We start from the raw sequence: 51,534 nt of genomic DNA on the forward strand, positions 1-51,534 counted from the left end.
ATATTTGAGAATAAAAAAGTGTAATATTTAAATTTCTCTCTTTTTCATTCATTCCCTACTTTTCCTTAAAGATTCTCTCTCATAATTAAATTAAGTGTTTGGATGCACTTGTTAGATCCTTGACAAAATCTGAGTATGATCATGTAATATGCTCTATTCAGCCATTTATGGTAAAAGTTCTTTAGTAATTTTACAAGGTTTACAATAATTGATAAACTTATATTTTTCCCAAATATTTGTTAAATTTGTAAATTGTGATGCCAAAAACATTTTTTATATTTTCATAAAATTATAGTTTCAACATTTCGATATTTTCTTTTTCAAAAAAAAAAACATTTCGATATTTTCATCCTCTTGTATAGGTTTAAAGTTTTATCATCCGTCTTAATCTTAACATTATATGATAAAAAGTTTTACTGCAATTATTAGACCCAAAATAGACAGTAAAAGAATAATTAAAAAAAATGAAATTATTGTATTAAATTGAGGAGGATGTCTTGCCATTAAGGATTTTACCATTGGTTTGCTGAATTTTGTGTTCTATTTTAGCACACAACCCAAAAAACAAACGATACAGGCCACATCAGTATCAAGATGTCGAACCAAAAGAGTCTAATTCGACTTGAGCAGTTATCTATGTCGGTGAATAACTAATCTTCCTCACAATGAAAGAGCAATCAAATGAACTAATCATGAAGAGTTCCCAGAATGTCGTCCTCCCTATACAGATGATACCTGAAACAAAAAAATGAGCAAAGAAGTATATTATCGTGTTAACCATGAAGCTTCTGACTAATTAACAATAATTTGATTCTTGAAACATGAGACGTTGGAGAGTAAAATTTATGGGATCTTTAAATACTAAAAACAAACGAACAAACCGAGACCAGAATTATTCAGACATTCAGAAACCGAATAACTCAAACCAACCAGCTTTTCATTTTCACTAGCTCTTATATTCCTACCCCGAGTTTTCTCTGCCCTCTTTCTCAACCTTAACTTCATCCTTTAAACAATGCCTTTAGCATAAACACCATTCAAAGATACTAATTAACAATAAGGTATGCCCCCAAGATAAAATTACTAAATAGTACTCCAAGGCAATATGCTCTGAAGTCTGAACATGTGGACTTTCTTCTGATACAGGTTTGTATCTCACCCATCAGTAAATACAAAACTACAACTACCATAAAGATAAGAAAGTTTCCAAGGAGGAAGAGGACTTTTCAAAATGACTTTGAAAAAAAAAAAAAAAAAAAACGAAAAACTGTTATTTGTCTAAAATGTTAGTGCACTATTTGATTTTACAAGCTAATGAACAAAGAGAACTAACATATCTCCATCTAGTTTAAAAATATTAACACAACATGAAGAACTCTTAAATGGATATTTTAATAATTCAAGATAGCAACGAAATCTTACTCTTTATCGGCGAGTTTAACTTCAGTTCCTCCATATTCGGGCAAAAGAACTGTGTCTCCTTCCTTTACATGTACAGGAATTAGTTTCCCATCTCTATCACGACCTCCTTGACCGACAGCAACAACTTTTCCAGTGTTCAGCTATATTATTAAACACACACAACAAAAATGAGCCCATGAAGAGAAAAGAAAAGAAAACGTAAGATCAACATAATGCTAAACTTATTGGAAACAAGTTTCAAATCATTGCAGAAATGTAAGGTTAATCAAAAGTAGTTTCTCTCCTTTTTCGTGTAAAATGAAGGACCTAATCAAGAACATGACAACAATATTCGCAAGAGAGGAAACGCACATGAATTTTAATAAGAAAACAACAAAGAGGTACATACTTACATTAAAATCCCCAAAGAAGTCCAAAGCAAAAAGATAATTATTGCAAGCATAATCAAACTAATTACAAGTATATACAAACAGAAATACAGATAATAAGAACTTAAAAATTTGGAAAGGGAAATAGAACAATTGAAGCAACAAAGAGAAAAACGGAAACCCATTTGAAAAACATATCAATCGTGAACAGAAATCACAAAAATCAAATAAAACAGGCAAATTTTATTACATAAATACTGGTGTTTTCTTTTCATTTCTTATCAGAATCAGGTAGTCGGAGCTGTAATTACTTTAGAAGCCATGTTTCGAACAAAACTTATAGAATAATAAGAACTCTGTGTGTGCGGATAAAAGAAATGTGGGGAGAAAAGAGTAACCTTGGAAGTTTTTTCAGGAAGAAGAATGCCGGAGTTAGTCTTTGCAGGAGGGACGATTTTCTCAATCAAAATGCGATCGAACAATGGGATCAGCCGTCTCGCCATATCTAATCAGAGAAGAGAAAACAACCGAATGTAGAAGAGTGTAGAAGCTTCTTCTCAGCTTTGAGCTCTCAACGATGAGAAAGATGGACACTGAAGCTCCATTTAGGGTTTAAGGAGGATTTTAGGTTGTTCCTGTAAGTTTACTCTTTTACCCTCGTACATTGTGATTTTTAGCCTAAGCTATATGTAGGAAAATTTCAATTATTATACTTAAAATTTTTAATTCAAAAAATATTCTTAATTGTTTTATACAATACTATCTTAATAATTTTTTATTTTACCCCCAAAAAAGAAAAAGCTTTTACTAATTTTTTTTTTCAAAACCTAAAAACACCTAAAAAAAAATTAAATATCTCTCTCTCTAACCCCATCATTCTAAGCACTTCCCCCCCTTCTTTGCCAAAAAAAAAAAAAAAAAAAAGTCCTCCTCCCTTCTTTCTAGCTCTGCCCCTACAGACACTAAGGACGTCCGCTCAGCAGTCCAACCGCCGCCCCTCCTTATGCTCTATTACATTGTGGATTAACAAAGAAGTGTTTTTTAATTTTTTTTGTTAAATAATTGTAAAAGTATAGTATATTTTCAGTAAATTTATGTGGTTGTTTGTAGTATTTTGGTTTTAATATAATTTTCGCTAAAATCGCAAGATCTCATTTTTTAGAGTATTTTGTGTGTTTGTATTTTTCTCGATCGGTTATTAACGTGAATGTCTCAAGGCCAGGAAAGACCTTTCTCGACGGCTTGTTGATAGGTTCTCAATAGGTTCTCGACTCAGATGTCTCAAGGTCAGGGAAGAGTCTTTTCAATAGGTTATCGAAAGGTTCTTGACTTGAATGTCCCAAGGTCAGGGAAGGCCTTTCTCGAAGGCTTTTCGATAGGTTCTCGATAGTTTGTCAAAATGGCGAATAATTTTGCATTTTCAACCATTCTTGACATTTATTTTAGCAAAAAAACCATTCTTGACATGTAATCTTTGCGTTCTTGATTGTTTGTCGATGGTTTTTTGATGGTGTGTATAGTTGTGCTTTCAAATTTTCTTGTCCCATGTTATCAATAATTTCTCGACATGTTCTCGACTGTTTCTCGATGATTGACTGATTAATTATTATTTTCAATGATTATTGATTACTTTCTGCAAGTTCTCGATTAGTTATTCTAATTCAGTTGTTTGTGGTTTTGGACTATCACCAATAATTAAATTATCACATATACAGCAAAATTTGAGCGACACTTGTCAAAAATGCCATAAGGCTTGAAAATAAATATGAAAAAAAAAATTAAGTTTCAATAATACAATAATTAGTGGGTTATGGGTTAAACATTCACATATTGGATCTAAATAATTATAAAAATTTGTATTTTTATAATGTGCGGTGCGGTGCGGCTTGAACTGCATATGAACAATTCAAAACTGCAAACCACACCGCACCGCGCAATTTAGGAAAAATTCAAACCGCGACCGCATCGCAAAGAATTTCAAACTGCATTTTTTTTTTGCGGTGCGGTGCATGTGATTTGAGCGGTTTGATGAACACCCGTACATTGCACTACACCGCAAAAAAATACAGTTTGAAATTTCATCCATATTAGATTTTGATATCTACCAAATCACGCCCCTCATGGGCTCGGCCTCCGTCCATTTGGGGAAGTAGTCTACTGCTACTATTGCATACTTTACTCCTCCCTTTCCTGTTGGCAGGGACCCAATAAGATCTATTCCCCAAACCGCGAAGGGCCAGGGACTAGTCATCAGGGTAATTTCATTGGGAGGAGCTCTCGGTATGTTCGCGAACCTTTGGCACGAATCACACTTTTGGACGTAGTCTATACAATCTTTTTTCATTGTTGGCCAGAAGTATCCCTGTCTCAATATTTTCTTTGAGAGACTGGGTCCTCCTGTATGATCTCCACAGAACCCTTCGTGGACCTCTAGCATAATTTGTCTAGCTTCAGGGTCCGATACACACCTTAAATAAGGCATGCTGAGTCTTCTTCGGTAGAGAATTTGATCCATCATTACATAACGATGAGCCTAATACTGAATCTTTCGAGACAGTGCCCTTTCTTGGGGCAGCTCACCTTTTGTTATGTATTCTATGATGGGGACCATCCAGCTGGGTTCTTTCCCAACCGTTATTATGGCCTCTTTTACTTTGACACTTGGCTCTGCTAAGCGTTCCACTGGTACTATCCCCAGCCCTTCGATTTCACTATCTGAAGCTAACTTAGCCAGACAGTCCGCGTGAGCGTTCTTTTCCCGGGGGATTCTTTCTACTTTGTAGTCCGTGAACTCGTGGAGCAGCTCCCGGACTATTGTTACATACGTGGCCATTCGCTCGCCGCGCGTTTGGTACTATCCCGATATTTGATTTACGACCAGCTGGGAGTCACTGTAGACTTCCACTCTTTTGGCCCCTACGATCTTCGCTAGCCTCAGCCCTGCTATCAAGGCCTCATATTCGGCCTCATTGTTTGAAGCTGAGAAGTCGAACCGTAGGGCTGCCTGGAGTCGAAGTCCAGTCGGGGATATCATTTCCACCCCCGCTCTGGATCCATTTTCATTGGAGGCTCCGTCCACCAATACTCTCCAAGTGGGGATTGATGGTGTTGGCGCATTCGCGGTTGCCTTGGCTTCATTGCATTCGGTGATGAAGTCCGCCAAGGCTTGGCCTTTTATGGAGATGCGGGGGATGTAGTGTAAGTCGAATTTACTTAACTCCATTGCCCATTTAAGGAGCCTTCCGGATGCTTCTGGTTTTCGGAGGACTTGCCGGAGTGGGTGGTTGGTCAGTACCTTGATCGGGTGTGCTTGGAAATATGGCCTTAATTTCCTTGAGGACATCAGGAGGCAGAAAACCAGTTTTTCGATGATGGGGTACCGCGTCTCCGCTCCTATCATGCGCTTGCTAACATAGTACACGGGGTGTTGAGTTTTCTCTTCTTCCCGGACTAGGGCAGCGCTGACCGCGTGCTCGGAGACGGCCAAATATAGGAATAGGTCTTCTCCGAGAACGGGTTTTGATAGGATAGGAGGCTTGGCCATATGTTCTTTCAACTTTTTGAATGCCTCCTCGCACTTGTCCGACTATTCAAACTTTTGGCACTTCTTCAATATGTTGAAGAAGGGGGTGCACTTGTCTGTGGACCGGGAGATAAAACGGCTCAGGGCAGCAACCTTTCCGGTTAGGCTCTGCACGTCTTTATGCTTCTTGGGGGATGGCATGCTCAGGAGAGCTTGGATTTTTTCTAGATTTGCCTCAATCCCCCTCTGACTGACGATGAAGCCCAGGAACTTTCCTGATTTGACCCCAAAGGTGCATTTCTTTGGGTTGAGCTTCATGCCGTATCTCCGGACTACTTCAAAACACTCTTCTAAGTCATCCGCATGGCTATTGCATGCTTTAGACTTGACGAGCATATCGTCCACGTATACCTCCATGTTTCGCCCCAAGAGGCCTTTGAACATCCGGTTGACCATTCTTTGGTAGGTCGCTCCGGCGTTCTTCAGTCTGAAAGGCATGACCAGGTAGCAGTATACCCCCTTATCGGTCCTGAAGTTAGTGCACTCTTGGTCCGCCGTGTGCATCTTTATTTGGTTATACCCGACGTAGGCGTCCATGAAGGATAGTAATTTGAATCCGGAAGTGGCATCTACCATCTGGTCGATCCTGGGCAGCGGGAAGCAGTCCTTCGGACAAGCTTTGTTTAGATTGGTGAAATCTATACAAACTCGCCAAGTCCCGTTCGGCTTGGGCACCAAGACCGGATTGGCTAGACATTCCGGATAGTAAACGTCGCAGATCATGCTGCTTGTCAAAAGCTTGTCCACCTCTTTCTCTAGGGCCTCGACCTTTATTGAATCGAGGGGGCGTCGCTTTTGTTGGACTGGAGGCATGTCCGGGTTGACGTTGAGGACGTGGGTGATGATATGGGGACTAATGCCGGTCATGTCCTCTTGGCGCCACACAAAAATGTCGATGGCGCCCTTCAATGTTTTTATTATTTTTTCTTTTTCCTCCGGATCTAGGCCCTTTCCCAGCCGGAGTACTTTGGTGGAGTCGAGGTCGCACACTGATATTTCCTCGACATCCTCCATTGGTTCTACAATTTTTTCGGACCCCACTCGGGGATCCAACTCATCTTCTTCAGCCATTTCTGGCTCAATGGTTTCCCGGACCATCAGTACGGGCAGGTGGGTTGCAACATTAAAACATTGCCTTGCCTCCCCCTGATTACCTCTCACCGTCCCTATTCCAGCTTCCTGGGTAGGGAACTTTAAGCACAGGTGCCGAATGGATGTGACTGCGCCAAAATCTACCAGGGTCGGTGGGCCGAGGATCGCGTTGTAAGCGGTTGGGCAGTCCACCACCACAAAAGTGCAGTATTTGAACGTGCTTTGGGGGGTGTCCGGGCACAAGGTGACGGGAAGTCTCACTTTTCCCATTGGGATAAGTGTCGTTCTGTTAAACCCTGTGAGTTGGGAACCACTGGGTGAGAGGTCTCGGTCCGTCAGGCCTATTGTAGTGAAGGCCTCCTTGAAGAGTAGGTTCACAGAACTTCCGTTGTCAATCAAGACTCTGGCCACCACTTTATTGGCGATGGGGGTTTCGATGACCAACGGATCATGGTGAGGGAAGCGCACCATCTTGGCGTCTTCTTCCGTGAACGTGATGGGTTGATCCATCAGCCGGGGCCTTTGAGCTGAGAGTTGAGTAACCTCCCAGACCTCATTGTGTTTTACGGCGCCCGCGTACCGCTTCAATTCTTTGCGGGTGGTTCCTCCAATATGGGGCCCTCCTGAGATCATGGCCACTCTCCCATTGGGTCTGGGTGGCAGACCGGGGATGTGCTGGGCATCTCCGGCGGGAGCAACTAGAGCCAATACTCCTGCTGCACCCCCTGGTGTTCCCTGCGGTACAACCCCTGTCGCCTGACCCAGATTGAGGTGAGGCAGCCGATTCTTGATCCACTCATAGAGGTGGCCCAATCGGATCAAGTTTTCAATCTCATCCTTGAGATTTTTGCATTCATTGGTGCTGTGCCCAATGTCGTTGTGGTACTCTCATATTTTGTTTGGATTCCTCTGGGAACTATCCTTGTACAAGGGAGGTGGTCTCCGGTAGTGCGTATTTTGCCTAGTAGCAAAGTACACACGCTCTTGGGAGTCCGTCAGCTCCGTGTACTGGGTGTACTGTGGAGTGTACCCCCTCTTTTGGCGTTTCTCCTCCGTCCAGGTACTGCCTTTGGAGGATTGTTTACTCCTCGAGCCATGGGAAGGACCTGCCAGGCTAGCGGTTGGAACGGAGTGGGAGGGAGCTGGTCTATTTATCCCTGAGGGATTTCCAAAATGGGACGATACGGATGCCCAGGCCTGGCCCTGAGTGTATTCGGGAGTAGCAGAGAACTGTATGCCGCTCACAGGTGGAGCCGCGGTCGGGACAGTACCCGAGGGCGGTGCTCCGGGCATGTACCCTGCTATCTCGGTGGGATAGTATCCTCCATAGGTCACTATTTGGGCTTCTTCAAGGTTGATATACTTCTGGATTCTCTTCTGGAAGTTCTGAAGGCTTGCAGCTCCTTCCTGTTGGAGTTCGTTCCAGAATGGAGTCCTTGTACGGATGCCTGCCTAGAGAAGGGCAAGTTGTTGTCCGTCATCAACTTTCTTGGTCTTCGAGGCTTCCTCTCGGAACCTCTTTATGTAGTTTTTCAAGGTCTCTGTGGGTAGTTGCTTGATGTTAGTCAAGGCACTGACCTCCAAGTTGACCTTTCTTGCGGCGACAAACTGTCTCCGGAAGTTGGTCTGTAACTTGTTCCAACAGCCCACGGATCCTGGTTCCAGCTTCTTGAACCATTCCTCCGCGGACCCGCTTAGAGTAAGCGAGAAGCACAGACACTTTGCGTCATTGCTGACTCTCATGACCGTCATGACACGGTTAAACCGCGACAAGTGGTCGCTTGGATCGGAGTTCCCAGTATAAGCTACCATTTCGGGCATCTTAAAGTTCTTGGGGAGCTCTGCTTCCAGGATGTGCTAAGCACATGGCTCTCGGTCCTCACAGTCTGAGTCGGAGTCGTCCCCTTTTTGTCTCCGGGAGACTCGAGCGATATCTTTTCGGAGTATGGCGAGTTCTGCCATGATTCCTTCATTTAACGTTCCCGTGGAGACTGCGGGCCCGTATTTCTTTTGGTCAAGGTGATCCCGGAGGTCACCTTGATTCCCATTGATTTGATTTCTCAAATCAACGGGAGGACATCTCTGTCCTCTTCTTCCTCTACCTCCGGGCTCCTGGTGCACGAAAATGCTTTTTCGGTCCTCTCGATCCTGAGGGCCAAGACTCCCTTTTTGGAGTTTGCCCCTCTGCGGACCTTTCCCTTTCGAGAAATTTGAGCGGACCTTTCGCGGATCCTGCGCCTTTTTCTTTCTCGCAGGGGTAGAGGTAGGATTTTTCTTTTGGTTCCCTTCAGCGGGATACCTTACTGGGCTAGGTTCCCTAGACTTTTGCTGTTGGGTGCTAGGCAAGGATTCCTCTGGTTCCTTGCCAAGTCCAGCAGTCATTGCCTTGGGATGCACGTGGATGCCAGCCGCCTCCATGTCTTTTTGCATGGCCAGCATCACCTCTTGCATTTTTTTGTTTTGTGCTTTTTGGGCTTCGATTTCAGCTTCGTGATCGATAGCTTTTTGCCTTAGAAGCACCAACTCTGAGTAGCTACCTTCATCGTAGGCATACTCATCGAGGTTTCTCTCGTAGTCATCATCAGGAATTCCTTCTTCTTCCTCGGAGCCCTCAGCTGTTCTTGAGGCTACGTCTTCCTCATTTGGATCTTGAGCATCCTCTAGAGGGCGAGGTTGACGAGTGCTTCTAGTCTCCACCATTTTTGTAATGTAAAGTGTATTTGCAGAAGCTTTCTTCAGCTCTCAATGAAAGCACCAAAATGTTGACCGAGGTTTTCGGCAACCAATAAAATAATATAAGATTAGAGAACTGTAAGAAAATTAGAGAAGGATTTTTACGTGGTTGGGGCGTTAATGAGCCTTAGTCCACGAGTCTGTGTATTTATGGATGTATTGAATACAGAGAATGTTCTTGGTGAGTATTTACTCTTCTTGCAATTATGCAACCCAAAATTCTCGACCCCATTTAATGAGCTTTGAGGGGGTATTTATAGTGTTTTTGGTGGGGTGATCCCCAGAATTATTGTACATGTGTATCTGTAAATATCCATAAAGATGGGTATTCCCAATGAATATACCATGAGTAATGCATGGTCAAATCCCTAGGTGCTGTAGGGCTTTTATGTGGAATGTCCTTATTGTCTTTTGACTGATGTGACTCTTCACAGTGTAGCCGTCAATAGACTTAAATGATCATTACTTCGCAGGTGCAAATTGGGGGTTGTGCCGTCAGACTTTATTGCGTGTAACAGTCCTAACACGTTTCCTCCCATGCGGCATTAAATGCAAAATGACTGCTCAGGGGAAGCCTGACACCTCACGGAGACGCTTTAATGTTACCTAGGCTTCCGGGAGCATAGGGAGCTCCGTGTGCCTTCTCCAGGAGAGGTCTCCCGGATGCTGCCTTATTACATAAAGACTTAGCAAATAATTCATGTATCAAGATGTTTTGATCCACGTGTCCCTGTCTGGTTGGTCCACGTATATTGGGCAAAATCAGGGGCAACACCCTTTATTTTAAATAATATTCAATTAGTTTTTATTTTATTATATACAATAGCGGTACATAATTTTGTTGTCATAGTAATGTATGTATATACATACATTAGTAACATGTTTTTTTTTTTTATAATTATTATTGTTAGTATATATATTTTGGTGAATGGTATATGTATTTTTTGTTATACATTATATTATTTTTTTTATAATGATATTTAAGTTCTATTTTTTATTGTACTTTTGTTGACGTGACATATACTTTTATTAGTATGCTATATATATATTTTTATTTTTATTTTTTGTTAGTATATATATTAATGTATATATTTTTTGTTATATGATATACAAGTTTTATTGTATAGTATATCATTTTATTTTAGATCATACATGTTTAGTTTTTTATTTTATTATATATAAAGGTGGTATTTAATTCTGTAAAAATAGTATAATTATTTTTTGGTTGTATACAATTTTGTGAATCTGGTATATATAATTTTTTTAATAAAATTGTATTATTTTTTTAATTTTTTATTGTAGGTATATATGTTTTGTTGTATATATTTTTTGTTGTGTATAGTATAACATTTATTTAAGTTGATATTTAGTTTTTACTTTATTATATATAATGATTATATATAAACTATTTGGTATGATATATATATTTTAATAGTGTTATATATAATTTTGTTAGCATGATATATATATTTTTTGAGTATTAAGAGATAATTGCGGCATAACCTCCAATACTTTTATTTTACTTGCACTTAACCCCCAAAACTCAAATTTTGGTAGTAAAACCCCCAAAACTAAGAAACAGTTAGTAATTTACAATTTCCATCCATTTTAGGTGTTAAGTGCCATGTTAGACTATTCATGTGTATATCTATATAGACATAGTGTACACATGACACAATTTTATTGGTCCACATAAAAAATTATTTAAAAAATTTAAAATTTAAAAAAAAAAATAATTTAAAATTAAAAAAATTGTAAATAAAAAAAATATTATATTTAAAAAAAAAACTAACTTTTTTTCCTTCTTCTTCTTCATTCTTTTTTTTTTTTAATTTTTTTTTCCACTTCTTCACTTTCACACATACCATCACCCACCACCGCCCTCCACAACCCATCATCACCCACCATCTTCGCAACAAACACCACCACTTCATCCTACTGTTTATATCCAATTCACACAGAAAAAAGAATTAATCAGAACTAAAATTTTAAACATTATTAGATCAAACAAACAAACACACACTTATATACACACAAATTTCAAATCTACTATTTTGAACCAGATCTGAGATCTCTAATGTCACTGCAAAGCTCAACCCTGACTATCCACTTACGAGATCTCTACAAAAACTCACAAACCCATCCATTCCCATCAAACCAAGAATACCGTCCCCGTCATCGAACCACGAACGTACAAACTTGTCCCCATCCCCTTCAAGCGACGAAATTGCCAAAATGGAGCCATGGAGCTTCAGCTCCAGTGAGCTCTACCACGACGGTGAAAAGATGAAATAATAGGAGAGATCACAAGGAGAGACTTTGGGGTTTGAGTTTTGAGATTCTGACATCGCGACTTTATGGTCTGCTTGGACCATCGACAATCATGGACGATCATCGTGGCCTTCGTCGTTGTTGCACCGAGAGGAATGAGAGAGAGAGAGAGAGAGAGAGAGAGAGAGAGAGAGAGAGAGAGAGAGAGAGAGAGAGAGAGAGAGAGAGAGAGAGAGAGAGAGAGAGAGAGAGAGAGAGAGAGAGAGAGAGAGAGAGAGAGAGTTCCAGAGAGTTCCAGAGTGAGGGAAGGTCGGGGTTCTGGGCTTTTGGGATTGGGAAAACTCATTTTTTGGTCCGTTTGGACCACCGGCATCGGCAAGGGTCGTGCATGCGCGCCATCGATATAGAGATGAAGAGTCAGAGACGGGCAAGTAAGTTTTTTTTGGCCTGAGGACAGTGATGTGTGGTCCTCTCGGGGCGTGGGTGATCGAAGCACAACAGTCTCGTCGTGCCAATGGCCTCCGCACAAATACAGAGAGAAGAGAGAGGGTGTCGAGTGAGGAAGAAAGAAAAAGGGAATTAGGGTTTCTAATTAGGATTTTTATCATTTTCAATTCACACCCTTCAAACTAAATTTATTTTCAAGTTTAATTATTTTTATTTTTAAAAAAAATATTTTTTATTTACAATATTTTTTAATTTTTTAAATAATTTTTTATGTGTACCAATAAAATTGTGTCATGTGTACACCATGTCCACTTAGATGTACACATGGATAGTCCAATATAACACTTAACACCTACAATAGATAGAAGATGTAAATTGCTAACAATTTCTTAATTTTGAGAATTTTACCGCCAAAATTTAAGTTTTGGGAGTTAAGTGCAATCAAAGTGAAAGTCTTAGGAGTATTAATATACTAGTTTTAGTATTGTTATAATTTTTTTGTGGTATATAATTTTATTACTATAGTATATTAACTTTCAATAATACAATATATCAAATACTGTTGTATATATATATATATTTAATGATCTATATATTTATTCATTTTTACTACAATGTATTAATATGCAATACTAAAAAATTTATATAACTTATTTTTATTATTGTATAATTTTTTTAAAAAATTAATATGTAGTACATGTATTTTTTATTAGCTAATTTATTATATTTAGCCATTTCATTAATTTTTTTTGAAAAAAAAAAAACATTTACTCACTTATGGTGCGTTTGGTAATACTTTTTTAATCAGATTTTTGTTTTTTAAATTAGAAAAGTGAAAATATTTTCTAAAATCATGTTTTATAAAATTGTTTTTAGTTTCCAATTTTTTAATTAAGAATCTAAATTTTAAAAACACAAAAAAAATCACTTTCAATTTTTTTAAAGAGTACTTAGACCTTAGAAACCGAACCTGAACTTGGACCCACCCCCGGTCTCAACCTCAGACCCGACTTAAATAAAATTAATAAATTAAAATAAAAATAAAATTTACAGAACACATTTTTGTTTTTGTTTTTAAAATTAAAAAACAAAAGTGGTTATAAAACACATTTTTGTTTTTCAAAAACAAAATTTTAGAAATAAAAATTTTACTTTTATTTTTGTGATTAAAAAATTTAAAAACAAAAATATTACTAAACATCACTTTTATTTTTAAATTTAGGATATGTAGATTATAAAATTTTCATATATTATATATTTTATCATCTCATCTATTTAATATATACATATAATATGAAGTTTTAATGTTAAAATTTAATATAAAGCAAATGGAATTCTATCAAAAAATTAATTGACAATAGTAAAAATAACCCATTCATCTTATATATCCCAATTTATTTTCACACATTAGAACCAAATCTAATATTTACTGCAATTATTAGTCCCTTTAAAAACGACATGTAAAAGAATACTTAAAAAATGAAATTATATATGAATATGAGGAAGGGTGTCTTGTCGAGAGAGACCTGTCGACAAAATAAAAGTTAGAAAAATAGCAAACAATGTAATTTGAAGAATAATCAAAAAAATGAAATGCGAACAGAAGACCAGAACTTCAGATAATAACTCCATTTTCTCGAGTGACGAGTAAAATTTTTGTAGCCATATTTGACTTGGGTTATTAGAATGTCATTATCTAGATAAGCGATTTGTAGACTCAGCTAGAAACGAAATCAATGTTATTAAGGATTACAATTCGATTGCTGAATTTTGTGTTCTAGTTTTAGCATATAACTCAAAAAACAAACGATACAGCCCACATCAGTATCCAAATGTGGAACCAAAAGAGTCTAATTTGACTTGAACAATTATCTATATCAGGGAAGAACTACTCTCCTCACAATGAAAGAGCAACCAAATGAACTAATCATGAAGAGTTCCCAGGATGTCGCCCTCCCTATACAGATGATACCTGAAACATAAAACGAACAAAGTAAGTAAAACATTTCTGTGTCAACCATGAAGTTTCTGATCAATGAATAATATCTTGATTCCTGAAATCTGAGACATTTTGGAGAGAAATGCATGGGATTTTTATAATACTATAAAACCTACTTGGCTTGACCAGAGTTATTCAGACATTCAGAAACCGAATAACTCAAACAAACCCGTTATTTATTTTCATAGATTAGCTCAATTGAAGCGTTTCGTTTCACTAGTGCTTATCCTACCTCAAATTCTATCTGCCCTCTTTCTCAACCTTAACTTCATTGTTTAAACAATGCCTCTTAGCATCAACACCATTGAAACTTCTTCTATGGCATAAACAAATGCCAACTTTCTCCATCCTCACTCATGCCTTAATTTCCACATGTCATCAACAAAACCATCAAGGCCTCAAGAACCCCAGTATCTGTCCCATCTAGTAGGGAATGATTTTTAAATTTCAGAATTATTATTTATCTTGGGATCTACAACCACAGGCTCTTACATTTATCAGATCTACATCGCAGTTCTAAGTTTATTTTCTATTCATTCCCTGTTTGTAAAGATTCAGCACATTAGATTGTACAATGTGACAACATCAATAATGATCACAGTTCAATCAAACCATGGAGCCCTCACTTTACAAAAAGATACTAAGTAACAATAAGGTATGCCCCCAAATATGCTGCAAAAAAAACATGTGGACTTTCTTCTTATACAGATTTGTATCTCATCCATCATGAGTAAATGCAAAACTACAACTTCTATAAAGATTAATTCCAAGAGGGGGGAGGAAATTTCAAAATGAAATACACGACTCTTCATGGTTCAAAGCAATGAAGTAATGAACTTGAAAAGAAGAGCAAAAAAAAGGAGAAATGAAGGACTGATATTCGTCTAAAGGCGGAAATGTACTTTTTGATTTTAAAAGCTAATCAACAAAGACAAAGAGAACTAACACATCTCTATCTAGTTTAAAAATATCAACACAGCATTACGAACTCTTAAATGCACATTTTTATAATTCAAGAAAGATAGCAACGAAATCTTACTCTTTATCGGCAAGTTTAACTTCAGTTCCTCCATACTCGGGCAAAAGAACTGTGTCTCCTTCCTTTACATGTACAGGAATTAGTTTCCCATCTCTATCACGACCTCCTTGACCGACAGCAACAACTTTTCCAGAGTTCAGCTAAATTATCAAACACACAGAGCAAAAATGAGCTCATGAAGAGAAAAGAAAAGAAAATGTAAGATCCTTAAATTTCTGCAATACTTTGAAACTTGTTTCCAATAATTTAAGAGTAATCACTAGTAGGGCTATCATGAACACGACAACAATATTCGCAAGAGAGGAAACACACATGAAATTCAATAAGAAAATGGGAGGACAACAAGAAATCAACAAAGAGGTTCTTACTTACATCAAAATCCCCAAAGAAGTCGAAAACAAAAAGATAATTATTGCAAGCATGACCAAACTAATTACAGGTATATACAAACAAGTACAGATAATAAGAACATGGAAATTTGGAAAGAACAATTAAAGCAACAAATAGAAAAACGAAAACCCAGTTGAAAAACATATCAATCGAGAACAGAAATCACAAACAAAACAGACAAAATTTATTAGTCTTCAGCTCACATAAATACTGGTGTTTTCTTTTCATTTCTTATCAGAATCAGGGAGCTGGAGTTGGAATTACTTTTGGAGCCATGTTTCGACCAACCTTATAGAATAATACATATATGTATCTGTGTATGCGGATAAAAGAAATGGTGTGGAGAAAAGAGTAACCTTGGAAGTTTTCTCAGGAAGAAGAATGCCGGAGTTAGTCTTTGCAGGAGGAACGATTTTCTCAATCAAAATACGATCGAACAATGGGATCAGGCGCCTCGCCATATGAAATCAGAGAAGAGAAAAGAGCGGAATGTATGTAGTAGAGTGTAGAAGCTTCTTCTCAGCTTTGAGCTCTCAACGATGAAATAGTGGGACACTCAAGCTCCCTTTAGGGTTTAAGAAAGATTTTAGGTTGGTCTATGATTACTCTTTTGCCCTCACACTTCTATGAGAGTTATAATTATTTAGCATAATTTGTTTCGGACATGATTTTGTCTCCGGAATGTATTCCGTGATGTACGACAGCCGATGAGCGAGTTATTTGATTTGAAGGCTGAGATTAATCTAGGGGTAATTTAGGTTAAAAAATAGTAACTTACCCTGATACTCATCTAATGTACTCTAAGACCCATTTAATGTACCACGGAATACATTCCGTGAAAGTACATCACGGGACAAAATCGTGTCCCTAATTTATTTATAAGAAACGATAATATGATTATAGGAAAACTTGTAAATTGTGTTACTGTGTAGGATAGTAGTAATTATATTTTTGTGAGGGGGCGTTTGGAATACAATTGTGTAAAGTGTGTTTGGTTGTGTAGGGTAATATGTAATTATATTACCCTTAATTGAAATACAGTGTTTGATTGAGTATATAAATCATATATATTATTTTAAAAAATAAAATTAAAAATAATTTTTTATTATATCTTTATAATATTAATTATTCGTAAAAATAAAATAATAATTTATTAAAAAAAATATATTTATTAATTAGTAAATATTAAATTTTATTGTAGTTTTTATTAAGCTAATTAAGATTTTTTTTTCCCGAATTTTGACATGTACCAAATCATGACCCCCTGAATTTTTTTGGCCGTTAAAAATTCCCTTTGAACTATTCAGATTGTTAGATTTAAGGACTTTTGTCTAATTTCATTCAATAAAATTTCTAATAAAATTTCTATATATAAAACATCCTAGTAAAATTAAATAAAATAAGAACAAAAAAATACAAGAAAAATCTATTTTTGTTATAAATATTAATAATTATGTGGATGTTCAAATTTTTTATTTATTACCATTAATTGTGATCAATATTCATTTTTTCTTAGTTTCTTAATATTTGATTCTTGTATGTGTATAAATAGGAGATCACCCATTAGAATAAAACACTAAGAAAATTCTCATCTCTTCTCTATTTTATTTTTCTAAATTATAATATTACATAATACATTATCAGCACGAGCCTCTAACCAAGGTATAATAATGTTTGTTATGTGATCTTAAATTGTTTCAAAGTCATGATACGCTAAATATATATATACTCATCTGACTGATAAAATTCGAGCTAATCATTTTTTTTATTTATTTATTTTGTTATAAATCAATATTTATACAATATATGTCTTTGCTTATATATATTTATATAGATGCCTATATATTTGTGTTGATTTGTTTATCATATTATATTGTTTAATTTTATTTTCTTATTCTATGTTTTAGTATTTTACTGTCTATGTGTTATATTTGTTGTACTTTTATTTTCTTTCAAAAGCTTATGTATAAGTCTAATAATTTACACTTTATATTGATATAGTTTTTTTCAAGGCAAACCTTGCAAAACTTGAATTTGTGGCACTTGATATTTTCGGAAGAAATTATTTATCATGGATTCTTGATGCTGAAATCTATTTAGATGCTATGAGTCTTGGAGACACCATCAAAGATCAAAATACTGAAACAAACAAAATAAGACCAAGGCTATGATTTTCCTTCGCCATCATCTCCACGAGGGGTTAAAATTTGAATACTTAACCGTAAAAGATCCTCTTGTGCTTTGGAAAAATTTGAAAGAAAGATATGACCATCAGAAAACTGTCATATTGCCAAATGCTAAGAATGATTGATTGCACCTGAAGTTGCAAGATTTTAAATCAGTAAGTGATTATAATTTTGCAGTGTTTAACATCACTTATAAATTAATGTTGTGTGGAGAAAAAGCTACTGACTATGAAATGTTAGAAAACATATATACTACTTTTCATGTCTCTAATGTGCTCCTGTAGCAACAATATAGAGAGCGAAATTTTATAAAAAATATTCAGAATTGATTTCATGTCTTCTAGTAGCTGAACAGAATAATGAACTTTTGATGAAAAATCATGAATCTCGCCTAACTGGGTCTACCCCATTCCCTGAAGTGAATGCAACAATTTCTGACAATCATAATTATAGTCGTGGTCGTGATCATAATCAAAGTAATAGACGTGATCGTGACCATAATCAAAGTCGCGGTCGTAGTCGAAGTAATGTTTGACATCGTAGTGGCCAGAATAAAAATTCGTATACTCCAATGAAAAGCACAACTACTGAGAACAAGGGAAAAGGTCCTCAAAATAATAATCGTAAAAATTTTGAAAACTTATGTTTCAGATGTGGAATAAAAGGACACTGGGCACGTACCTGTCTACGGCAAAACACCTTGTTGATCTTTATCAAGCATTTGTGAAAGGAAAGGAGAAAGTAGAAGCAAATTTTGCCTATCAAGATGATGATTTTTTCAAAGAGCCTTTGGATATTACGCACTTGGATGTTACAGATTTTTTTAATGAAGATCCCATTAATAGCAACATGAATATCGATAATGGAGTTGGGAATGTCCACAATTAGTCACTTTTCTTGTTATGTTTTTATTATTATTATGGTGCGTTTAGAAAGCCACAATGTAATTAGATTTGTGTGTAATTAGAGGTAATTACAAAATTTGGCATGTTTGTCTGACCATATGATTACACTGTAACTGTGTAATTGGAAGTAATTGAGGGGTTCTAATTACACTCTCCAATTCTCATGGCCCCCATGAGAATTGAATGTAATTATATTATGTAATTAGTAAAAATTTTCCATATTAAACATTAGCTACTAAAAAATATTATTTTCCCATGTAATTACTAACTATTTTGCCAAACAATATATTAGGAATTCATATGTAATTACCACCTTATATCCAAAAAATACCTTGTATTTTAAAATATAGTGTAATTATTAAACTGGGTAATTACTTAGTAATTTAATTACCCTACCTAGTAATTACACAATTACTTCCAAACATACCGTTGTTATTATTTATTTATTTACTTTAATGTGTTCATTTTATTTGGCATGTTTATGTAATGAACTTTTATTATTTAAGTATTTATATTTTGAACTTATAATATTTTTTTGTTGGTCAATGAAGTAATGGACATTCGTCATCTTATACATGATTCTACAAATAATGGTGAGAATATATGTTTGGTGGATAGCGCAACCACTCATACAATACTTATAAGTGATAAATATTTTTCAAATTTCTCAAGACTGAAGGTAAATGTTAATACAATATCAGACACTACAAATTTAATTGAAGGCTTCGGAAGAGCCATTATATTGATGCCTAGAGGACCAAAAATTATTATGAATGATGCCTTATTATCCACCAAATTAAAAAGGAATTTGTTGAGTTTCAAAGATATACGTCGTAATGGATATTATATTGAGACAATAGATAAAAATAATTTTGAGTATCCTTGCATTACGTCTATTGTTTCAAGAAAAAAATGCATCTTAGAAAAATTACCTGGTTTATCATCAGGTTTGTATGTTACACGTATAAGTACAATAGAAACTCATGTTATTGTGAACGAGAAGTTCACAAACCAAAAAAAATCATTTGTTATTTTGCATAATCGGTTCAATAATGATGCGTAGAGTAATAGAGAACTCACATGCTCATCCATTGAAGAACCAGAAGATTCTATTATCTAATGAGTTCTCATGTGCTGCTTGTTCTCGAGGAAAGTTAATCATTAAACCATCACCGATAAAAGTTGATATTGAATCCCCTAAATTTCTTGAACGAATTCAGGGCAACATATGTGGGCCTATTTGCCCACCATGTGAACCATTCAGATATTTTATGGTATTGATAGATGCATTAACTAGATGGTTACATGTGTGCTTATTATCTACTCGTAATGTAGCATTTGCAAGATTACTTGCTCAAATAATCTAATTACAAGCACAATTCCTAGACTATGCAATCAAGACAATCTTCCTTAATAATGCTGGTGAATTTACATCATGAGCTTTTATTGATTATTGTATGTCAATAGGGATAAATATAGAACATCCTGTTGCCCATGTACATACAAAAAAATGGTCTAGCCGAATAATTTATTAAGCGCCTCCAGTTTATCGCAAGACCATTACTTATGAGAACAAAACTCCTAATTTTAGCTTGGGGACATGCTATTTTACATGCTGCGACAGTTGTACGCATTAAGCCAACATCATTTCACAAATTCTCCCCATTATAATTGGCTTTTGGTCAGGAGCCAAATATTTCCCATCTAAGAATCTTTAGTTGTACGGTATATGTTCTGATTGCTCCACCACAACGAACAAAGATAGGTCCTCAAAGGAGGCTGGGAATATATGTTGGGTATGAATCTCCGTCTATCATTAAATATCTCGAACCCACAACTGGAGATATATTTTCAGCACATTTTGCTGATTGTCATTTTGATGAGACAAGTTTCCCAACTTTAGGGGGAGGGAAAAAGAAACAGCTGGAAATAGAAATTATAAGGAATGCACAATCATTATCTTAATTTGATCCTCGTACACATCAATGTGAATTTGAAGTTCAAAGAATAATTCATTTGTAAAATATTGCAAATCAATTACCAGATGCATTCACCGACCCAAAGAAAATTACAAAATCACATATTCCAGCTGAAAATGCTCTAGTTTGAATTGAAGTCCCAGAAGGACAATTAACTAAAGCACGCTTGAAACGTGCTAGACTAGTCGGTTCCAAAGATAAAAATCCTCGAAAAAGAAAAGGAGCAAATAATCAAGATGACCCTAATGAAGAGGCTGAAAATTTCGAGGAAGATGTTGACATAAACAAATCTCTTGAAGAGATTCAGGTACTTGAAAATATTAGAAATAATGAGATCTCAATAAATTATGTCAATACAGGAAAAGAATGGAACCGACTCGAAGTAATTGTCGACAATATTTTTGTTTATAATGTAGCACTAGAAATTGTAAATGAAAATGAGGATTTTGAACCTAAATCTATCAAAGAATGTCAAAATAGAAAAAATTAGCCAAATGGAAAGAAGCAATTCAAGTAGATTTGAATTCACTTGCTAAACGCAAAGTATTTGGACTTATAGTCCCAAACACCTAAAGGTGTGGAGCCCGTTGGATACAAATGGGTATGTTTACGTAAAAGAAATGAAAAAATAAAGTTGTGAGATACAAAGCAAGACTTGTAGCAAAAGATTTTTCTCAAAGACCAGGTATTGATTATGAGGAGACATATTCTCTTGTGATGGATGCAATAACATTAAGATATTTGGTTAGCTTGGCTATGAGTAAAAAACTCGATATGCGATTAATAGATGTAGTCATAGCTTATTTATATGGATCAATAGATAGTGATATTTACATGAAGATCCTTGAAGGATTTAAGATGCCTGATGCATATAATTCAAGCAATCGAGAAATGTGCTCAATTAAATTATAAATATCATTGTATGGATTAAAACAATCAGGAAGCATGTGGTACAATCGACTTAGTGAATATTTATTAAAGGCTAATTAGGATTTTTGCTCCCTGAACTTTGACATGTACCAGATTATGTCCCCTGAGCGTTTAAGGTCGTTAAAAATGCCCCCTGAACTATTGTGATTGTTGGATTTAAGGACTTTTTTCTAATTTTAGTAAAAAAATCTAACATGGATGAAAGTTCGGGGGGCATAATTTAGTACATGTCAAAATTCGAGGGGCATGATTTGGTAGATATCAAAGTCTGGGGAGCATAGTTTAGTACATAAACAATCACTGAAATAGTAAAATTAAATGAAATTAGACAAAAGTCCTTAAATCTAACAATCTTAATAGTTCATGGGGTATTTTTAACGTCTTTAAAAGTTTAGGGGGCATGATCTGGTACATGTCAAAGTTCAGGGGGAAAAGTCCTAATTAGCCTTTATTAAAAGAAGAATATAAAAATGATCCTATTTGCCCATGTGATTTTATAAAAAGTTCAAGTCCTGAGTTTGTTATCATTACTATTTATGTTGATGATTTGAATATTATTGGAACTCCTGAAAAACTTTCAGAAGCTGTGGAATATCAAAAGAAAGAGTTCAAAATGAAAGATTTAGGAAAAACAAAATATTGTCTTAGTCTACGAATTGAGAATTTAAAATGTGGAATTTTCATTCATCAGTCAACTTATACTGAAAATATTTTGAGACAGTTTTATATGGATAAATCACACCCATTGAGTAGCCCAATGGTAGTTAGATCACTTAATGTGGAAAAAGATACTTTTCGACCTAGAGAAGAACATGAAGAGCTCCTCGGTCTTGAAGTACCATATCTTAGTGCAATAAGAGCATTGATGTATCTTGCTAATTGTACAAGACCTGCTATAACTTTCTCTATCAATTTGTTAGCAAGATTTAGTTCTGCTCCAACATATAGACATTGGAAAGGGATTAAGCACAAACTCCGCTATCTCCAGGGTACTATTGATAAAGGATTGCTCTATTCTAATAATTATGGGTCACAACTTATTGGTTATGCAGATGTCGGATACTTATCTAATCCACATATAGCCAGATCTCAAACTGGCTATTTGTTCAATTGCGGTGACACTGTTATATCCTGGCGGTCAACAAAGCAAACTCTGGTGGCTACTTCCTTAAATCATGCTGAGATACTTATAATTCACGAGGCAAGTCGAGAATGTGTTTGGTTAAGATCAATGGCACAACATATTCGAGGAACATGTGGATTAACATCTAATAAGGAAGTACCAACAATTCTCTATGAAAATAATGTTGCTTGCATCGCTCAATTTAAAGGAGGGTACATTAAAGGAGATAGAACTAAACATATTTTACCAAAATTCTTCTTTACACACAATCTTTAAGAAAATTGTGATATCGATGTTCAACAAATTCGATCAAGTGATAATCTTGTAGACTTATTCACAAAGTCATACCAACATCAACTTTTGAGAAGATGGTGTTGGGTTTTATGCCCTAAATAAAACTCATTTCAATATAATCAGATTTACTTATTAATATAGATCAGAAATAACATTTAATGTTGCATGGTTCAGATGATTTATTTCATGATTATATGTACATAATGTATGAATTCTATTTAAGTCCAGAACATATCAATTTGTTAATGATTATAGTGTTGTCAACACAGTGGAATATAATCTTAATTATATGTTTGAAAGTTTATTCCCTGATTTGTCAGAACACTGGATTTAGACTGACATGGTATAATCAGCGATAGGTATTCTTACACCTTGGATAAGTGTTATGTCCTTTCCAGGACATTGGCAAAGTTTACCAGCATCGGATGTATGGAGTATACATCGGAAGGGACCGATATTGAACTTTGATTAGATATATTAGAATTTACCGTAATATCTATTCAATTAAATATCACCTGTTGATCCTAAATCAAATGATCTTAATCCTGATATGATTAGGTTCAATCTCAAGAGTGTTATTCGTGTTCTTTGATTTGTTAGTTAAGCCTACTTTTGGGTCAGGGTGATACGTACATTTTGGGAACACGATAGTGCAATTGAGTGGGAGCGCTAACATAAATATGGAATATATAGCTTCTATCTAGCGAATAGAAAGTAAAGGATGATTTTCTTCGAGCTTAACCAAACGAAAATAAATGGTGGAGATCTCATTTCACTTAGCTGAAATATCATTTATACAGGGTTAAGTGTTTTAAGGATAAAATACATTGTAGAGTGTTACGGTAATTTAATCCCTTTACAGTGTAAATCATCTATATAGAGGATCATTGATCACATTAGGGTTATAACAATGGATAACTAATGACGTGTCTATATCGTGGAACATATAGAGCGTTCTATATACTGAGAGTGCAATTCTAAGTTCTATGCGTGGATTCAATGAAGAATTAATAAGTCAGTGAATTTAAGATGTAAATTCTTGATCTACTTATTGGAAGTTCGGATATATAGACCCATGGTCCCCATACTAGTTGAGACTATACTGCTTGTAAGACTCAGTTAATTGATTTTGATTAATCAATTATAATTTTAAAGTTAGACTATGTCTACTTTGTGAATTTTCACTAAGCAAGGGCGAAATTGTAAAGAAAAGAGATTCTAGGTTTATTTATTAATTAAGAGACTTTATATGTCTAATTAATAAATATATTAAATGACAATATTATTTAGTAATTAATTTTTAGTTATTAAATAATTAGAATTGGCATTTAAATGGTTGAATTTGAAAATTGACGTTTTCGAGAAAATCAGATGCAGGAATGATAAAACAGCAAAATTGCATAAGTGAGGCCCATTATCCAAGCCCATGGCCGGCCACACTTTATGGGTTTTATCATTTATTTTTTTCATTATTTTAATGCCAAATAATTCTAACCTAAACCTAGGTGGTTACCTATAAATAGATAGTGATGGCTCTCATTCACACTTAACTTTGTGAACTTCTGTCAGATGAAAACTGAGCCTCTATCTTTTCTCTATAGACCGAACCTCTTCCCTTCTCTTTTCTTCTCTAAATTTTTGAAATCCTTGAGTGAATGAGTGAGTGCCCACAGACATCAAGTGGTATCTCAATCATAGTGTGTAAGACTGTGGAAAACCATCCAACAAGAAGGAGAATCAGCATCAAAGGAAGGAGAGAAAGAGATCCAGGTTCAGATATTGATAATGCTCTGCTACAGAAAGGAATCAAGGGCTAGATATCTGAACGGAAAGATTCATTATATTCCGCTGCACCCAATGTAAGGTTTCCTAAACTTTATATGTGTTTATTTCATTGTTTTAGAATTTATATTAGGATGTTAATGAAACATATTTGTTAAGTAAATCTAGAGCCTGGTAAAATATATCCAACAACTGGCCTCAGAGGCATGGTAATGATTTACTTTCATGAAATATGAATTAAAATGATGTTATATGTTGATTTGGATGGTTTCATGTGGTTTATGTGCTTATTTGATGATATTTTAGAAATCGTAATATATGTTACTGAAATATTTTTTATTTATTTTTTCTGGAAAGTAGACAAAAAATTAATAAATTTGGGCTTTTACAGAACCTAATTTGGATTTTTTATGAATTAGTTATGATTTTTTGAAGTTGAACGAAAATATCAGGATTTGAATCCACATACGCGCGCGCGGACGCTCGGACAGCTCCTTGTCTGAAGGGCAGCTCGGCCAGACACCCCATTCTGCGCGCCCAGGGGTATGCAATGCATACCCCTGTGCCTCAAACTTGTTTTCGTCATAACTTTTGATTCAAAAATCGTTTTTCATTGAAACAAAAGCCAAATTTTGGTAGAATTTTGTGTAGAATCTAAATTTTCAATTAAAAATCTAATTTTCAGAATAAAATTAATTTTTATTAATTTTTTAATTAATTAAAATTAGTTTCTGATATTAGTAGGCTTTGAATTTTGAAAATTTGATTTCTCACAAAGGAGCCTTATGGTTATTTTTTGAAATTTTAGATTATTTTATTTATTTTAATTATAAGATCAGATATTATTTTTATTAAAATTTAAATGATCTTACTTTGATATTAAAATATTATCTTTTAAAAATAATCTTGTTCAAATTTTAAAATTTGCTAACCATATCATATTTTTTTTCAAATTTTTTATTTTCAAAATATATTTTATTAATTAAAATTATAAGATTAGGCATATGTTAGGTTTAACATTTTGTCTTATTAGATATTTTTTTTTAATAAAATTATATTTTGGCAAAAATAACATGAAGATTTAAAAAATTGGTTAGTTTAGTTTGAATAGATATTTTAGGGTTTCAAACCATAAATTTTTCAAACTTATTATTTTATTATTTTTTTTTTAAATATTCTAACCATATAAAATATCTTATTTTTCAATTAGTTTATTTATGTAATATTTAAATTTATTAAATTATAAGACTTAGAATATAATAAAACATCTAAATTTAAAATTCAAGATATTATATTATATTATCTTATTAGAAATTTTAAATAAATTTAAATTTTGAATAAACTTGATATTTGAAAAATTGGTTAGATATTTTTGATTTTTTGTTAGAATTTAAGAAATTTAGGAGTTTGTTGAATTTTGAATTTTTTCAAATATTCTCTAACAACCTAAATTTGAATTCTAGTTAAGATATTTATTTTAAAATTTAATTTTTAAATTTTAAAATTGAGATATTTTAGCTTACTTTCCAGATATTCCAGATAAGTTATTATTGTTTGATTATATTATTATGTATTCAATTTTTTTTTAGAAACATATTATTTATTTGATCTAAATTGCTATGATTAACTTGTTGACAGATCCAATGATCTGATTTTAATCGTAGTCCAATTGTCAATAGATCTTATAAATAATTTGTAACAGGTAATCTTGCAATTTCTTTCATCTGTGTAAACCTAGTAACATGATAGGGCCCATCCAAATCTTTTGACCTGTGTGAGCCTATATGTTTGCTATTGGGCTTAGATGCATATAGGAAGCCCATTTAAGTTTTACTAAGTAAATGGACTAGGTTGCTAAAATAAATTTTGACATAAGTAAATTTATTTAGGCCCAATTAGATTTGGGCTTATTCAATAAATAACAATTGTTTATTTAAAGGTTAAATTTCTCTCTTTTGGGCCTTGTGTGAGAGTTGGGGGCCAATAGAAGTGGGTACGACATACTGAACCCAGCTCCCCCTCAAATGAACTACCCCAATTGTGAAGGCCCATTTGCCTTATTTAAATAATTGTATTAGGTTAATTATATTAGTCTAACCTAATTAAAATTGAATTAGCAACATAATTAACTTTTAAAATATATGAAATTTATTTTTTCATTTAATATTTTAAAGTTAATTTTAGAAAAACACTTAGTAAATGAAATTATTCTAGATAGTTATTTCTAGAACTAGTTATTTTTTCTAATATTTAATTAGGAAAATATCATAGATTGTGAAATTAATTGTTTAATAATTAATTTTGGTACAATCTAATTTAAGTATATTTTTCCTAGTATTAAATTAGAATTAATAATTAAGTCTTCTCTATACTTAATTATTTATTTCTTGAATTTAATACATTTAATTAAATTGAAAATTTAAATATTTAAGTTGATTTTCATCATGATACTTAAATATTATTATTTTCATGTTATTTTAATTAAAATTGAAAATTATTTTAAGTTTGAAATCTTATTTCAAATAACTTAAATTTGAATAATTTTCAAAATATATTTTATTTTATTTTATTAATCCTTTTTCCACAATTTCGAAATTGCATTTCTTAAATGCAGAAATTTTGAATTTTATTTGAAAAATAGATTAAAGTTGTAAATTATTTATTTTAATTTTGGACCAACTTAAATCAATGATTTTTTCATTTAATGATTAATTAAAATAAATGAAGTAAAATATATTTAATTAGAAAATGAATTAATTAGTCAATGAAAATCTAAATAGATATTATCTGTTTTTTGCTTGAAGTATTTTTCTAGTGTATTTAATTAAATAGAAAATTAATATTTAAGTTGATTTTCATCATGATACTTAAATATCTGAAATTTTTCTTATATATTTAATTAAATAGGAAAATTATATTTTTTGTTGTAAATTAATTTTATTAATTAAATTTGGGCCAACATTAAATTAGAATAATTTTTTCAGAATTTATTTTAACAAGCAATTTCGAAAATTGTATTCTTAAATACTTTAATTTTTCGAAATGCAATATATATTTATAGAAAATTAAATTTGAGTTGTAAATTAATTTAAATTAATTTTGTAACAACTTAAATTGAATATTTTTCTAAATATTTATTGGAAATTATTACTAAGATGGAAATAATTCATGTTATTTTCATATCCATCTAAGTAAAATTTATAAATATCAAATTAAAATTTATATTTAGAATTTTTCATTCTAAATTGGAAATTTTAATTAAATAAATATATATTTAAAATAAATTGATTAAAATAAATATTAGAAGAAAATACACTTTAAATAATGAGCTTTATTATTAGGACATTCGATCTCCATTGTTGGTTTTACATAACTTTTGTTTTAGTGAGTAATCCTCCCTAATGGAGGAACGTTCATTAGCAAGTTAGCACCGTTAAATCTCGAAAGATAAGTAGCTTTGTAAGTGTTTTATATGGTATGGATCACCCTAATGGTGACGACTGTATTTGACTTACAAAATATGAAACAATGGTGGAAGCTCATAAGATAGAATAGCCTTGACTCTCGCCTAAACGGAACAACGCTGGATTCCAATCTTGATCGAATAAAAGGTTGCTAGAATGTTTAACATTTTAGATGAGCTGACAACTCTATTAAATGGATGGTAGCTTTGACTCTCGCCTAAACGGGACACTGATATCAGTTTGTTGAAGACCTTGGAAATTATTTAGGATTGTATGTTTTAGTATTTTCACTTGTCATTCCTACTTGCTATATGTTTAATAATTTTTGAATTGTGTATGAATTTATATTGAACCATGTTATTTTCTGTTATTAAATTGTAGTTTAATTTTGAATCTTCATTGTTGGTCTAACTTGGTTTGTTTTTCTAATGAGATAAATCCCTAATAGATTTTCACCATTAGACATACATATTAGTGTTAGATCTCGAAAGATAAATATTGTATATGCAACATCTAGCTGTTCATCAATTGATGACACCTTAGACTAGTATTTTTACAATATGAAACAAGAAGATTGTATAAATAAGATTACTTTGACTCTCGCTAATCGAAGCATCGTTGGATTCTTATTTATAAACGAAATTATCCTAATTCCTCTTAGCTTATTCATTTCGAATTAGCTCAATAACATATCATTAGATGAATGGTCTATATATCATTTCATGTCATTCTATTTTTTCTCTTCAGAAATTAAATGACGCATATGATTATAATCCCGAAATTCTATCTCAATCTTAGAAATCTCCTACTTGTATAGGCAAATCTGACTTAGAGTTTAAATTAGTAGTGGTGGTTCAAGAAAGAATTACTCATTATATTTGGTATAAATTTAAGTCTTTGACTTTAATTTTAGATTCCAAACAAAAATTTTCTTATATTTCTAATTCCAGATTACAATACAGTTACACTTTCACAAGTGTTTAATAACCATTTTCTATCAATGGATTCAAACTGTATGGAATATGAGTTTAATATTCTGTGACCAGGATCCACTTGTACTATTCTATGAACTCTTTGAAGTAACTAAACCTATGTCATCAAAAAGACACAACCACACATTTTTTTTTAATCTATGGCATTTGTATCTTGTTCATAGTGGTTTTGACAAGATCAATCTCTGCAAAGAGTTAATATGCCTATATCCACTAAAAGTTGTTCATCTCATTCGTAGATGGATGTACATTCAGGGGTGGATATAAGTTTTTTCGTTGTATTCTTAAAACGATAACTCTAGATTATACATTATGCAAAGAAATTTGAAATGTTTGAAAAATTTCTGATTTCTAGCAATGGTGGAACACCATTAAGGTAAGTGGTTAAAGATCTTGCGAACTGATAGGGGTGGAGAAATAGTTAGTAGATATGCAGTTCAAAGATCATTAAATTGATTTTTGAATTATATCCAAACTTACCTCCCCAGAAATTTCGATTTGCATATTGATGATTAGTTACTAGTCGTTGCCTAAGTCCTTCTATGGCAATACAATTTCAGAATGATGCAATGGTTGGGTACTTAGTGTAAATCATTACTAGATTCATGGATGACCTAATCAAAATCTTAAGAAAAGCTAGAACTGTTAACCATGGTTTGTTAGCTATTCTAAGTGATTAGGGGTAGACCATCCCATAGTCAATAGATAAGAAAGTGTTTGTTTAAACAAATACTACTTTTCTAAGAAAATGACTAAGTCTGAAAATAAAGTAGCAAATAAAGGAGATATTTTTTCTTGATTCCAAAAGTGTTCTATCATCTTATTTGACATATGATGATCCCACTGCCTCTGTTGTCTTGTAACAACCGAAGAGGTCAATACCATTTAGTTTTCTTAGGCATCATTCACGGTACCTTGTCGCAGTGGGAGAGTTTCTAGGAACTCACCTTCTGATGACTTGGAAGACACTAGTGATTAAAGTCCATTGTGAGTTTAAACAAGTAATGGATTGTCAAGATAAGAAACTAAGAAGAAAAGCCAATAGAACTATGGTTTAATCCATTCACATGGAGTAACCTAAACTTTCAATTACAAGGACATAAAAAGAAATTTTCGTTAATAAGTCTATTCAATGGACTTAACAAAACTTTCTGTTCCTAGTATTATAGGTTTGAGTTTATCTAAACCTATGGCTTGTGGTATACCTGGTAATTACTTACTCTAGTGCAAGCAACTTCCTTTAGTAAGATGCTGAAGCATTTTCAATCTAATGGCAATCTATAGAAGTTTCTCGACTTCTAGGCATAGATTTTATTTATCTAAGGAAAAGTCTCAACTATTCCAGAAAAGATAAAGCCATGAAAGAATCTCTTAAATCAACAGTGAGAGGTCTCAGATATGCTTTAGTATGCCTTAGACCAGACACCTGCTGTTGAGTGGGAGTAATGAGTAGGTATCAGATTAATCCAGGAGAGGAACATTGGAAGACAATTAAGTAAATCTTAAGATTAAGAAGAGGAACTATATGTTAGTCAATAAGGGTGTATTTAAAACTCTTAGACTACACCACATCAGATTTCGAGACTTGCCTTTGTGCTAGAAAGTCTGCTGATAAGATGGTGATTACTCTGGGGGTGGAGTAGTGATTTTGGAGAAGTGTAAAAACCCATATGAAATCTCTAGGTCTACCAGAAAGGGACTGAATGTTAAAGTTGCAGGAAAGGTACTTATTCAGTCTAAGGAAAGTTCTATACATTTGTGGCACCGTTCCAAATTGCCTTAACTACTAGGGTTACTTCCTGAATAACCAAGAAGTAGTTGCCAAAAGTATAGAGTCCAGTATCCCAAAAGAGTAGACATATAGAGAGGAATTTCACATTATCAAAGATTTTGTGATTAAGGAAGAGTAATGGTGGAGAAGAGGTTGTGTTTAATTCAACCTGTCAGATCCTATTACGAGGAGTTTACTACTACTACACTTGATTTGTATATCAAGGTGTTGAGATTATTTGAAATGCACATTTTGTTTTATATTAGTGCAAGTGGGAGTTTGTTGGGTTTTATGCCCTAAATAAAATTCATTTCAATATAATCAGATTTACTTATTAATATAGATCAGAAATAACATTTAATGTTGCATGGTTCAGATGATTTATTTCATGATTATATGTACATAATGTATGAATTCTATTTAAGTCCAGAACATATCAATTTGTTAATGATTATAGTGTTGTCAACACAGTGGAATATAATCTTTATTATATGTTTGAAAGTTTATTCCCTGATTTGTCAGAACACTGGATTTAGACTAACATGGTATAATCAGCTATGGGTATTCTTACACCTTGGATAAGTGTTATGTCCTATCCAGGACATTGGCAAAGTTTACCAGCATCGGATTTATGGAGTATACATCGGAAGGGACCGACATTGAACTTTGATTAGATATATTAGAATTTACCGTAATATCTATTCAATTCAATATCACCTGTTGATCCTAGATCAAATGATCTTAATCCTGATATGATTAGGTTCAATCTCAAGAGTGTTATTCGTGTTCTTTGATTTGTTAGTTAAGCCTACTTTTGGGTCAGGGTGATACGTACATTTTGGGAACACGATAGTGCAATTGAGTGGGAGCGCTAACATAAATATGGAATCTATAGCTTCTATCTGGCGAATAGAAAGTAAATATGATTTCATTCGAGCTTAACCAAACGAAAATAAATGGTGGAGATCTCATTTCACTTAGCTGAAATATCATTTATACAGGGTTAAGTGTTTTAAGGATAAAATACATTGTAGGGTGTTACGGTAATTTAATCCCTTTACAGTGTAAATCATCTATATAGAGGATCATTGATCACATTAGGGTTATAACAATGGATAACTAATGACGTGTCTATATCGTGGAACATATAGAGCGTTCTATATACTGAGAGTGCAATTCTAAGTTCTATGCGTGGATTCAACAAAGAATTAATAAGTTAGTGAATTTAAGATATAAATTCTTGATCTACTTATTGGAAGCTCGGATATATAGACCCATGGTCCCCATACTAGTTGAGACCATACTGCTTGTAAGACTCAGTTAATTGATTTTGATTAATCAATTATAATTCTAAAGTTAGATTATGTCTACTTTGTGAATTTTCACTAAGCAAGGGCGAAATTGTAAAGAAAAGATATTCTAGGTTTATTTATTAATTAAGAGACTTTATATGTCTAATTAATAAATATATTAAACGACAATATTATTTAATAATTAATTTTTAGTTATTAAATAATTAGAATTGGCATTTAAATGGTTAAATTTGAAAATTGGCGTTTTTGAGAAAATCAGATGCAGGAATGATAAAACAGCAAAATTGCATAAGTGAGGCCCATTATCCAAGCCCATGGTCGGCCACACTTTATGGGTTTTATCATTTATTTTTTTCATTATTTTAATGCCAAATAATTCTAACCTAAATCTAGGTGGTTACCTATAAATAGATAGTGATGGCTCTCATTCACACTTAACTTTGTGAACTTCTGTCAGATGAAAACTGAGCCTCTATCTTTTCTCTATAGGCCGAACCTCTTCCCTTCTCTTTTCTTCTCTAAATTTTCGAAATCCTTGAGTGAATGAGTGAGTGCCCACACACATCAAGTGGTATCTCAATCATAGTGTGTAAGACTGTGGAAAACCATCCAACAAGAAGGAGAATCAGCATCAAAGGAAGGAGAGAAAGAGATCCAGGTTCAGATATTCATAATGCTCTGCTACAGAAAGGAATCAAGGGCTAGATATCTGAACGGAAGGAGTCATTATATTCCGCTGCACCCAATGTAAGGTTTCCTAAACTTTATATGTGTTTATTTCATTGTTTTAGAATTCATATTAGGATGTTAATGAAACATACTTGTTAGTAAATCTAGATCCCGGTAAAATATATCCAACAGATGGTTCACAAGATTAGAATGCGTCGATTAAAGGATCTCCATGAATGCCAAAATAAGGGGGAGTAGTTTCATTCTGCACTCTTTTTTTCTTGATCGAGTTTTTTCCTATTGGATTTTCTCGGTGAGGTTTTTAATGAAGCAATTATTATGGACATCCAAGGGGGAGTATTATAAATATTAATAATTATGTAGATGTCCAAATATTTTATTTATCACCGTTAATTGTAATCAATATTCACCTTTTCTTAGTTTTTCTTTTTCTTAGCTTCTTAATATTTGACTCGTGTATGGAGAGGCGGAGCCAAATGGGGTCATGTGGGGGCACATGACCCCACTCAACTTACTATCAATTTATATTTTCCAAAAAAAAATTAATTACTTTTATTTTTGCCCCCACAAATTTTTTAGTTTTTTATATTTGTTCCTATATAGTTTATAATTTTTATTTTTGTCTTTGTAAATTTTCTTTTTCATCTCTATAAAATTTGCATTTATTTTCTAATAACAATTATATTTTCATTAATATTTTTTTTTAAAAAAATAATTGGCCCCTCTAACAAAGCTGGCTGGCTCCGCCACTGCTTGTATGTGTATAAATAGGAGATTACCCATTGGAATAAAACACTAAGAAAATTCTCATCTCTTCTCTATTTTCTTTCTCTAAATTATAATATTATATTACATAATAATTTTTATATACCCTAACATCTTATCAGAAATTAAAATTATAAAAATTATAAATTATTATGACTTTATTTTTTATATTTGTAAAATTTTTTTAGTATCAAGATATTTGATTTAATGCATTAAGTTATACAATAATTATCTTATACTTTTAAAAAGCATCCTTATCAATGGTCAAAAAAATATCACTATGCTACAAGGACAAAACAATGGTACCTACTATAAAAATTTTCTATATAGATATTGAATTTTTTTCTCCATAATTACAACATTTATAAAAAAAAATAGCTAATAGAATATTTTTATTTGTTAAAAATACATAATAAATTCTTTTTTTTTTAATTTTAAAATTTTGAAAAAAATTGAAAAATATATTTCTATGATTTGTCATAATATTTTTTTTTTATTTAATTTGTAATATTTAAAACAATAAAATAAAAAAAAAATAACTAATTAGCCAAGATTGAATTAATTACAAAAATTTTATTCAACCACATACTAATTTTGTGAGAAATAAAAATAAAGAAAAAAAAAATTGTACTTACACATACAAATATAGCACTCAAAATGGTTCATAAACCATGTGACATTCTTTTCAAAACAAATATCATATTATATTAAACTTGTACACATTATTTTGTTCTCAAAATGTAAAGGAAAATTTCACTTTTTGCCCCTAATAAAATCTCCAATATCAAAATTTAGACCCTCCACTAATTTATACAAATTAATTCCATTGATTACATGAACTTTCTATTTTACCCTTTTTTTTTTAAAAAAAAAAAAAAATTGTTAAAATATGTAAAAACTTCCCTCTCGTGCACCCGTCTCTCTCTCTCTAGAAAAAACTGAAAACTGCCACCACTCTCTCTCTCTCTCTCTCTCTCTCTCTCTCTCTCTCTCTCTCTCTCTCTCTCTCTCTCTCTCTCTCTCTCTCTCTCTCTCTCTCTCTCTCTCTCTCGGTGGACGGTGGTGGAAAATCGGAGCACAACCCAATCACTCAAGAATCTTACACCATTATAATGGGTAAGTTGTGTTTTAAGCATTTTGTTAGATATTATGTAGTTTGTTTTCGTTATATGTGTCGTATTTCTTAGAACTGGTATTTTTTGGTTTGAAATGGTAGAGATCTAGTAGATATGGTTTTCTGTTAATATCTAGGTTTTGCAGATATTATCGACAGTTTATTGATAGAATATTGATGCTATGTCGATATTCTACGAAGAAAGGTCAGGGATGACCATTATCGACATGATTTCGATAGTTTGTCGATATCATGTCGATAACAAAGTAAATTAACATACATAATTTATTTAACAATTTGTCGATATTTTGTTGATAGCATGTCGACATTAAGTCGACCAATATTGTCGACAATATATCGATGGAATGTCGATATATTGTCGACTTTAAGATAAAAAAAAACGTTTAACATAACAAACATTAAAAATTCTGAAACAAACATAACAAACATAACATTAAAAACATTAAATCATAACATAACATAATAACCTTTAAAAGTTCATAACAATCATAACAAACATTAAAATATTAAAAAGTTCACTAAAAAAATAAACATTAAAACTCACCACTAAACAACCATAGCATAACAAATTAAAATTGTTTACCTTGTGGGTGAGACTTGTAATACTTGTATAAAGATCCAGGCCTTACCAGTTTACGATTAAATATGCCTATTTGCAACGACGACATCCTTCGGGGAATCCTGGTGGTGGAGCCGGCCATACACCAGTTTTGTGAAATTTTCTTTCAAGTTCTAAGAACCTCCACTCGTTCCTAAGCCGTTCTTTTTTCAAAACGTTTATAGTCGTCTAGAACTTTTTGCATTTGAGGAGTAACTTTGCCAACATCAGACTCCTGTTTGAGATCTTCATGAGTTAGAATTGGGTATTTGCCCTTGTTCTTTCTAGTAGAAATTTAGAACTTAAGAGAATTATAAGAGAAGTATAAGAGAAATTTCCCTTTAATTTTTAAGTATAAGAGAAGTATAAGAGAATAACACTTATGAATTAGAAAGGAATTTACTTTTATAGAGCAGTATATTTGTTGGGAATGTAGGAAAAATTAATTAACATTAAATGTGTAATTGTATAAGTGCAACGCATGCAATGTGCATTTATCGATAGGATATCGATACAATGTCGATAGTTTGTTGATAAAACTTTAACAAAAAGAAGTTTGGTATATGTATTATCGATTGTTGGGATTTTATGCTCTAAATAAAACCCATTACAATCTAATCTGATTTGTTATCAATAAGAGATTAGAAGTGATTTGTGTTAACATGTAGTTTTCATGTTTATGGTTTAATATATGTACAAAATCTGTTAAGTCCAGAACATATAGTCATTCACAATTACAGTAATTTCAACACAGTGGAATGTGATTGTGATTATATGATTCGAAAGACTAAGTCCCTGTTTCATCAGTGCTTTGGATTTACACTGATGTGATAATAAGCGATGAAGTGTACTTACACTTTGCATAAGTGTTATGTTCTTTCTAGAACATTGGTAAAGTATGCTAGTTTCGAATGTATGGAGTATACATTGGACTGGACCGATATTGATCTTAGTTAAGATATTATAATACTTACCGTTATATCTTTCCAAGTCAATATCACTAGTTGATCTTAGATCAAAAGATCTAAATCCTGATATCCTTAGGCTCAATCTCAGGAGTGTTATTCATGTTCTTTGATTTGTTAGTTAAGCCTACTTTTGGGTCAGGGTGATACGTACATTTTGGGAACATGATAGTATGATTGAGTGGGAGCGCTAAACATAAATATGGAATCTATAGCTTCTATAGGTGTTTAGAAGTCAAGTGATAATTTCCTTCGAGCTTAGCTAAATAGATGTAAATGGAAGAGCCCTTGTTTCAGTGATTATATTTTAGTTCACTAAAACATCATTTACAGGTAGCTAAGTGTTTTAAGGAGCAAAATACATTGAGGGGTGAAACGGTAAATTTATCCTAACTTGGTGTAAATCATCTATATAGAGGATCTTTGATCAATTGAGATTATAACGATGGTTAAATGTGATAGCGTATCTATATGGTGGAACATATAGAGCGTTCTATATAACTGAGAGTGCAATTCCAAGTTCTAAGAGTGGATGCAACCAGGAATTAATAAGTTAGGGAATTTACTTGGTAAATTCAGTTCAGCTTATTGGAAGCTCAGTAATATAGGTCCATGGTCCCCATTCTAGTTGACACCATACTGCTTGTAAGACTCAGATAATTGATTTTAATTAATCAATTATAATTTCAAAATTAGACTATGTCTAGTTTATGAATTTTCACTAAGCAAGGGCAAAATTGTGAAGAAAAGAGATTCTAGGTTTTATTTATTAATTAAGAGACTCTATATGTCTAATTAATAATTATATTAAATGACAATATTATTTAATAATTTATTTTAGTTATTAAATAATTAGTTTTGGCATTTAAATGGTTAGAATTGAAAAATTAGCATTTTTGAGAAAATAGAAATGAAAATTGTCAAAATTGCAAAATACCAAGTGGGGCCTATTAACACCATGGTCGGCCACTTGGAGAGGCTTTAAGGTGAAAAGACAGGATGTATTCCGACGAAATGCTATTGATTTTAGGAGGACTATAATGACGAGGACGACAGACCCACTCACGATCTACTAAAGGGCAAGTAGCTTGATTGGTTCCCTTATAATTTACTTTTATAACCCTCCGTGAAGCAAGCTGTTGAAGTTAAGATGCACCAATACAATCTCTAATGCTATAAAAGATTAGGCTCTGTACCTATGTGATTTGCCTTGAGACTCAATAGACTTTCCCTAGAAGATCCATATTACTGAATTGTGAATCCTCTCTCTCAACTCTGACGCTAAATCCTCGCATTGCACCGCAGTCAGTTTCCTAGGTAAAGCTTTGCTTAGGAGGTCCCTCTCGATTTCTGACGGCCTGCTCTTCTTTTTCTCTTGCAAGTTGTTGAATCCCCGGAATCAGACCAACTTTCAGTTAGCTGGCGAGCGATCCCAGTTCACGGCAGAGAACAAGACAACAAGCGAGCGTACCTTTGTTCGCTTCTTCTCCACCAAGCACCAATTATTATTTTCATTATTTTAATGTCAAATAATTACTAACCTAAACCTAGTGGTTACCTATAAATAGATACTGATGGCTCACACCAAAATAAGAGATTCAAGTGATTCAAGAGATTGTCTTCAAAAAAATTGAGCCACTCACTATCCTTCTATAGCTGATCTCTCTCTCTCTCTCTCTCTCTCTCTCTCTCTCTCTCTCTCTCTCTCTCCCTCTCTCTCTCTCTTTCTCTCTTTTCTTCTTCTAATTTTGAAAACCTTGAGTGATAGAGTAGTGCCCACACACATCAAGTGATACCTCAATCATAGTCTGGAAGATCGTGAAGAATCCAAACTGAAGAGAAGGACATTCGGACTCAAATCTTGGTGATACTCTGCGACAGAAAGGATACAAGGGTTAGAGATCTGAGTGGAAGGAGACATATTATTCCGCTACAACCAATGTAAGGTTTCCTAAACTTTATATGTGTTTATTATCGTTTTAGAAGTTCATATTTAGGATGTTAAACAACATACTTGTTAGTAAATCTAAGATCCTGGTAAAATAAATTCCAACAACGCATGCAATGTGTATTTATCGATAACTGTATAAGTGTAACGCATGCAATGTGTATTTATCGATACAATGTCGATAGTTTGTTGATAAAACTTTAACAAAAAGAAATTTGGTATGCATATTATCGACATGATGTCGATGTTATGTCAATAGCTTATCGATATAGTGGTAATTGGAAAGTGGGAAAAATTAATTAGCATTAAATGTCTAATTGTACACGTGTGTGACATGCAATTCTCTTGTTGGGAATACTTGTTGGGAATGTAGGAAAAATTAAATAATATTAAATGTGTAACTGTACAAGTGAAATGCATGCAATGTGTATTTGTCGAGTGATTATCAATACAATGTCAATAGCATGTCGATAGTTGAAAAGGTAGGAAAGATTAATTACCATTAACTGTCTAATTGTACACGTGTCTGACATGCAATGTGCATTATGGAGTCTATATCGATACAATGTCGATAGCTTGTCGATAGTTGGAAAGGCGGGAAAGATTAATTACCATTAAATGTCTAATTGTACACGTGTTTGACATGCAATGTGCATTGTGGAGTCTATATCGATAGTGTGTCGATATGTATTGCTACTCAAATTGTAGATGTTTTTATCGATATAATATCGATGGGATATTGATAGGATCTCGATATTTTTATTTTTTTTGTATTTTTTTCCTGCACTTACCTTTTTTGTTTGAAATTGCAGGATTGACTGTGTTTCTTGTTGTATCGTACGATGATGTTTGGTGTGTTGAGGGTTATAATTGGGTTTATAAAGCCGAAGGCAGTTTGACGTCGACAGTTAGAACTGACACAATCCTACAACAAATGCGCCAAATTTTATATGAAGAGTTGGAGGTTGATCCTTTGGCGTATGATTTAAAATTGGAGATTTGTTCCTTGTACATGAAGGGACAAATGGTTCCACCAGAGGTTATTAAGAAAGAACGCCAACTAAGAATGTTCTTAGAGATGAGGGCAACAATGTCAAACACATAATTTATGCCATTATTCGTGACTAAGGTGAGAAAAGTTGGGAATACGAAACCTACGCCGCCTACTAATCATCTCCTTCGGAGTGTGGTAGGATCTTTTGTTCCCGAAATAGATGTGATTGGTGTGAATGAGGAGGTTCCGACCAATGTAGATCAACAACAAGAAGCGATAGGATATGATCAATTTGAGGAGTTCAATACTACCTTCTACAATAATGATCCTATTGTAGATTTGAATATGAACGATGAACATGATTTGTCAGTCGATGAAGCCGTAGCGGTACCTTCCTTGAGGTTAGAGTGTGTACTGAGCAACCATGGTACACAGCGAGAACGACAACCCCATAATGAAAATCGCAATACACCTGGAACTAGCAATAGTCGACAAGGCAGAACCGAAGAACATGCTCCTTCTCGTCATGCAACCTTCTCAACGTTCTCGTCTTTTGAAGTTTGTACCAAGTTCAAAGCTCCTATGTGGACAAAGGAAGATATAATGGAAAATCATGAGCTAACTACTTGTTTACAAAGTAAGGAAGTAGGAGTGATAGAGCTTGGTAATTTTATGAAAACAAGGAAGAACTGAGACAAGTGGTGGGTAGATTTGCACTTAATAACAATTTTGAGTGGATGGTGAAGAAGTCAGCCCCTGATGTGTTGTACGTTACATGCAAGGCTCTAGGAAGAAGATGCATTCTGACAACTTTGAGGTCACTGTATTTCACAACGAATATGTAACCTGAATGCGAGATGTTCAGATCACCGTCAAGCAGCACCATGGGTGGTTGGCCACCTTATTAAGGGGAAGTACACCCAAGATGGAACTAAGTACAAGGCTAAAGACATATAGAGGGACATGTTTGACAACTATGGTATTCAGATGAGTTATGTGAAGGCGTGGAGGTGCAGGGAGATGGGACTTACGTATGCTAGGGGTATGCCAGAGTTTTCATACATGAAGCTTCCTGGATACTTGTACATGCTGGAGCAGAAGAATCCAGGTACCATTATTGACTTGTATTTAGAGGATGAGCAGTTTAAGTACTGTTTTATATCACTCGGTGCATGTAGAAGGGGATTTACTTTGTGTCGTCCTATTTTGAGTATTAATGACACCTTCTTGAAGACGAAGTATGGCGGTATAATGTTAGTTGCTGTGGCATACGATGTGAACAACCAATTGTTGCCGATTGCTTATGCTATCGTTGACAGGGAGAATAACGACTCTTGGACGTATTTCTTACAGAAGTTGAGGGTAGCAATTAGCGTGGTTGAGAACTTAGTGTTTGTGCTAGATAGGCATCAAAGCATTGATCATGCTGTTGAACTCGTTTTTCCCGAAGTAGTCCACTGTGCATGCTATCACCATATTGTTATGAACGTGAACTCCAAGTTCAAGACTGATGTTTTTCATAACCAATATATAATGTTGCTTACTCATGGTCAAAAACTGAGTGTGATAGAGAGTTCGAAAAGCTTAGAAAGATAAATCCGACCATTGCTGCATATGTGGAGAGTATAGGGTTTGAGAAGTGGGCTCACCCTTATTGTTTGGCCGATAGATACAACATCATGACCAGCAACACTGCCGAAAGCTTCAACAGTGTTACAGAAGAGTTCAGGAAATATCCAATAACTACTTTGGTTGAATATATCAGGTTCACACTGCAATCTTGGAAAATCACCAGTTGCATAGATTAATGAGGGCAACAGTTCTTCCCAAGTCTTCAAGATGGGTGCCATGTTGGTCCAATGACAAATGCTGGAATCACAGTCGTACACGTTAATTTTCCACAACTATTTGTCAACTTCAACAGTCACCCGGTGCCTCTGTGCGGGAAGATGCAAAATGAAGTAAATGAACTCATTGCCCCCCCCCCCCCATCTCGGAAAGAATTGGTCCTGTAATTATGGAGAAAAGCTAAACAATTAACAAACCATAATAAACTTGTAATCATAGTTAAAAATTTAAAAGCTTACTAAAACAATACCTGATGATCACCTCTGCAGTACTCCAGGATATAATCCTCCCAAACAAAGTTTGTCATGGGACCCTTGTAATTTGTCCATGCACTACCGATGAGACTGGTAACATATGTGGAGAGAATGATACCTTTTTGCGAAATGTCAATGAAAGTCGAATCGTCGCCTCCTCAGCATATGGACTAATGCATCTATATGCTGCATATAAATGTTAGAGGAAGCAGTTAGACAACAAAATATATTAATGATAGATTAGTTGACTTATAAAATGTAGTAAAATTATATATTAGTTTACTTACGTCATCTGTAATCTATTCCTGCAGTGTCAACAGCTTCCAAAAGAACGATGGACCGTAATCACCACTTTTCAAATCCCGAAGCCGGTGGTTGGGAATGAGTCCAGAACACTACTTTCGAAAAATATCCAAAAATCGCTCATCCAGTGGCGCCAGGGGATCAAACGTCAAAGGCGGCCTCTGTTTCTTCTTTATCTCCGTGTAGTCATTAAACCATATAGGGGGATTTCTCTTCCTCTTCCCACACTCAACCCCTGCAGGTCGTGCTTCTATCATCAAAATTTCACCCTGTGACTCGCTGTCATCTATACAGATAATACCTGCACTAATACGGGTAGCTGGAGCTGCCTCATAAGGATCATACCTGTTAGGAAAGACCTCCCCATCTTCACCCATAACAGATGGTGGGGGTGATGCAGCTGGTAGTGGGATTGATGCATCTATTAGGGCCTCTAGTGCTGGAGCTGTCGTTGGCGTACAATGCAACATGCTCAATATAGTTCTGAGTTGCTCCATAATCAGGTTCTACCACCCTTCAGCTCTATATGGCTATTCTCATATGCCATCTTCGGCTCGGCATGACAAGCATACATACCTTTCTGGTCAGCCTCGATCCTGTCCAACCTCCCCACTAATTCCCTGTACTCGGCACTAGGGCTGTACATCGGTCGGTTTGGACAGTTTATCCTATATATTTTCTAACCCAATCTAAATTTTGGATTGGTAAAATTTAAGTGCAACCCGCCCAATTTAAAAAAAAAATTGTAAACCGACCAACGGTTTGGGCGGTTTGGTCGGGTTAACGCACCCAAACCGGCCAAACTTTTTTTTTTAGTTTCAAAGTCAATAAAAATTAAAAAGATAAATTAAAAATATCAAATTCTACCAAAGCACAACACTATATATATGACTTTGAAACTAACAATTAAGTATATAATTTTATATTATTATATATTTAATCCTTTATGTTATATATAATAAAAATTAAAAAGTAAAAGATAAAAAAATAAAAGCCAAAATCGGGTTAGTCGGGTTATTCAGTTTAATTGGGCGGGTTGGACCTATTTTCAACCCGCCCAATTAACATATTGGGCGGTTTGTAATTTTTTCAGGTTATTTCGGTTTGTAATTTTTATCAGTTTTTTCGGTTCGGTTTGGGCGGTTTACAAATTTTTTTGTACAGCCCTACTCGGCACCACCAAGGCCTGATGAAGATGGTGCACTGGGATGAGGGTCTGAAGCAGTGGCCTGAAAAAATATATCCTAAAAAAATACGGTAAGCATACGGTAATATCACAAATCAATTACATAGATATCGATAATGTAACAAATAAGATACATAGGCATCGACATCATGTCGACATGACATCGATAAAATATAAATTAACAAAAAAGCTATCGACCAAATATCGACATGATGTCGATATTCTGTCGATAATATCAAAGAACAAAATAAAAATACAATCAAGTTATCGACAAAATAACAACATTATGTTGATAATATCACACAACAAAATAAAAATACAATCAAGTTATACAATCATAAAAAAAAAAGTTCAAAAAAATGGTACCTGAGTCTCTGCCTCGGGCAAAGGAGCATTGTCCACATGTTCCGCTGCTTTTTCTGCTTGTCTTCTAAAAATAGTTGGGTCTTGGGTGTCCTCCTCAGCATGTGTGTCATCCACAACACCATCAACCAGGTTTTCTACACCATTGTAAGAGATGGTCCTCACATATTCCCCCTCTTCTGTCTGTGGAAGTAGCCCCTTCATCACTTCAAGATGTTGTTTAAGGTTCAAAGAATATTTACAAGTATTTATCTTAAATAATTACTCTAAACATAAGAGAAACTCATACCCATTTAAAGAATAATGCACTGAGGTCCTTCTTCACTATATCACCCTTGCTCGTCCAGCTAAGAATCCTGGGAAACTGAATCCCATGATTCTTTCCATACCTCTTCCCAACCTCTAAAATAGCCTCATACACCCAATATTGTACTGCAGGTGCGAAGCCATAAGCTGTGTATTTGCATTCATGTTGAACATTCAAACTCAGCTTCTTCTCGTAGTTGGCCTTCTGTTTCAACATGTCCTTTTAAAGCGAGTGCATAAGTCTGGCGAATGAGTGCTTCCCAAAAGGAATCCGAAAGAAGAACTCGAGATCTTCAACATATCTAAGTATGTCAGGCGTAATCAACATGTTAGCCTCGCGACCCAGTAGCACTACCTCAACAAACAAGCACAAGCCAAGCTTGTACAAGTCTTCTGGGTTTTGACAGTTTGTGAACCTATCTTGGAGTGCTTCTGCCTTCACACTAGGGGTCGGTTTAAATATTTGTTGATCAATCAGTCTGACCCTGAGGGAGCAACCTGCGCAGCCTTCTCCTCTTCTATTGGCCCCAAGGAGAAGTTTAGGCCTGTAATGAGGGCAAACTCAACCACTCCGAATCTGAGCTGCTTCCGACCAATGTAAAACTGCATGTGCAAATCGTCCTCAACATCAACCTTCATCTTGTGCAACATGACTTGGTGAAATGACACAGAGGAGAATGTCAGGGGTACGTCATTCCAAAAGTTGTCGAAATCGCTTTCTTTCGTCGTGTTATTTAAATTGTACTCCTCAAATCGAGGCTTAATTTTTGCAAAGCACCAATGCCTCTATATGGCACACGACCAGTAAAATGCTCGGATGCTGGAACTATGAGTCTTGGAGCCATCTGAAACAATATATAACAAAAATATATTACTGTCAAAATAATTAAAATTGTCGACAGAAGGTCAACATAATGTCGATATTCTGTCGATATTATCACACAAAAATTACAGTGAACAATTACATTATATTGTCGACAACATATCGACATCCTGTCGACATGCTATTGATATTCCAATAATAAGATCACCCTTATTCAGAAAACAAAATTGTCGACACAATGTCGATATTCTGTCGATATTATCACACTTAGCAATCACAAAAAGCAATTAAATCACATTGTCGATAACATATTGACATACTGTCGATAAATTATCGATATTTTAGGTCTAAAAATTTATTATACTTTTTGTGTCGACATCCTATCGATACACTTACGATATCATATCGATAAATCAACTAAATTCTTTCAAAAATATATCTTAATCAAAATGTCAACAAACAATCGATAATGTATCGATAACCTATCGACATACAGTAACAACACAGAAAATTCTAATGCTCAAACTACTTTCAATTTTGGTCGACATTATATCGATAACCTATCCATATCTCATCGATAACATTGATAAAACAAACAGACACCACCGATGAACATGTAGAAAAATATCCAAATTCACATACACAATCTAAAACAATCTAATTTGAAGAACATACACAAATTCGCATCCAAATCTATGAAAATTCTAATTTTTAATAATAAAAACTTACAGTTGGATGGAGCTTGGTGGTGGCGACGTTTGACTCCGGGTTCTCTTGGTGGTTCGTGGTCGTGGTGGTCGTGGGTCGCCGTGGATCAACGTGGTTCTCTGTGGGTCATCGTGGGTGGTTATCTTCATCGTCTTCGGTCACCTTTGGGAAATGGAGAGAGAGAGAGATTGAGGAGTGAGTGATTATTGGTGTGGTTTAGTTGTGGGGGTGGGTCGGTTGAGATTTTGGTGTGGTGGAGAGAGAGAAGGACGAAGAGAGAAGAGGAAGAGAGAGACAGTTAGAGAGGAAAAATTAAAATAAAAGGGTATTTTGGGTAGTTTAGGAAAATAATGGAATTAATTTGTACAAATTAGTGGATGGTCTAAAATTTGATATTGGGGATTTTATTAGGGTCTGAAAGTGAAATTTCCCAATGTAAAAGCCTCAATTAGTAAAAATAGAATAAAAAAAAATATAAAATACCACGTAATCTTTTTTGTGTTTTTCTTTATGTAAATGTATAGATTATTTAGTAACATACTTTAACTACCAATGAATGGAGAACTAGTAGAATAAGAATGACAAATAATTAGTATAAGAAATGACAACTTAAACAATAGGATACCAAATAGTATAAGAAAAATAAACAAACTACTAAATTGTATTAAAAAGAAAGTTTTAAGTGGGCGGATCCATATAGAAGAAGCGAGGAAGGGTAGTCGTCTCTCTTAAAAAAAATTAGGAAAAAATATAAATGTATTTTAATTAATTACGATATGTATTTGTAATAAAAGATGATAGTTATGGAAATAATATTAACTTTGGTATAAATATTAAAGTAGATTGCATATATTATAAAACTCAAGAGTTTAAATCCCACCAAAAGCACTTTTTTTATAAGTTCACTTTTGCCCTTCCTACCTCATAAAAGAAATTATGCCCCCTCACTTTAAATCTTGAATTCGCCATTAGTGGTGATAACAAAATAAATCTATCATATAGAAATATCAAACCAAATAGTATCCAAATAAATCAGTTATGAATATTGGAGTCAACAAACTTTGTTTATTTTAATTTTGGGTAAAATAAATATAATTTAATTGTATAAAAAAAACAAAGAGAATAAGTGATGATAAAGTAAAATTGGAAAGTAAAATCTAGTTAGAGTAATGATACAAGTATCTTAACTTGATTTTTGACTATGAAATTTGTAATAACTTATATAAAACGGTGTAAATTTATATAATAAGGATCCAATAACTTATGGAGATATACTACGTTATTACTTTCAATTTTTATTGGATAATTACAAAAGGTACTATTTTTATAAAAAAAATTAAACTTTTACGTTTAAATTTTTTTTTTTTTTACATTCTTACGGGTTACTATAGAAATAACATGAAAACAATAAGAAAATTACATAAAAGTAAAATAAAAATAACATTTGAATAACATTAAAATAATAACAAAAAATAACATACATATAACAAAAAATCTACAACAAATTAACAAGATAACAACATAACAACCGTATTTTCTATAAATAAAATTAAAAAAACCGTAAAAATATTTAAAATTCCGTGAAACCGTATTTTTGTAATTTTTTTTGGAGTAATTTGCGGCATAAATACCTAAGTTTAACTCCAGTTGTAAATAAATACCTAAGTTTAATTTTTGGCGGTAATAATACTTAAGTTATAACTCTGGAACTTTTGTAGGTACCTGACTGTTAATTGTTAAGTAAATTGCCACGTGGCAATTTCTAATTGGTCCAAGTCATTAAATTTTTATTTTTTTTAATAAAAAATTAATTAAAATATACCAATAAGAAAATGACACGTGAATAATGACATAATATTTTAACGGTTAGGTACTTACATAGTTCTAAAAATATAAAAATATAACTTAGGTATTATTATCGCCAAAAATTAAATTTAGGTATTTATTTACAACTGGGAGTTAAATTTGGGTATTTATGCTGCAAATTTTTTTTTTTTTGTATTTGTAAAATTATCCTATTTTTTTTTACATAGATATTAAAGTGAGACAAATTAATATTAATGGCGATTTTCCTTCAAATATATAACAATTAACAATACATCACTTTAATTTTTATAAGTATGCTTTATTCATCTTGACTTGTGTGCAATTTTAAATGAATATATATGTGGAGTCATAGATCAGCAGCTAAAAATTAAAATAGCACCAAAACTTCAAAATGTTATGTCATCTACATGGACCAAACTCTGGATAAATGATTATGTGGAATAGATTTATTCCTATAAGATCAGGAAAAGTAATAATTAAAATTGAATCATAATTAAAGGAATAAAAACACAGCTGTACTCTCAATTAACACCTTAATTCTTAAGAGTAATGTTAATTAACCATTACCAACCATAACAAACCCTTCTCAAAGAGTCATACTTCAACAACTCCATATGTGTTACCAATCTATCTATATGGTAACATTTTTCTTTCTATGTACAAAGACATGTACAAAAACTTCAAAATTTATTTATTAAAAAAAATAAAAAAAAAACTCAACAATATTTCACCAATATCCTCAAAGACCAAAAACTTTCTTACATGGGCAATTGCATCATTGCCTTAAAACATTCATATGGACATTTACACACTGATAGTTATGAATAATCAGCCATCTTATATATAAGTAATTCTAACAAAAAAAGAAAAAAAAAATCTAAATAATTGAACAAAAATATTAAAGAAGATAAAAGAACTCATACCTTGAAAATGAATGAAGGGAAATCATGTTTGTTATTTATAAAAACTTATCTATTATGCAAAGGATTAGGACCAGTGTGAATTCTTCTCTTTTCATCAACAAGAGTAGAATCAGTGTTATCTCCATATGTGTTTTCTCCTGGTGTATTGGATTGAAGAGGACTAATATCATATTCTGAGGGAGACCCTTTTTTGAAGCTTTGAAATTCTGTATACCCATCAGCAGAAGTTGATGAATTCTCAAACACTAAAATCATTATCATCACCAATAGTAGGAGAGAGAAACAACCCATTAATATCTCTTTTCTTAATGTACCCATGATCTGTTTCATGATGATAATGATAACTAAGAGATGATGCATGAGAGGAGATGTTGTTTCTGTTTTGATCTGTTGATATAATCAAAGAAAAGGCTTCTATAAGAAAGTTGAACAGAGAAAGAGAGAAAGAAAGAGGAATAAAAGGGAGCTGTTAGTTGTTTTATGGGTGTTTGAGCTAGTTTTCACCTGGGTGTCTGAGCTGTGAAAATGGGGAGAGTCAATGAGGAGCAAGAGTCAAAATGCATTGGGTTTGGTGCCTCTCAAGGCAAGTGAAAATTTGGATCAGAGCTCATTTGTTTTTCACTTGGAAAATGGACCAGAAAGTTGAGAGTGGTTTGTGACTTTTGTGAGTTTAGGGTGATTATTTATGCTCTGTAATTATATATCATGTATGTACAAGTATTATAGAGAAAGAGAGAGAAAGAGAGAGTTTTGTCTGATGTCATATTGGGTCAGGTGATCTAGAATGAGGTTGGTTTTTCCTTTTGTTTTGATCTGAATAAATAAACCGGTTCTGTTTCTCTCTCTCTCTCTCTCTCTCTATATATATATATATAAAGTGTATTTGTTTTGTACTTATGACAGCATGAAAAGAACAAAATGCATATACATATATGAGATCGAATTTTAAGTGACCTTGGAAGGGTGGGGAGTTCTGAATTTCAAATTGTAAAATGTAATGTATATATAAATACTTTAATAAAAAAAATCGAATTAAATTCCATGAAAGACACTGATTTTGTTCATAGCATTATTGTTTTGTATTTCCATAAGGAGAAAAAAAGTTAATACGCAAGACAATTACCCTATACCAAGTAAAATATAAAATATTCAAACTGTATTGTTTTTTCATGGTCAAAGAGGTAGGAATTGACAGGTGGGCAAATCAAGTGAAAGACAGTCATACTTTTTGGTGGAGTGTTCTCTTTTTTCTTAGGGGAAAATGATGTTGTCTTCATTTGTTGGCTATATATATAATCACTAAGAAAAGCTAATTCATAACATGAATTAAAGTAATAGCTAATTGATTTTAATTAGCACCTAAGTGGAAAAATAAATAAATAAAAGTATTGGCCCAACTGACCTGAAAAAATTGGCAGATTTGTTTTGCATTGAAATTGCCATTCTAGAAGATTATTCTTTGCTTTCTTCACCATTGTCTATTCAAATGTTTCATCATGATTTTTTTATAATTATTAACTTCAAAGATTTGTATAACTTGAAAACCATGAAAATTTGAGGATGATTTTTGCCAGTTGTTGTGCAAATCACCTAGCCAAATAAATTTAACCTTAAACATTCAAAACAGTCCTTGCAAGTTAGATGTAATGATAAGATCAGCTGTAATCCAAAATAACAAACTTATATGGTTGTTTCCTGTTTATGTGATATTTCATCACAATGATAAAATATTTATGCAATATATGAATATACTGGGTTTAGAGTAAATAAATTAATAAATATTACATATAAACACTTTCTACTATTATATTTTATTTGGGCTTTGAGCTTATCTTTATATGCTAATTATTTAGTTTCTATTTTTTCATGTATTTTTTCTGCTCTGCCAACTAACAGACATTTCCAAATATGTGGGGATTTAATTTTGAAATAAATAAAGAATAAAATACTCTGACACTTTAATATAAATAACCTTAAAAAAATTCTTTAGTATTCTATAAATTTCAAGACTGAAATGATTTTAGGGCAGAATGAGGGCTTGTTATATATGAAGAATATCATTGTAAGTTTTAAAAAAAATAACAATGCACCAAAGAAAAATTACATTTTATTAAGATAAATTTGCTGCTATAGACAAACTCATAAATCGTGGACAAGCATCGATTTATATAAGATGAGGTTGTTAGTATATGGACAACGCCATTCACAAGTCGTGAAAGAACCAACACCAATAACAGCTATTAAAAAATTAATATCTAAAAGAATATAATGAAAAGCAGCATTTGAATGCGGGTTACTTATCTAACCAACAACAGCAGAATCACTATTAATAATAGAGATAGTAAACTAAAATTGATGCGCAAAAAGTCAATTCCAGTCTAATAAATAGTTCCGCCGCTTACAAGTAAACTCTCCCAACACACCGGCTGCCCAAGACAGCCAGACCACCCCCGCCCCATCCCTGATCACCCCACCTAACGCGACAAACCCCCTCCCAACAACTAGTGATGCATCGGTCGTAAGAGCAAAAGAATCAGGTGGTGGCGATCTCCACAAGTGTAGTTTTATTATTGTCATTGCTATGTGAAGCGACACAATTACAAATAAAAGATATTGTTTGTTATGTAATATAATCTTATAACTTCAACGACAAAAAGACGAAAAGAGTTATCCTAGATTTAACCACATCAAATTTGGTCACTTAACAATTAACAATGAGAGTATTAATTAACAGATATTATATTATCTTATGACTTAATGAAGAGCTATCTCAAGATTCAACAATCATGTTCAGTGACTTTAAAAGAAAATCATCATAGAATATCCTTGTTTAATTTAGCACAAAATGTTCTTGAAGGGGTCCCAAAGTAGCTTAAAACATTAAGTAGTTGAAATCCTATATGCAGATATAATCCACGCGGATCTGCTAAAGCCTAAAAGCCATGCTTGGTGTCCAAGAATATACAATACATAAATATGTGCTTTTTCTAAAAGAAGTCAGAGATCAGAATTCAGTGAAACACATGCCCTTTCAGATTACAAGATTATTATGATATCGTCTATAACTTCTTCAGCACACTAACCACTCAGAGCTACTCATCACCAAGTTACCTACCCAAAAGAACCCATGCAAATCTTTTTACCAAAAGTTGTGTCTCAAAATGTCCACCCATATAAAAATAGGACACTCTTACTCTTAGCTGCCCTTCACTCTTACTCTTTGTGGGCCATACTTGGTGCTCTTTTGGGCATCACCCAATATAAAATTAGGTCAGTCTACCCTAATGCATGACCTAACCATGGCAATAAAAGACACCACCTTAACCATAATGAGTGATACCCACCACTATTTTCCTTCCACAAAGTTGAGAAAGCTATCAATGGGGAGCCCGCTCTACTGATATTTTCTTTAGCAAAGTGGTGAAGAGCTCTTTGACTGGCTACAACCAAAAAGATGAGACAATGTTGTTATGAGTACAAATTTAGCTATCATTAAGGCGTAGACTAAATGAATTTGTGGGCAAGCAAAAAAAAGGTTATTAGGCCCTTTCTCTTTCCTTTTTGTTTTGGGCTTTTTTAACTTTACTGAACCTTTCTGCACTGGTCAAAGTCTTGGTGCTCTATCATCATTGGGATCTCAACTGCTTTTTCCAAACTGTTTCATACTAGCAGACTTGTTTTCTCCCATTAATCATGTTCACCAGGTTATTTTAAAGCTTTAGGAAACTTAGAATATATTACCAAATAAGCACGTGGGGAGCACGTGTGTGATATGTTATTGATGTTACCATAAAAATATGTGATGATAATGAGCC

The 51,534-nt window shown here is 33.5% G+C and overlaps 3 protein-coding genes across 3 annotated transcripts; 1 reads left to right on the forward strand and 2 right to left on the reverse strand.

Annotated features, from left to right (window-relative positions):
• Positions 1 to 455: 455 nt before the first annotated feature.
• On the reverse strand, positions 456 to 2,451 carry LOC133032916 (10 kDa chaperonin, mitochondrial-like). Its single transcript, XM_061107386.1, has 3 exons — positions 2,189 to 2,451; positions 1,423 to 1,562; positions 456 to 735 (listed from the first exon to the last, which is right to left on the reverse strand). Exons 1-3 carry the CDS (start codon positions 2,291 to 2,293, stop codon positions 687 to 689), a joined length of 294 nt encoding a protein of 97 aa, XP_060963369.1. The 5' UTR covers positions 2,294 to 2,451; the 3' UTR covers positions 456 to 686.
• An 11,082-nt stretch (positions 2,452 to 13,533) lies between these two features.
• On the reverse strand, positions 13,534 to 15,958 carry LOC115721365 (10 kDa chaperonin, mitochondrial). Its single transcript, XM_030650650.2, has 3 exons — positions 15,701 to 15,958; positions 14,955 to 15,094; positions 13,534 to 13,888 (listed from the first exon to the last, which is right to left on the reverse strand). The coding sequence occupies exons 1-3, from the start codon at positions 15,803 to 15,805 to the stop codon at positions 13,840 to 13,842; spliced, it is 294 nt and encodes a 97-aa protein (XP_030506510.1). The 5' UTR covers positions 15,806 to 15,958; the 3' UTR covers positions 13,534 to 13,839.
• A 6,113-nt stretch (positions 15,959 to 22,071) lies between these two features.
• Positions 22,072 to 22,743, forward strand: LOC133032982 (secreted RxLR effector protein 161-like). Its single transcript, XM_061107474.1, has one exon. The coding sequence runs from the start codon at positions 22,072 to 22,074 to the stop codon at positions 22,741 to 22,743; it is 672 nt and encodes a 223-aa protein (XP_060963457.1).
• Positions 22,744 to 51,534: the final 28,791 nt, after the last annotated feature.

This window comes from Cannabis sativa, unplaced genomic scaffold, assembly GCF_029168945.1.
Source record: "Cannabis sativa cultivar Pink pepper isolate KNU-18-1 unplaced genomic scaffold, ASM2916894v1 Contig1, whole genome shotgun sequence".
NCBI lineage: Eukaryota > Viridiplantae > Streptophyta > Magnoliopsida > Rosales > Cannabaceae > Cannabis > Cannabis sativa.

Excerpts from the sequence above, each read along its gene's own strand:
- LOC115721365 (XM_030650650.2), bottom strand. The coding sequence starts at position 15,805 with ATGGCGAGGCGCCTGATCCCATTGTTCGATCGTATTTTGATTGAGAAA. Across the intron at positions 15,095-15,700 it reads TTCCTGAGAAAACTTCCAAG|CTGAACTCTGGAAAAGTTGT; the intron begins GTTACTCTTTTC and ends TTGATAATTTAG. Across the intron at positions 13,889-14,954 it reads GTTAAACTTGCCGATAAAGA|GTATCATCTGTATAGGGAGG; the intron begins GTAAGATTTCGT and ends TTTATGTTTCAG.
- LOC133032916 (XM_061107386.1), bottom strand. The coding sequence starts at position 2,293 with ATGGCGAGACGGCTGATCCCATTGTTCGATCGCATTTTGATTGAGAAA. Across the intron at positions 1,563-2,188 it reads TTCCTGAAAAAACTTCCAAG|CTGAACACTGGAAAAGTTGT; the intron begins GTTACTCTTTTC and ends TTAATAATATAG. Across the intron at positions 736-1,422 it reads GTTAAACTCGCCGATAAAGA|GTATCATCTGTATAGGGAGG; the intron begins GTAAGATTTCGT and ends TTTTTGTTTCAG.
- LOC133032982 (XM_061107474.1), top strand. The coding sequence starts at position 22,072 with ATGGATAAATCACACCCATTGAGTAGCCCAATGGTAGTTAGATCACTT.